At 40.9% G+C, this 72,089-nt stretch overlaps 4 non-coding genes across 4 annotated transcripts; 2 read left to right on the forward strand and 2 right to left on the reverse strand.

Annotated features, from left to right (window-relative positions):
* Nucleotides 1-1,323: 1,323 nt before the first annotated feature.
* Nucleotides 1,324-1,431, forward strand: LOC130937988 (small nucleolar RNA R71). The gene has a single exon (XR_009069174.1). It is a non-coding gene; the product is annotated as a small nucleolar RNA R71 (small nucleolar RNA).
* An 18,155-nt stretch (nt 1,432-19,586) lies between these two features.
* Nucleotides 19,587-19,694, forward strand: LOC130937198 (small nucleolar RNA R71). The gene has a single exon (XR_009068427.1). It is a non-coding gene; the product is annotated as a small nucleolar RNA R71 (small nucleolar RNA).
* A 12,141-nt stretch (nt 19,695-31,835) lies between these two features.
* LOC130938455 (small nucleolar RNA R71) lies at nt 31,836-31,943 on the reverse strand. The gene has a single exon (XR_009069619.1). It is a non-coding gene; the product is annotated as a small nucleolar RNA R71 (small nucleolar RNA).
* Nucleotides 31,944-68,614: 36,671 nt separating this feature from the next.
* On the reverse strand, nt 68,615-68,722 carry LOC130938339 (small nucleolar RNA R71). The gene has a single exon (XR_009069508.1). It is a non-coding gene; the product is annotated as a small nucleolar RNA R71 (small nucleolar RNA).
* Nucleotides 68,723-72,089: the final 3,367 nt, after the last annotated feature.

Raw genomic sequence — 72,089 nt, forward strand, 5'->3', positions numbered from 1 at the left:
TTGGGAGTCCACAACATTAACCTGATCACCTGTGAGGCTCCATGAGAGCCCACTGTCAAGCTAGTGACATTAAAAAAGCGCTTATTGGGAGGCAATCCAATTTTTATTTATCTAATTTTATTTTTATTTTATTTTTCCTTTATGTTTTATTAGGTTCATGATCATGTGGAGTCACAAAAATAAATATTAAAATTAAAAACAGAATCAAAAATAGCAGAAGAAAAAGCACACCCTGGAGGAAGGGCTTACTGGCGTTTAAACGTCAGTAAGGAGCATCTGGCTGGCGTTCAATGCCAGAATAGAGCATGCATCTGGCGTTGAACGCTGGTGCGCAAAATTGTGATCACTACACAACTTTGCACAACTAACCAGCAAGTGCACTGGGTCGTCCAAGTAATACCTTACGTGAGTAAGGGTCGATCCCACGGAGATTGTTGGTATGAAGCAAGCTATGGTCACCTTGTAAATCTCAGTCAGGCAGACTTAAATGGGTATAGATGATGAATAAAACATAAAGATAAAGATAGAGATACTTATGTATATCATTGGTGAGAGCTTCAGATAAGCGAATGGAGATGCTTTGTCCCTTCCGTCTCTCTGCTTTCCTACTGTCTTCATCCAATCCTTCTTACTCCTTTCCATGGCAAGCTTATGCAAGGGTTTCACCGTTGTCAGTGGCTACCTCCCATCCTCTCATTGGAAATGTTCAACGCACCCTGTCACGGCACGGCTATCCATCTGTCGGTTCTCAATCAGGCCGAAATAGAATCCAGTGATTCTTTTGCGTCTGTCACTAACGCCCCGCCTTCAGGAGTTTGAAGCACGTCACAGTCATTCAATCATTGAATCCTACTCAGAATACCACAGACAAGGTTAGACCTTCCGGATTCTCTTGAATGCCGCCATCAGTTCTTGCCTATACCACGAAGGGTTCTCCTAGGTAATTCACCTCTTCCATTGAAGGGTTCTCAGGATCATAAGCTTCTTCTTCAGATGAAGCATCCTTAGTACTGCTTGGTGCATTTTGCATTCCAGACAGACTTTGAGAAATCAAATTGACTTGTTGAGTCAATATCTTATTTTGAGCCAAAATGGCATTCAGAGTATCAATCTCAAGAACTCCTTTCTTCTGATTTGTCCCATTGTTCACAGGATTCCTTTCAGAAGTGTACATGAATTGGTTATTTGCAACCATTCAATTAGCTCTTGAGCTTCTGTAGGCGTCTTCCTCAGATGAAGAGATCCTCCAGCAGAGCTATCCAAAGACATCTTGGATAGTTCAGAGAGACCATCATAGAAAATACCTATGATGCTCCATTCAGAAAGCATGTCAGAAGGACATTTTCTGATTAATTGTTTGTATCTTTCCCAAGCTTCAAAGAGGGATTCTCTATCCTTCTGTCTGAAGGTTTGGACTTCCACTCTAAGCTTACTCAATTTTTGAGGTGGAAAGAATTTTGCCAAGAAGGCATTGACTAGCTTTTCCTAAGAGTCCAGGCTTTCTTTAGGTTGTGAGTCCAACCATGTCCTAGCTCTGTCTCTTACAGCAAAAGGGAATAGCATAAGTCTGTAGACCTCAAGGTCAACCCCATTAGTCTTGACAGTGTCACAGATTTGCAAGAATTCAGCTAAGAACTGATGAGGATCTTCCAATGGAAGTCCATGGAACTTGCAATTCTGTTGCATTAGAGAAACTAATTGAGGCTTAAGCTCAAAGTTGTTTGCTCCAATGGCAGGGATAGAGATGCTTCTCCCATAGAAGTCGGGAGTAGATGCAGTAAAGTCACCCAGCACCTTCCTTGCATTGTTGTTGTTTTCGGCTGCCATGTCTTCTTCTTCTTTGAAGATTTCTGTTAGGTCCTTTTCAGAGAGTTGTGCCTTAGCTTCTCTTAGTTTTCGCTTCAAGGTCCTTTCAGGTTCAGGGTCAGCTTCAACAAGAATGCCTTTGTCTTTGTTCCTGCTCATATGAAAGAGAAGAGAACAAGAAAATGTGGAATCCTCTATGTCACAGTATAGAGATTCCTTGAGGTGTCAGAGGAATAGAAAAATAGAAAGAAGAGGTAGAGGAATTCGAACTTAATTAGATAGAGTTCGAATTGTGCATTGAGAAGGAGTGGTACTCCATAAATAGAAGGATGTGGGAAGAGAGGAAGAAATTTTCGAAAATCAAGTGAAATATTTTGAAAACATTTTTGAAAAAACTTTAATTGATTTTCGAAAATCAAGAGTGGGAAAGAAATCAAGTAATTTTTTGAAAAAGATTTTGAAATTAGAAATCAAAAAGATATGATTAAAAACTGTTTTGAAAAAGATGTGATTAAAAAGATATGATAAAAAAAATTTTATGCTTTTAAAAAGATATGATTGAAAAGATATGATTTGAAGACAATTTTAAAAAGATTTGATTTTAAAAATTAATGACTTGCCTAACAAGAAAAGATATGATTCAAACATTAAACCTTTCTCAACAGAAAAGGCAACATACTTGAATTGTTCAATCAAATCATTAATTGTTAGCAAGTATCTTTGAAAAAGGAAAGAAATTGATTTTGAGAACATTTGATTGAAAAGATATGATTTGAAAAAGATTTGATTTTGAAAAACTTTGAAAACTTGAAAAAAATTTGATTTTGAAAACAAAATCCTCCCCCTTGTGCCATCCTGGCGTTAAACGCCCAGAATGGTGCACATTCTGGTGTAAAACCCGGTAAATTAACGGCTAATTAACCCATAAATGAGAATTTATTCTAGAAAGCCTAAAATGTGATTTTTATGGCTAAATGTGATAGAGGAGACTGAGACGAGAATTTTGGTACCAATTTTATAGAATTCGGACCAAGATTGGACCGAACGGGCCAAACCGGGCCAACCGGACCCAAAGTGGGCCCTTGGCCCAACATAACTTAACCAAAACCCTAGTTTTCAGCACTCTCTCTCCTCACTTATCACTCAAAAACGCTGAAATGGAGGCTATGGGAGAAGAACACTCTCTCAAAGTTCTTTCTCTCATTTGATCTTCAAACCACCATAACTTTTGATCTAGAGCTCCGATTGCCGCCCCGTTTGCGGCCACGCGTTCACCGCGGAGAGCTCTACAAAACCCATACAACCAATCTTGAGGTAAGCCACGTGTTGCTGTTCGAAATCTCAGCCCTTATTTTCGAGTTTCATGGGTAAAATGTTGAGATTTTGGGTTCTTTGATGTTATAGGACCCAACTCTCTTGAAGGAGAAGGTTAATCTTGTCTCCTTGGACCTTGGGTGTGGTAAGATTCTCAACCCTAGTGTGATTTGTGATTTTATGATGTTTGGGTTTTGAGATGTTGTGTATGGGTATGATGATTGTGGCTTAGGTTGTGTATATGTGAATATTGGAGCTTGATTGGTGATTTTGAAAAGCTTGAAAAGGGTTTGGTGGTGAAAAATCTGTTCTTGGAGGTTTTGAGGCCTTGAGAGCTTGTGGATAAGTGGTTTGGAAGTGCTCCGATTGAGCTTGGAAAATTCGGCTAAGGTATGGTTTCGGTTTCCCGTATCTAATATGTAATGTGGTAGGAAATACTTAGGCTAGAGGCCCTAAGATAGGCATTGAATGGTTGATGTTGTTGAATGATTGAGATATATGATGTGGTCATATATGTGATGATGATTATTGATGCCTTGGTGGTATGATGTATGAGAAATATGCATGTTGAGATATACGCTTGATGATTGGTTATGGTTGAATTGTGGGTTGAACCATGTTGATGGTGAGTATGATGTTGATTATGTACAATGATGATTTATTGGAATTGATGTTGTTGAGAATTGGCATGAGGAATAGTATATGATATGTCAATATGTTTGAGTTTGAGCCACTTGGGTGAAGTGGGCTAAAATGATGAGATAGTGATTTTGTATATTGTGGTTATGTGTCAATGTGTGAGTTGAGGAGGCTTGATGTTGAGTTTGATACATTTTGATTGTTTTCAAAGAAAAGGGATGAAATTGGCATGTTTTGATTGACTTTGAAAGGAGTTGAAAATGGTTTGTTTTGAAAATGGCATATTGTGGTTTTGTATGAAAATATGGTTTTTGGGCATACTTTGACGGGACATAACTTGGACTACGGATCTCCGTTTTGTACCAAATCTGTTTAGAAATGAAATTGGATCCGGGATGTCCATGCCGTTCGAAGAACGGGTGAAAAACGATTTAAAATGAGGAAGTTATGTCCGTCGGAAGATTGGGGTCTAGATCTGTGAAATTCTGCAGCTTTTAACTTAGAAAATTTTTAGCAGAATGACCCCTTGCGCGTGGGCGCACCTGGCGCGTACGCGCCGACCTTCCGAAAAGTGCCATCCACGCGTACGCGTGATGTGCGCGGGCGCGCCGATTGTGCTGCACCCAATGCCCAGCCATTTTACAGAGAGTTATGCCAGAACTGTGCCGGTGTTGTGCTTGGGGCACGAGAACACCCGCGCGTACCCGTAGGTGACGCGTGCGCGTCGATGGGCAAGTTTGGAATCCACGCGTTAGCGTGCAGGACGCTTACGCGTCGATGAGTTTTTGAGGCCATCCACACGTGCGCGCGGAGTGCGCGTACGCGCGGCCCTGTTTTCATCCCAAAGTTGATTTTTGAGTTTTAAAAGCCAAATCTCATACTTCTAAGCCTCCGATCTCACCATTTATGTCTTAAATCATTATGACATGCCTAGCTATTAGAAAGGGGCTAGTGAATGAGGTAACTTGCGAGTGAAGCAAGGGAAATATGAATGATCAATGAGGATCAAGATGATTATGTGAGATGCGGAGGATGGTGGTGGAAGTGCTTGTTATGCCATGGGCCGAAAGGCTATGATTGTTAATGAAATGGCTGGTTATGGATTTAACCGTGAGCCGGAATAGCTGTGTATGCTATGAATATTGGCTGGTTCTGGATTGAACCGTGAGCCGGAATGGCTAATATGGATGTTGATCCATGGATGAGAATTCATGCATGTTGATGCTGAATTATTGATAATTGTGATTTGCACTTCCACTATCAGAGATACGAGTTTCCTTGGGTAGTAGCAGTGGCTAGCCACCACGTGCTCCAGGTTGAGGCTTGAGACTCTGTTTACCCTATGTCGTAAGTGTGGCCGGGCACTGTGAAAGGCCCGGATGAGCTCGAACCCCCTTAAATATTCACCAGTGAGGGTGATGGATATAGATCATGTTTATGATCAAGTTTATAACGAGTATAACTCGAGTTTGGGGATGCATGACAGAGGGACAGTCCAATGGTTAGCGACCAGGACTTGTCGGGTTGGCTGTATAACCGACAAGATGATATCATCAGCCAATAGGGACAGGCATTCATCATATGCATACTATGTGAATTGTTTGAGATTGCCTATTTGACTGCATATTACTTGCTAATTGTCTAAATGTCTTAACTGCTCCTATTTGTATATTCTTTGTCTGATATAACTGTGTTTGCTATATTGTACTCCTGCTGGTGGTTGGGAGGTTTGAAGGATTTGGAAAGGGAAGTATTAGTTAGACTGAAGAATCTTTAGTCAGATGCCCTTATATGGTTTAGCTTGTTTATAAGCTTTGATATTATCTAGAGGAAGTTCTAGGATTGCCTTTGGCTTTCCTCTATTATTATGTATTATATATGTGGAAGCTGTTACCATGCTGGGGACCTCTGGTTCTCACCCATGCGGATTTTGTGGTTTTCAGATGCAGGACGTGAGGTTTCCCGCTGAGGCATGCTGGAGACTTCTAGAATTGCGAAGATCCTTTGTTCTCGGGACTAAGTTTTGGGTTTATATGTTTTGCTTAGATACTTTTATCTCCATTAAATAATACAAACTGTGATGACTCCTCTTATGGGAGAATTTGGAGAATAGGTTTTATGTATTTGTGTCCCTTTGGGTTTCCTTTGGGGTTTTCCTTATTTTATCATATGTATATATTGCTATGCTCGGACCGGTTATCTTCCTGCCGGATCTTGAGTCTTGATATTCCTGTTTTTGATTCTCAGTTGTATATATATAATCTCACGCTGGTTACCCTTGTTCGTTACGTTATCGATCGGAGTGTTGCGCTTTTGAGTTGCGATTTTTTTGTTTACCCCTTTTTCTACGAAGGCTCCTAGTTATAATCAATCATTCATACTACTATACGTACTAAATTTTTTATTTTAGAGGTCGTAATACCTTGCCATCTCTGAATTATGACTTAAGCATAAGTCTCTGTATGGTAGGGTGTTACATTATGGTATCAGAGCAGTTCGTTCCTTTAGAGCCTGGGGGATGGACTGACTATGCTTCTGTGCATTCTCTGTGTGTGTGTTATGTGCTATTAGTATATCTGCTTGATATAATTGGCATAAACGTTCATGAGCATGCATTTGGGACTTGAAGCGCTAAACTTCCGATATTGAGACTGATCAACTTAATATCGATTGTTTAGTGTGTATAGGAACCAGATGGCGCCTCGTGGACGCGATAGAGGACGTGGTAGAAGCCGTGGTAGAGGTCGTACTAACGCTCATGCACCGAAGGTTAACCCTAATGACCCGGTGAACCTTATGACTACGTTGAAAAACATGGCTGCTGCGATGCAAACCACTGCTGAAGCTCTTGGGCAACGGATAAACGATCATGACAACAACAGAAAGAGAGCTCAGGGACCAATAGAGGTCAGAACTTTCTCTGTGATGGTAAACAAGTGTAAGGTTGCTGAGGAGTGTGTGAAGAAGGCAGCCGCTGAAAGAGGAAATCATAAGGGACCTTTCCTACAGAACCGAGGGAAGAACCTTGCACCTAGAGATCCGCCTTTCAAGTGGGAACGTTCTTTCAGGAGGCCTAACAACAACAACTCCCATGGGAAAAGGTTTGAGAAGCAACCACAGAATGAGCAAGCTTGTGCTAGGTGTGGAAGTCACCATCCGGGAGCCCCATGTATGGCCGGATGGGGTTTGTGCTATTACTGTGGTAAGACAGGACATAAGTTCCCAAACTGTCCAGAGAAGCAGAAACAAGGTGCTGGGAAGGCACAACAGACTGGTCGGGTGTTCACCACTTCAGCTGTAGGAGCTGAGGGATCCGAGACACTTATTCGAGGTAACTGTGAACTAGCTGGTCAAACTTTAAATGCTTTATTTGATTCGGGAGCATTACATTCATTCATTGTATTTGAGAAAGCCCATGAGTTAGGGTTGAAGATTGTAACTTTAGGTTATGATCTAAGAGTGTACAATGCTACCCATGAAGCCACGGTAACTAGGCTAGGATGCCCGGAAGTTTCCTTTAGGTTCAAGCAGCGTGATTTTGTTCATAATTTAATCTGCTTACCGATGATCGGTCTTGACCTTATCTTGGGATTGGACTGGTTATCTAAGAACCATGTCCTACTTGATTGTTCTACAAAGTCGGTGTACTTTATGCCGGACGATACAGAAGGGCCGGTTGTGGTGAATAATTACTACTTGAATTCGATGATGGTGAACTGTTCTGGAATCGAATGTCAGGGTATCATGTTGTTAACCGCGGGCGTTTCGGGTGATGATCAAAGATTGGAACAGATTCCAGTTGTGTGTGAGTTTCCGGAAGTGTTTCCCGATGATATTGATGAGTTTCCACCTAACCGAGAGGTTGAGTTTGCTATTGAATTGGTGCCCGGGGCGGGACCAATCTCAAGTGCTCCTTACAGGATGTCACCATTAGAAATGAACGAGCTAAAGTCTCAATTAGAGGATTTGTTGGGAAAGAATTTTATACGACCAAGTGTTTCTCCGTGGGGTGCTCCAGTGTTACTGGTGAAGAAGAAAGATGGGAGCATGCGGCTCTGTGTGGATTACAGGCAGTTGAACAAGGTTACAATAAAGGATAAGTACCCATTGCCGAAAATTGATGATCTCATGGATCAGTTACAAGGAGCTGGAGTTTTCTCCAAGATTGATTTGCGATCCGGTTATCACCAGATAAGGGTGAGGGGTGAGGATATCCCTAAGACCACTTTCAGGACTCGTTATGGTCATTACGAGTACACTGTAATGTCTTTTGGGTTGACGAACGCTCCTGCAGTATTCATGGATTACATGAATAGAGTCTTCCGTCCGTTTCTGGATAAATTCGTTGTTGTCTTCATTGATGACATACTGATTTATTCCAAGACTGAAGAAGAGCATGCGGAACACTTGAGGACCGTGTTGCAGATTCTAAAGGAGAAGAAACTTTATGCAAAACTGTCTAAGTGTGAGTTTTGGAAGAGTGAGGTGAAGTTTTTGGGCCATGTGGTGAGTAAGAAGGGAATAGCAGTAGATCCAACTAAGGTGGAGGCTGTGATGGATTGGAAACAACCAACCACCATAACAGAGATAAGGAGTTTTCTGGGTCTAGCTGGCTATTACCGAAGGTTTATCAAGGGCTTTTCACAGATAGCTGTGCCATTGACAAGGTTAACCCGCAAAGACACTCCGTTTGTTTGGACTCCTGAGTGCGAGGAGAGCTTTCAGACATTGAAGAAAAAGTTGACCACTGCACCTGTGTTAGTGTTACCCGAACCGAATGAGCCATTTGAGGTGTATTGTGATGCCTCATTGAAGGGTTTAGGGTGCGTGCTGATGCAGCATCGTAATGTGGTGGCGTATGCCTCACGACAGTTGAGACCGCATGAAGTTAGTTACCCTACGCACGATTTGGAACTCGCTGCGGTTGTGTTTGCCTTGAAGGTGTGGAGGCATTATCTCTATGGGGTTAAGTTCCAAGTTTTCTCTGATCATAAGAGCTTGAAGTACCTCTTTGATCAGAAAGAGCTTAATATGAGGCAGAGAAGGTGGATGGAATTGTTGAAGGACTACGACTTTGAATTGCATTACCATCCGGGAAAGGCGAACGTAGTGGCGGATGCGTTAAGTCGGAAGTCGTTATATGCGGCTTGGATGATGCTTCAAGAGGAGAAGTTGCTTAAGGGATTCGAGAGTCTGAAAGTCGGTGCTCGAGAAGTATCCGGAACTTTGTGTTTGAGCCGATTAGAGATCTCAAGTGATTTTAAGACCGAACTCCTAAAGGCTCATCAAAATGATGAAGCGTTATGGAAGGTGTTACCGGCTATTGAGCAAGGAAAACGGTGGAGAGTGTCGGAAGAGAAAGATGGGTTATGGAGGTTCAAGGGTAGGATCATTGTGCCGGATGTTGGCACTTTAAGGCAAGATATTTTAAAGGAGGCACACAAAAGCGAATTCTCCATTCACCCGGAAAGTACTAAGATGTACCATGATTTAAAGGCGATGTTTTGGTGGCCGGGTATGAAGAATGATGTGGCAGAATATGTATCAAAGTGCTTAACTTGTCAAAAGGTAAAGATTGAACATCAAAGACCTTCCGGGATGTTGCAACCTTTAGAGATTCCACAATGGAAGTGGGAAAGTATTGCAATGGACTTTGTGTCAGGATTGCCAAGGACTAGGGCTGGTTTTGATGCTGTTTGGGTGATTGTGGACCGACTGACGAAGTCAGCTCACTTTTTGCCCATTCGGATGACTTACACCCTTGAGGAGCTAGCACGGTTATACATAAAGGAGATTGTGAGACTCCATGGTGTACCTGCTACTATAATCTCTGATAGAGATCCTCGTTTCACTTCAAGGTTTTGGGGTGCATTTCAGAAGGCTTTTGGAACCCGATTAAGCTTGAGCACGGCTTACCATCCTCAAACAGATGGTCAATCTGAGAGGACGATTCAAACACTAGAAGATATGTTGAGAGCTTGTGTTTTGGACCAACCGGTGAGTTGGGATCGGTATATGCCATTAGTGGAGTTTGCATACAATAATAGTTATCATGCGAGCATCGGAATGGCTCCGTATGAGGCCTTGTATGGGAGAAAATGTCAATCTCCGCTGTGTTGGTATGAAGCTGGAGAGAAAAGCTTGTTGGGGCCAGAAATGATAGCTGAGACCACTGAGCAAGTCAAGAAAATCCGAGATAGGATGCTTACGGCGCAGAGTCGTCAAAAGAGTTACGCCGATCAGAGGCGAAAGCCCTTAGAATTTGAGGAAGGAGACCATGTTTTCCTTAAGGTTACTCCGACCACGGGAGTAGGTAGGGCGATTAAAGCAAAGAAGTTGAATCCTCGATACATTGGTCCATTTCAGATCCTAGAGAGGATTGGACCGGTGGCGTATCAGATGGCTCTACCACCTCATCTTTCGAACCTGCACGACGTGTTTCACGTGTCGCAGCTTCGGAAGTACACTCCTGATGCTAGTCATGTGTTGGAACCTGAATCGGTTCAGTTGAGGGAAGATTTGACGCTTCCAGTGGCTCCAGTCAGAATTGATGATACTAGTATTAAACGGTTGCGTGGAAAAGAGGTTTCCTTAGTCAAAGTGGCATGGAGTCGAGGCGGTGTTGAGGAACACCCTTGGGAACTTGAGTCGGAGATGCGAACGGATTACCCGCATTTATTCTCAGGTAATTGCATTTGAATTTTGTGGGCAAAATTCCCAACTAGGTGGGTAGAATGTAAAACCCGGTAAATTAACGGCTAATTAACCCATAAATGAGAATTTATTCTAGAAAGCCTAAAATGTGATTTTTATGGCTAAATGTGATAGAGGAGACTGAGACGAGAATTTTGGTACCAATTTTATAGAATTCGGACCAAGATTGGACCGAACGGGCCAAACCGGGCCAACCGGACCCAAAGTGGGCCCTTGGCCCAACATAACTTAACCAAAACCCTAGTTTTCAACACTCTCTCTCCTCACTTATCACTCAAAAACGCTGAAATGGAGGCTATGGGAGAAGAACACTCTCTCAAAGTTCTTTCTCTCACTTGATCTTCAAACCACCATAACTTTTGATCTAGAGCTCCGATTGCCGCCCCGTTTGTGGCCACGCGTTCACCGCGGAGAGCTCTACAAAACCCATACAACCAATCTTGAGGTAAGCCACGTGTTGCTGTTCGAAATCTCAGCCCTTATTTTCGAGTTTCATGGGTAAAATGTTGAGATTTTGGGTTCTTTGATGTTATAGGACCCAACTCTCTTGAAGGAGAATGTTAATCTTGTCTCCTTGGACCTTGGGTGTGGTAAGATTCTCAACCCTAGTGTGATTTGTGATTTTATGATATTTGGGTTTTGAGATGTTGTGTATGGGTATGATGATTGTGGCTTAGGTTGTGTATATGTGAATATTGGAGCTTGATTGGTGATTTTGAAAAGCTTGAAAAGGGTTTGGTGGTGAAAAATCTGTTCTTGGAGGTTTTGAGGCCTTGAGAGCTTGTGGATAAGTGGTTTGGAAGTGCTCCGGTTGAGCTTGGAAAATTCGGCTAAGGTATGGTTTCGGTTTCCCGTATCTAATATGTAATGTGGTAGGAAATACTTAGGCTAGAGGCCCTAAGATAGGCATTGAATGGTTGATGTTGTTGAATGATTGAGATATATGATGTGGTCATATATGTGATGATGATTATTGATGCCTTGGTGGTATGATGTATGAGAAATATGCATGTTGAGATATACGCTTGATGATTGGTTATGGTTGAATTGTGGGTTGAACCATGTTGATGGTGAGTATGATGTTGATTATGTACAATGATGATTTATTGGAATTGATGTTGTTGAGAATTGGCATGAGGAATAGTATATGATATGTCAATATGTTTGAGTTTGAGCCACTTGGGTGAAGTGGGCTAAAATGATGAGATAGTGATTTTGTATATTGTGGTTATGTGTCAATGTGTGAGTTGAGGAGGCTTGATGTTGAGTTTGATACATTTTGATTGTTTTCAAAGAAAAGGGATGAAATTGGCATGTTTTGATTGACTTTGAAAGGAGTTGAAAATGGTTTGTTTTGAAAATGGCATATTGTGGTTTTGTATGAAAATATGGTTTTTGGGCATACTTTGACGGGACATAACTTGGACTACGGATCTCCGTTTTGTACCAAATCTGTTTAGAAATGAAATTGGATCCGGGATGTCCATGCCGTTCGAAGAACGGGTGAAAAACGATTTAAAATGAGGAAGTTATGTCCGTCGGAAGATTGGGGTCTAGATCTGTGAAATTCTGCAGCTTTTAACTTAGAAAATTTTTAGCAGAATGACCCCTTGCGCGTGGGCGCACCTGGCGCGTACGCGCCGATCTTCCAAAAAGTGCCATCCACGCGTACGCGTGATGTGCGCGGGCGCGCCGATTGTGCTGCACCCAATGCCCAGCCATTTTACAGAGAGTTATGCCAGAACTGTGCCGGTGTTGTGCCTGGGGCACGAGAACACCCGCGCGTACGCGTAGGTGACGCGTGCGCGTCGATGGGCAAGTTTGGAATCCACGCGTTAGCGTGCAGGACGCTTACGCGTCGATGAGTTTTTGAGGCCATCCACGCGTGCGCGCGGAGTGCGCGTACGCGCGGCCCTGTTTTCATCCCAAAGTTGATTTTTGAGTTTTAAAAGCCAAATCTCATACTTCTAAGCCTCCGATCTCACCATTTATGTCTTAAATCATTATGACATGCCTAGCTATTAGAAAGGGGCTAGTGAATGAGGTAACTTGCGAGTGAAGCAAGGGAAATATGAATGATCAATGAGGATCAAGATGATTATGTGAGATGCGGAGGATGGTGGTGGAAGTGCTTGTTATGCCATGGGCCGAAAGGCTATGATTGTTAATGAAATGGCTGGTTATGGATTTAACCGTGAGCCGGAATAGCTGTGTATGCTATGAATATTGGCTGGTTCTGGATTGAACCGTGAGCCGGAATGGCTAATATGGATGTTGATCCATGGATGAGAATTCATGCATGTTGATGCTGAATTATTGATAATTGTGATTTGCACTTCCACTATCAGAGATACGAGTTTCCTTGGGTAGTAGCAGTGGCTAGCCACCACGTGCTCCAGGTTGAGGCTTGAGACTCTGTTTACCCTATGTCGTAAGTGTGGCCGGGCACTGTGAAAGGCCCGGATGAGCTCGAACCCCCTTAAATATTCACCAGTGAGGGTGATGGATATGGATCATGTTTATGATCAAGTTTATAACGAGTATAACTCGAGTTTGGGGATGCATGACAGAGGGACAGTCCAATGGTTAGCGACCAGGACTTGTCGGGTTGGCTGTATAACCGACAAGATGATATCATCGGCCAATAGGGACAGGCATTCATCATATGCATACTATGTGAATTGTTTGAGATTGCCTATTTGACTGCATATTACTTGCTAATTGTCTAAATGTCTTAACTGCTCCTATTTGTATATTCTTTGTCTGATATAACTGTGTTTGCTATATTGTACTCCTGCTGGTGGTTGGGAGGTTTGAAGGATTTGGAAAGGGAAGTATTAGTTAGACTGAAGAATCTTTAGTCAGATGCCCTTATATGGTTTAGCTTGTTTATAAGCTTTGATATTATCTGGAGGAAGTTCTAGGATTGCCTTTGGCTTTCCTCTATTATTATGTATTATATATGTGGAAGCTGTTACCATGCTGGGGACCTCTGGTTCTCACCCATGCGGATTTTGTGGTTTTCAGATGCAGGACGTGAGGTTTCCCGCTGAGGCATGCTGGAGACTTCTAGAATTGCGAAGATCCTTTGTTCTCGGGACTAAGTTTTGGGTTTATATGTTTTGCTTAGATACTTTTATCTCCATTAAATAATACAAACTGTGATGACTCCTCTTATGGGAGAATTTGGAGAATAGGTTTTATGTATTTGTGTCCCTTTGGGTTTCCTTTGGGGTTTTCCTTATTTTATCATATGTATATATTGCTATGCTCGGACCGGTTATCTTCGCTGCCGGATCTTGAGTCTTGATATTCCTGTTTTTGACTCTCAGTTGTATATATATAATCTCACGCTGGTTACCCTTGTTCGTTACGTTATCGATCGGAGTGTTGCGCTTTTGAGTTGCGATTTTTTTGTTTACCCCTTTTTCTACGAAGGCTCCTAGTTATAATCAATCATTCATACTACTATACGTACTAAATTTTTTATTTTAGAGGTCGTAATACCTTGCCATCTCTGAATTATGACTTAAGCATAAGTCTCTGTATGGTAGGGTGTTACATCTGGCGTTTAACGCCCAATGCACTACCTTTTTGGGCGTTAAACGCCCAACCAGGTACCCTGGCTGGCGTTTAAACGCCAGTCTGTCCTTCTTCACTGGGCGTTTTGAACGCCCAGCTTTTTCTGTGTAATTCCTCTGCTGCATGTTCTGAATCTTCAGTTTCCTGTACTATTGACTTGAAAATAGAACCAAGATCAAATAAACAAGGCATGCAAGACACCAAACTTAAAATTAGACACTAGACTCAAACAAGAAACATAAAATATTTTTGGTTTTTATGATTTTTATAAAGTTTTTTGTGGTTTTTCGAAAATTATATGAAACTAGAAAATAAAAGTTTCAGAATTCTCAATTTGAATTCCAGGAATCATTGCAATGCTAGTCTAAGACTCCGGTCCAGGAATTAGACATGGCTTTACAGCCAGCCAAGCTTTCAAAGAAAGCTTCGGTCCAAAACACTAGACATGGCCAATGGCCAGCCAAGCCTTAGCAGATCATTGCTCCAATAGCAAGATTGATAGAAATCAACAAGCTCTTGTGATGATAAGTTGAAACCTCGGTCTAATGAGATTAGACATGGCTTCTCAGCCAACCAGACTTCAACAGATCATCATGAAACACTAGAATTTATTCTCAAGAACTCTGAAGAAAAATACCTAATCTAAGCAACAAGATGAACCGTCAGTTGTCCATACACAAAACAATCCCCGGCAACGGCGCCAAAAACTTGGTAGCGCGAAATTGTGATCTCTACACAACTTTGCACAACTGACCAGCAAGTGCACTGGGTCGTCCAAGAAATACCTTACGTGAGTAAGGGTCGATCCCACGGAGATTGTTGGTATGAAGCAAGCTATGGTCACCTTGTAAATCTCAGTCAGGCAGACTCAAATGGGTATAGATGATGCCTTCCCTTCACCTTGTATATCATTGGCGAGAGCTTCAGATAAGCGTATGAAGATGCCTTCCCTTCCGTCTCTCTGCTTTCCTACTGTCTTCATCCAATCCTTCTTACTCCTTTCCATGGCAAGCTTATGCAAGGGTTTCACCGTTGTCAGTGGCTACCTCCCATCCTCTCAGTAGAAATGTTCAACGCACCCTGTCACGGCACGGCTATCCATCTGTCGGTTCTCGGTCAGGCCGGAATAGAATCCAGTGATTCTTTTGCGTCTGTCACTAACGCCCCGCCTGCTAGGAGTTTGAAGCACGTCACAGTCATTCAATCATTGAATCCTACTCAGAATACCACAGACAAGGTTAGACCTTCCGGATTCTCTTGAATGCCGCCATCAGTTCTTGCCTATACCACGAAGATTCCGGTTAAAGAATCCAAGAGATAAACACTAGAGCCTCATATGCTTGTAGAACAAGAGTGGTTGTCAGTCACTTTGTTCATGAGTGAGAATGGTGATGAGTGTCACGGATCATCACATTCATCAAGTTGAAGAAAAAGTGATATCTTGGACAAAGAACAAGCGGAATTGAATAGAAGAACAATAGTAATTGCATTAATACTCGAGGTACAGCAGAGCTCCACACCTTAATCTATGGTGTGTAGAAACTCCACCGTTGAAAATACATAAGAACAAGGTCTAGGCATGGCCGTGAGGCCAGCCTCCCAGTGATCAAAAGATTCAAAGATCTCCAGATATAAATACAATAGTAAAAGGTCCTATATATAGAAAACTAGTAGCCTAGGGTGTACAGAGATGAGTAAATGACATAAAAATCCACTTCCGGGCCCACTTGGTGTGTGCTTGGGCTGAGCAATGAAGCATTTTCGTGTAGAGACTCTTCTTGGAGTTAAACGCCAGCTTTTATGCCAGTTTGGGCGTTTAACTCCCATTTAGGTGCCAGTTTCGGCGTTTAACGCTGGGAATTCTGAGGGTGACTTTGAACGCCGGTTTGGGCCATTAAATCTTGGGCAAAGTATGAACTATCATATATTGCTGGAAAGCCCAGGATGTCTACTTTCCAACGACGTTGAGAGCGCGCCAATTGGGTTTCTGTAGCTCCAGAAAATCCACTTCGAGTGCAGGGAGGTCAGAATCCAATAGCATCTGCAGTCCTTTTCAGTCTATGGATCAGATTTTTGCTCAGGTCCCTCAATTTCAGCCAGAAAATACCTGAAATCACAGAAAAACACACAAACTCATAGTAAAGTCCAGAAAAGTGAATTTTAACTAAAAACTAATAAAAATATACTAAAAACTCAACTCAAACTACTAAAATCATACTAAAAACAATGCCAAAAAGCGTATAAATTATCCGCTCATCACAACACCAAACTTAAATTGTTGCTTGTCCTCAAGCAACTGAAAATCAAATAAGATAAAAAAAAGAGAATATACTATAGACTCCAAATTATCAATGAAACTTAGCTCCAAATTAGATGAGCGGGATTAGTAGCTTTTTGCCTCCGAACAGTTTTGGCATCTCACTCTATCCTTTGAAATTCAGAATGATTGGCTTCTTTAGGAACTCAGAATCCAGATAGTGTTATTGATTCTCCTAGTTAAGTATGATGATTCTTGAACATAGCTACTTATTGAGTCTTGGCCGTGGCCCAAAGCACTCTGTCTTCCAGTATTACCACCGGATACATACATGCCACAGACACATAATTGGGTGAACCTTTTCAGATTGTAACTCAGCTTTGCTAGAGTCCCCAATTAGAGGTGTCCAGGGTTCTTAAGCACACTCTTTTTTGCCTTGGATCACAACTTTATTTCTTTCTTTTTCTTTCTTTTTCTTTCTTTTTCTTTTTCTCCCTTTTTTTCGTTTTTTTTTTTTGTATTCACTGCTTTTTCTTGCTTCAAGAATCATTTTTATGATTTTTCAGATCCTCAGTAACATGTCTCCTTTTTCATCATTCTTTCAGGAGCCAACAATTTTAATATGATTCTTTGATCTTCTCTAATTTCATGGAGGAGAATGGAGTGTTCTTGGTGCTCCACCCTTAGTTGTCCCATGTTGGAACTCAATTCTCCTAGGAAGGTGTTGATTTGCTCCCAATAGTTTTGTGGAGGAAAGTGCATCCCTTGAGGCATCTTAGGGACTTCATGAGGAAGAGGATCTCTTGTTTGCTCCATCCTTTTCTTAGTGATGGGCTTGAGGTCATGCCTTCTCAGTTGAACCGGCTTCCCTCTTGAATTTCTCTTCCATTGGGCGTCCTCTTCACAGATATCTATGAGGACTTGGTCCAACCTTTTGATCAAAGTTGACCCTTCTTGTGTAAGGATGTTCATCTCCTTGCATCATAGGCAAGTTGAATGCCAACCTCACATTTTCCGGACTAAAATCCAAGTATTTCCCCCGAACCATAGTAAGCCAATTCTTTGGATCCGGGTTCACACTTTGATCATGGTTCTTGGTGATCCATGCATTGGCATAGAACTCTTGAACCATTAAGATTCCGACTTGTTGAATGGGGTTGGTAAGAACTTCCCAACCTCTTCTTCGGATCTCATGTCGGATCTCTGGATATTCACTCTTTTTGAGTGAAAAAGGGACCTCGGGGATCACCTTCTTCAAGGCCACAACTTCATAGAAGTGGTCTTGATGCACCCTTGAGATGAATCTCTCCATCTCCCATGACTCGGAGGTGGAAGCTTTTGCCTTCCCTTTCCTCTTTCTAGAGGTTTCTCCGGCCTTGGATGCCATAAATGGTTATGGAAAAACAAAAAGCAATGCTTTCACCACACCAAACTTAAAAGGTTTGCTCGTCCTCGAGCAAAAGAAGAAAGAAGAGAGTAGAAGAAGAAGAAATGAGGAAGAAGGGAGTGGCTTTGTGTTCGGCCAAAGAGGGGGAGAAATGGTGTTTAGGTTGTGTGAAAATGAAGGGGTGAAGAAGGGTTTATATAGGAGAGAGGGGGGTCATGGGTCGGTCATGTATGGGTGGGTTTGGGAGGGAAAGTGGTTTGAATTTGAAAGGTGAGGTAGGTGGGGTTTTATGAAGGATGGATGTGAGTGGTGAAGAGAAAGATGGGATTTGATAGGTGAGGTGATTGGTGAATGGGTGAAGAAGAGAGAGAGTGGTGGGGTTGGTGGGGATCCTGTGGGGTCCACAGATCCTGAGGTGTCAAGGAAAAGTCATCCCTGCACCAAATGGCATGCAAAACCACGTTTTGAGCCAATTCTGGCGTTAAACGCCGGGCTGGTGCCCATTTCTGGCGTTTAACGCCAGGTTCTTGCCCTTTTATGGCGTTTAACGCCAGTCTGGTGCCCCTTTCTGGCGTTAAACGCCCAGAATGGTGCCAGACTGGGGGCGTTAAACGCCCACCTGCTAGTCTTACTGGCGTTTAAACGCCAGTAAGTTCTTCCTCCAGGGTGTGCTGTTTTTCTTCCTGTTTTTCATTCTGTTTTTGCTTTTTCAATTGATTTTGTGATTTCTTATGATCATCAACCTACAAAAAACATAAAATAACAAAAGAAAATAGATAAAATATAACATTGGGTTGCCTCCCAACAAGCGCTTCTTTAATGTCAGTAGCTTGACAGAGGGCTCTCATGGAGCCTCACAGATACTCAGAGCAATGTTGGAACCTCCCAACATCAAACTTAGAGTTTGAATGTGGGGGTTCAACACCAAACTTAGAGTTTGGTTGTGGCCTCCCAACACCAAACTTAGAGTTTGACTGTGGGGGCTCTGCTTGACTCTGAATTGAGAGAAGCTCTTCATGCTTCCTCTCCATGGTGACAGAGGGATATCCTTGAGCCTTAAACACAAAGGATTCTTCATTCACTTGAATGATCAGTTCACCTCCATCAACATCAATCACAGCCTTTGCTGTGGCTAGGAAGGGTCTGCCAAGGATGATAGATTCATCCATGCATTTCCCAGTCTCTAGGACTATGAAATCAGCAGGGATGTAATGGTCTTCAATCTTCACCAAAACATCCTCTACAAGTCCATAAGCTTGTTTCAGTCATGAAACTTTGAGTGGTTTTGGTTAGATCAGAGACCATGGTTGCTAAGTCAGAGGTGTTCTGCTTAGAACTCTCTGTCTGTTGCTGAGAAGATGATGGAAAAGGCTTGCCATTGCTAAACCTGTTTCTTCCACCATTATTGTTGAAACCTTGTTGAGGTCTCTCTTGATTCTTCCATGAGAAATTTGGGTGATTTCTCCATGAAGAATTATAGGTGTTTCCATAGGGTTCTCCTAGGTAATTCACCTCTTCCATTGAAGGGTTCTCAGGATCATAAGCTTCTTCTTCAGATGAAGCATCCTTAGTACTGCTTGGTGCATTTTGCATTCCAGACAGACTTTGAGAAATCAAATTGACTTGTTGAGTCAATATCTTATTCTGAGCCAAAATGGCATTCAGAGTATCAATCTCAAGAACTCTTTTCTTCTGATTTGTCCCATTGTTCACAGGATTCCTTTCAGAAGTGTACATGAATTGGTTATTTGCAACCATTTCAATTAGCTCTTGAGCTTCTGTAGGCGTCTTCTTCAGATGAAGAGATCCTCCAGCAGAGCTATCCAAAGACATCTTGGATAGTTCAGAGAGACCATCATAGAAAATACCTATGATGCTCCATTCAGAAAGCATGTCAGAAGGACATTTTCTGATTAATTATTTGTATCTTTCCCAAGCTTCAAAGAGGGATTCTCCATCCTTCTGTCTGAAGGTTTGGACTTCCACTCTAAGCTTACTCAATTTTTGAGGTGGAAAGAATTTTGCCAAGAAGGCATTGACTAGCTTTTCCCAAGAGTCCAGGCTTTCTTTAGGTTGTGAGTCCAACCATGTCCTAGCTCTGTCTCTTACAGCAAAAGGGAATAGCATAAGTCTGTAGACCTCAGGGTCAACCCCATTAGTCTTGACAGTGTCACAGATTTGCAAGAATTCAGCTAAGAACTGATGAGGATCTTCCAATGGAAGTCCATGGAACTTGCAATTCTGTTGCATTAGAGAAACTAATTGAGGCTTAAGCTCAAAGTTGTTTGCTCCAATGGCAGGGATAGAGATGCTTCTCCCATAGAAGTCGGGAGTAGGTGCAGTAAAGTCACCCAGCACCTTCCTTGCATTGTTGTTGTTTTCGGCTGCCATGTCTTCTTCTTCTTTGAAGATTTCTGTTAGGTCCTTTTCAGAGAGTTGTGCCTTAGCTTCTCTTAGTTTTCGCTTCAAGGTCCTTTCAGGTTCAGGGTCAGCTTCAACAAGAATGCCTTTGTCTTTGTTCCTGCTCATATGAAAGAGAAGAGAACAAGAAAATGTGGAATCCTCTATGTCACAGTATAGAGATTCCTTGAGGTGTCAGAGGAACAGAAAAATAGAAAGAAGAGGTAGAGGATGATACGTAAAAATTTGATTTCACGTATAACCGGCAAGTATACCGGATCGTATCAAGTAATAAGACTCACTAGGAGTGAGGTCGATCCCACGAGGATTGGTAGATTAAGCAACTTTAGTTTAATGGTAAATTTAGTCAAGCGAACATAATTTTGATTTTATGAGCAATGTGATTTTTGAACATAATTGTAGGAATTTAAATGGAAAGAAGTTTAAGAACGGGAATATAGAAATAAAATGAAAGTAAATAACTGAAACTTAAATTGCAAGAAACTTAAATGACATCAAAGATAAATGGCACGGAATTAAAGGGTGCAGAAATTTAAAGAACATAAGAGTAAACGGCAAGAATTAAAGGAACAAAATGTAGATGACAAGAATAATAAATTGACAGAATGTAAAAGGGAATTGGGTTATGGGTAATCAAACAACTAGAAGCAAAAGAAATAAGAATTAATGATAGAGAGGATCATTAGGGATCAGAGATGCAGGTTTTCATGAATTGATGTTAGTCAAATCCTTCTCAATCATGGGCATAGATCCATGGCAAGTGGTTAATTGAATCCCAATCTCTTGGTGATTCAATTTCTCTCAACATAACCAATTGCCACTCTCGTGATCTAATTGTTCATGAGAAGAGATGAAGCTCAATTCTAATCCAGCCACACAATTCCCATAATCTCAACCAAGGAAAGTTACATCTCACATACCAACCAAGGTGTATTGATTAAGGAAATCATGAAAGGATGAACTCTAAACTGAATTATGTGGTTCATTCCTCAAATTCACCACACAATTCACATAGATTAACCCCTCTCTCGATGGTGGTTGAATCTTTGAAGAACAAGAGTTTCCTCTTTGGATTAACCACTAGAATTGAGGAGGAAAAGAGGAGTTCATCAATGCATTCAACAAGCAGAGCTCTTCCCCCTAATGAAAGTGGGGTTTAGTGAGTCATAGCTCCAATTTCAACAACAATTGCCATCAACAAAAACTAAACTAAGTGTAAAGAAAAGAAGAAGAAGAATACTGAAATGCTTAAAGCTTAAAACTGAAGAAGAAAAGTTCCAAGAAAAACCAAATTAGCTCTCCGGGTATCCTCCCGGAAGTGCTAAAAGAGTTCTCAAAGTAAAAGTTCTAAAAATATAAAATTCTAAGTGTAAAAAGTCCTCCTCAAGTACAAACTCAATCTCTATTTATATTAGTCCTAAAACTCCTTCAAAGGTCTTCAATTGGGCTAGCAATGTGGGCTTTCTCTTTGTTGAATTTCTGGTTCAATTGAAGAAGTTGCTGGCCTTTGTGAGGAATAGAGGAAGCAGAGCAAGTTGGCAACAATTCTGGCCCATTGAGGGGCGTTATTGGCAATAACTCTAGGCTTAATGCACGTTGGCAACGTGCATGGTGTTTTCCTGGGAGTGAACTTTCAGACTTGGGCGTTGCTAGCCCAAGTTGTTGCTAACAACTTGCTTTTCCTCTTCTTGGCTCTACTTTCATGCTAAATGTAGCCCAGAATTTGAGTGTCAATCCTCTGCTTCAATATGGACTATCATACATCATTGGAAAGCTCAGAGTGTCTTCTTTCTAATGCACTTGGAATCATCTCAATTGGATTTTTCTAGCTCAAGTTATGCTTCCTCAAAGAAGGTAAGGTCAAGCTGCCAAGTTGTTGCTGAAAACGCCCCTTTTCTCCCAAGTTGGCAACGTGCCAAGCCTCCCAAGGCTGAGACATGAGGCTGGCGTTGTCACCAAACACGCCCCCTTGTTAGCACGTTGGCAACGTGCTCGTGCTCCTTCCAAGGCTAGTTTCTAGCTTCCTTAAATTTCAACCTCATTTTCTTGTTTTTGGGACCTAAAGATGACTCTGATTCAAGCTTCCATTTCATGCTTCACTATAGACTATTATATATGGTTGAAAAGGTCTAAATGTCAGCTTTCCAACGCAACTGGAATTACTCAATTTGGATCTCTGTAGCTCAAGTTATGCTCCATTGAAGGGGACATGGTCAGGCTGCTAAAATCGCAGGCGTTTTTGGCAAAAACGCCTTTGTATTTCCAAGTTGCCAACGCCTTCAGATTCTGAAGCTCTAAATGAAGCCCGCTTTTGAAGCTTTAAACGAATGTCAACCCCATACTATGATATATGGTTGGAAAGCTCTGGATGTCTACTTTTCAATGCCATTGAGATTGCATCATTTGAAGGTCTACAACTCAAGATATACTCCATGGAAGAGAGCAAGGTCAAGCTGCCAGGGTTGCTGCGTTGTTGATGAACACTCCTTCTTTTCAGCACGTTGGCAACGTGCCAGCCCCTGCCCCCTTGCTCCATGCTTGCTTCCTAGCGTTGCCACTACACACGCCAATGAATCCCAAGTTGGCAACGTGCTCGAGCCTTCCTCAAGGCTCCATGTTTGCTTCCTGGCGTTGCCACTGAACACGCCTATTTTCCTGGCGTTGGCAACGCCAGCTTCTCCTCCTCTTGGGCCAAGCTTGCTTGTGTGCGTTGCCAAAGAACACGTTCCTTGTTCCTGGCGTTGGCAACGCCAGCTTCCTCTCCTCCTGGGCCAAGCCTTGCTTATGTGCGTTGCCAAGGAACACTCAAATGTAGTAGCACGTTGGTAACGTGCTCGAACTTCTTCTCTGGGCGAAATCTTCTAGCTCAGCGTTGCCTTGAATAACGCTTCTTCATTCCCACGTTGGCAATGCCCTCGAGCTCCTCCTTGGCCTAATTCCTTGCTTGCCTTGCGTTGCCATCAAACACTCACCCCTTTCTCCAAGTTGGCAACGCCCAAATGTGCTTCTCCAGGGCTGCCTTACATTGTTGGGCGTTGTTGATGAACACTTTAGTTGAAGTGCAAGTTGGCAACGTGCAACTCCTCTTTGTTCACTCTCCAGGGCTGCTTGGCGTTGCTCTCAAACACTCACCCTTTCTCCAAGTTGGCAACGTGCACATTGCTATTCTAGAAAGAGTTGTTAGCCACTTGCTTGCTTCATTCTTGCTTCAATGCTTTCTTGTTTCACCACCTATCATAAACAAGGAAACTTGCTTCAAAGTCTCACCAATTCATGCAATCAATGGAATCAATCTTCATGAGATTTATTTATTTATGCAATTCTTGACTCATTTGCATGAAATTGGCCACAATCAACATGTTCCTTGGTATTCTCATGCATGAAGACAAAACTCATACAAAGACTTGTTTATTTAGAGAAAATGAGTGAAACTAAGCTAAAACCAACTAAACTAACTAGCTAATTAAGTAAATATGCAAATGCATCACAACACCAAACTTAAACCTTGCTTGTCCTCAAGCAACAAAAGAACTATGCACAAAGATTTCTTTTAATTGGAATGAGTTGAGGAATAGCTTGTAATACCTTGGTGAGTGAAGTGATTAAGTGATAGTGGGGTGAACTCTGAATTATGTGTTCATGCAAGGGTCCCAGTGCTTATCAGTCCTTACATTTTGGGAGTCTTAGATCTTAGGACTTTCATTCAAATGATATCATGGAAATCTCTCTATAGGTAATCACCTTGAAACAGCACATAGTTTATGTGTCTTGGCCTTGACTCTAAGTATCATGTCTCAAAGCGGCTCTTTAGATAAGCTTTCAATCAATACTCCCAAACCAGTTGGTTTTAAGGTATTAGGTGTTGAAACACCCCTTAGGATTTACTTGCTCAAGCCTCTCTCTTTGACACAATTCTACCACAAGCATTTAACTAGGATAGTAACTCTTTGAGTTCTCATTTCCTTCTTTTTCTTCCTAGTAATTGATGCTCAGAGCCTTTTGCCATGTTTTCTTTTTTTTTTTTTTTTGCTGCTTCTTGGATCAATAAGTGTTTGAGAATCTCCATAATACTTCTTTGAACTCTATTTCCTGCCTATGAGCTCCCATGCAAGTTTTCACAAACATGCAACCTCAATACACAATCATACAACTAGAACCACCACTTCTCTTAATCTTTTGCTTGCCTCAAAATAGATTTTTGACTCCTCAATCATTCTTTTCAAAGAAATGTTCTCTGTTTGCATTTTCATAGGTATTGAGTGCAAGCAATTTCAAGAGTATGGTGTTATGATATATCAAACATCTTAGTTATTGAACTACAAAGAAGTTATACTAAGCAGACAAACAGGGGTACAATATCACTTTCAATCATAGTAGTTTGAATACAAGACAATCACTCAACAATACAACCTTTTGGAGTTTACTTGCTTTACTCCTTATCATCATCATTGTTGGTCTTTATATCCCTCTTTGTCTCTTTGGTTGATGATGCTTGATCCTTTTCAAGATTGAAGTGATCGCCTACAATGAACTTTGAAAGTTGCTTGTCCCCAAGCACTTGAGAGATGGTTAGCATGCATGTATGCTTGTGATCTTCTAGACATAAGTTGGTGTGGGGACACCAAACTTAGTTCCTTGCTTTCTTTTATATGCAGTGGAATGAATACATGTAAGAAACATCAAGTGCTTCTATTAAGGAAATAAAATCTAAATTAAAAGTAGCTATTGTTAAGTAATTTTTCTAATTGTTTGGAGCTAGTGACTAATCATGCAAAGGGTTAAAATGTGTCTTTAATGAAACTTTTTGGTGGAACACCAAACTTAGCACCTCACATTCACCTTTGAATTCTGTTGGTGTGTAACACCAAACTTAGCTCCTTGCAATGCAGATAAATATACTTAACTCTTTTATTGAATTAACTAAGAAAAGAAGACTACCTTTGGTTGGGTTGCCTCCCAACAAGCGCTTTTTTATCGTCATTAGCTTGACGGTTGTCCCTCTTTAGGGCGGATGATGATCATAGTGCCTTAATCCTTCCCCTCTCACCGTGAGCTTCCTTCCAGTATCATTCTTGATGATTTCCACATGTTCAAGTGAGAGGATTTTGTTCACTGTGTAGTATCCAGAAAAGTGTGGAGATGTCTCTATTGGTTGGTAAGTTAGCATCACTTTATCCCCTGGTGAGAAGTCTTCAGTGGAGATTTTCTTGTTTCTCCATCCTCTTGGCATTTTCTTCTTGGGACTCTCTTCTTTTCCAGGAGATAGTTCAGGTTTTGGGATCTCAATTTTTGGACGGTCCTTGCTATGAATCTTAAATGCTGACTTTGATTGCAGCTTCTCCTCTATTCTTTGAGCTTGTTGCAGCACCTCCACCTCTTCATTTTCTTTCCTGCATGAGCTTGGAAGTGCCTCATCAGGTGCCTCTTTCAAGTTTGGATCTATGGAATCAATCTTCATACACTCTTCCTCTTGGGTGGAGTCTTGCAAATTCTTGAAGACATGGAACACTATATGCTCATCATGCACCCTTAGCATTAATTCTCCTTTTTCGACATCTATCAATGCCCTGGCAGTAGCTAAAAAGGGCCTCCCAAGAATAATGGGAGTGTTGTCATCTTCCTCTATGTCTAGGATGACAAAGTCAACTGGGAGGAAAAATTTGTCCACCTTTACTAATACATTCTCTACAACCCCGAGTGCTTGCTGAATAGATTTATCCGCCATTTGAAGGGCTATCTTTGTAGGTTTCAATTCATGAATCTGAAGCTTCCTCATCAAAGATAGAGGAATCAGATTTATGCTTGCACCAAGATCACAAAATGCTCTCTCAATCATCATGTTACCTATTGTGCAGGGGATGTGAAAGCTCCCTGGGTCTTTCATCTTCTTTGGCAACTTTTTCTGGATGATGGCACTACACTCCCTGGTCATCACAACCGTTTGTCCCTCTTTCAAGGATCTTTTCTTTGTCAACAATTCCTTCATGAACTTAGCATATAGGGGCATCTGTTCAAGTGCTTCAATGAAGGGGATGTTGATGTGTAGTGTCTTGAATATTTCCAAGAATTTGGAATATTGCTTCTCTTTGTTCTCTTCTTTAAACCTTTGAGGGTATGGGAGCATTGGTTGGTATGCTTTCACTGCCTCCTTCTTAGCTAATTTATCACTTTGTGTATAGGTTTCTTGCTCCTGCTTTTGTTCCTTCACCTCTTCTTTTAAGCCTTCTTTGATGTGCTCTTCCTGAGTAATGGCTTCTGTCTCCACTTTCTTCCCACTTCTCAGGGTGATTGCTTACACTCCTCCCATTTTATGGCTTTTTCTGTGTCTCTTGGGTTGGGTATCGTATCACTTGGAAGAACATTGGTTGGCCGTTCAGCTTGTTTGGCTAATTGTCCCACTTGTCTCTCAATATTCTTCATGGTGACCTCATGTTCCTTTTGTCCCTTAGCTAAGGCTTGAGTGGTTTGAGCAAGTGCTTGCAAGGTTGCTTCAAGACTTGAAATTCTAGTCTCATGATGGTCAATTGGGGATATGATGGGGGTTGATTGTTGTTGAAAGTTGTTGGGTGGATTAGTGTGGTAATTCTGTGCGTTGGATGTTGGTGCAGGAAAGTTGTTTTGGTGAGTTTGTGAGTTATTATGAGGTGGTTGATATGTGTTTTGTGTTTTTCTATATTGGTTAGTGTTGGTGGCATGGTGATTTTGGTTATTTGTGTTACGGGTGTGGTTGTGGCTGTTGTTCTTTTGCCAATGGTTTTCACCCCACCTTAGATTGGGATGATTTTTCCAAGAGGAGTTGTATGTATCACCATGAAATTTGTCCTGAGAATTTGAAGTATTTTGCATGTATTGAACTTGTTCTTGTGGCTGTTCAACAGTGGTCCCTTCACCTTGGCTCCATTCAAGTGATGGTTGATTTGTTGTGTTCACTGATGCTAGCTGGAAACCATCCATTCTCTTTGTTATCATTTCCATTTGTTGTTGGATTTGTTGGTGCATTAACTGATTTTGTGCCAAGATAGCGTCAACACCTTCAAGCTCCATTACGCCTTTCTTTGGGGCCGGGTTATGTTGCCTCTCTGATGAGTAATAATACTGATTGTTTGCCACAATCTCAATGAGGTCTTGAGCCTCCTCAGCAGTTTTCATCATGTTGAGTGATCCTCTGATGAGCGGATAATTTGTATACTTTTTGGCATTGTTTTTAGTATATTTTTAGTATGATCTAGTTAGTTTTTAGTATATTTTTATTAGTTTTTAGTTAAAATTCACTTTTCTGGACTTCACTATGAGTTTGTGTGTTTTTCTGTGATTTCAGGTATTTTCTGGCTGAAATTGAGGGACCTGAGCAAAAATCTGATCCAGAGACTCAAAAGGACTGCAGATGCTGTTGGATTCTGACCTCCCTGCACTCGAAGTGGATTTTCTGGAGCTACAGAAGCCCAATCGGCGCGCTCTCAACGGCGTTGGAAAGTAGACATCCTGGGCTTTCCAGCAATATATAATAGTCCATACTTTGCCCAAGATTTGATGGCCCAAACCGGCGTTCAAAGTCACCTCAAGAAATTCCAGCGTTAAACGCCGGAACTGGCACCTAATTGGGAGTTAAACGCCCAAACTGGCACTAAAGCTGGCGTTTAACTCCAAGGAGAGTCTCTACACGAAAAAAGCTTCATTGCTCAGCCCAAGCACACTCCAAGTGGGCCCGGAAGTGGATTTTTATGTCATTTACTCATCTATGTACTAGTTTTCTATAAGTAGGACCTTTTACTATTGTATTTTAAAAATCTTCGAACATCAAGACTTCTGGGTAGCTATCTTTGTTTTATGCTATCTTAGACCTTTGGGAGGCTGGCCATTCGGCCATGCCTAGACCTTGTTCTTATGTATTTTCAACGGTGGAGTTTCTACACACCATAGATTAAGGTGTGGAGCTCTGCTGTACCTCGAGTATTAATGCAATTACTATTGTTCTTCCATTCAATTCCGCTTGTTCTTTATCCAAGATATCACTTGTTCTTCAACATGATGAAGGTGATGATTGACGCCCATCACCATTCTCACCCATGAACAAGGTGACTGACAACCATTCTTGTTCTACAAGCATCTGAGGCTTAGTGAATATCTCTTGGATTCCTGATTGCACGACGCATGGTTGATCGCCTGACAACCGAGTGCTCGCCTGACAAACGAGCCAACCATTCCGTGAGATCAGAGTCTTCGTGGTATAGGCAAGAACTGATGGCAGCATTCAAGAGAATCCGGAAGGTCTAACCTTGTCTGTGGTATTCTGAGTAGGATTCAATGATTGAATGACTGTGACGTGCTTCAAACCTGTAACCTACTGGGCGTTAGTGACAGACGCAAAAGAGTGATTCTATTCCGGTAGGGGAGGGAACCAAACCGGTGATTGGCAGCACTGTGACAGAGTGTGTGCATTAGCTTTCACTGCGCGGATGGGAGGTAGCTGCTGACAACAGCGAAACCTTACACGAGCTTGCCATGGAAAGGAGTAAGAAAGGATTGGATGAAGGCAGTAGGAAAGCAGAGAGACGGAAGGGAAGGCATCTTCATACACTTGTCTGAAGCTCTTACACCAATGATATACATAAGTATCACTATCTTTATCTTCTTTGTTATTTTCGTTCATCATCATATACATTTGAGTTTGCCTGACTAAGATTTACAAGATGACCATAGCTTGCTTCAATGCTAACAATCTCCGTGGGATCGACCCTTACTCACGTAAGGTATTACTTGGACGACCCAGTGCACTTGCTGGTTAGTTGTGCGAAGTTGTGTAATGCCATGGAATTGAACCACCAAGTTTTTGGAGTTCATGACCAGGGATTATGAGAGTTGTGAAAAGTATTGTTCACAATTTCGCGCACCAAGTTTTTGGCGCCGTTGCCGGGGATTGTTCAAGTTTTGAGCAAGCTTTTGGTAACAATGCCTGGGATTGTTCTAGTTTGGACAACTGACGGTTCATCTTGTTGCTTAGATTAGGTATTTATTTTTTTCGAAATTCTTGAAGATGAATTCTAGAGTTTCATGATGATTTGTTGAAATCTGGCTGGCTGAGAAGCCATGTCTAATCTGATTGGACCGAGGTTTCAACTTATCACCACAAGAGCTTTTTGATTCTCATCAATTTTGCTCTTGGAGCAGTGATCTGCTAAGATTTGGCTGACCTTTGGTCATGTCTAGTGTTTTGGACCGAAGCTTTCTTTGAGAGCTTGGCTGGCTGTGAAGCCATGTCTAATTCCTGGACCGGAGTCTTAGACTAGCATTGCACTGATTCCTGGAATTCTCATCAAGGATTTTGATACCTTTTCCCACTTAATTTTCGAAAAACACAAAAAAAATTACAAAATCATAAAAAACAAAAAAATATTTGATGTTTCATGCTTAAGTCTAGTGTCTCATCTTAAGTTCGGTGTCAATTGCATGCATTCATTCATGTGTCTTAAGGATCCTCAAGTAATTCTTGATGATTTTTGTGTTCTAATCTTTGAATTCTATTGACTTGAAGCATTTTGTGTGTCTCATATGCATCCTCATATTGTTAGTGTCAGTAGTACACAAACTGCTAAGTTTGGTGTCTTGCATGCATTGTTATTTGATTCTTGTTGCATTTTGATTATTAAAAATCCAAAAATATTTTTAATTTGTGTCTTTTCAAGTCAATGATACAAAGAATTGAAGATTCAGAACATACTGCAGAGGAATTATACAGAAAAAGCTGAGCATTCAAAAATGCCCAGTGAAGAAGGCAGACTGGCGTTTAAACGCCAGCCAGGGTACCTGGTTGGGCGTTTAACGCCCAAAAAGGTAGCATTTTGGGCGTTAAACACCAGAATGTATACCATTCTGGGCGTTTAACGCCAAGATGGTGCTAGGGGGAAGATTTTGTTTTCAAATCAATTTTCTTAGTTTTTCAAAATCAAATCTTTTTCAAATCAAATCTTTTCAATCAAATGTTTTCAAAATCAATTTCTTTCCTTTTTAAAAGATACTTACTAACAATTAATGATTTGATTGAACATCTCAAAAATTGTTGCCTTTTCTGTTGAGGAAGGTTTTATGTTTGAATCATATCTTTTCTTGTTAGGCAAGTCATTAATTTTTAAAATCATATCTTTTCAAAGTGTTTTCAAATCATATCTTTTAAAATTGTTTTCAAATCATATCTTCTCAATCACATCTTTTTAAAACCATAACTTTTCAATTAAATCTTTTTAACCACATCTTTTTCAAATTAGTTTTCAATCAAATCTTTTTAATTTCTAATTTCAAAATCTTTTTCAAAAATCACTTGATTTCTTTTCCACTTTGATTTTCGAAAATCAATTAATGTTTTTCAAAAATGTTTTCAAAATATTTTAATGAATTTTCGAAAATTCTCTTCCCTCCTTCCCACATCCTTCTATTTATGGAGTACCACTCCTTCTAAATGCACAATTCGAACCTTATCTAAGTAAAGTTCGAATTCTTCTTCTCCTTCTTCTCCTTCAAAGTTCTTCAAAACCAAATCTTTTTCAAATCATATCTTTTCAATCAAATGTTTTCAAAATCAATTTCTTTCCTTTTTCAAAGATACTTACTAACAATTAATGATTTGATTGAACATTTTTTGCCTTTTCTATTAAGAAAGGTTTTATGTTTGAATCATATCTTTTCTTGTTAGGCAAGTCATTAATATTTTTTTTTTTAAAATCATATCTTTTCAAATTGATTTCAAATCATATCTTTTTAAAATTGTTTTCAAATCATATCTTCTCAATCACATCTTTTTAAAACCAATCATATCTTCTTAACCACATCTTTTTCAAATTAGTTTTCAATCAAATCTTTTTAATTTCTAATTTCAAAATCTTTTCAAAAATCACTTGATTTCTTTTTCACTTTTAATTTTCGAAAATTATCAGTCAAATTTTCAAAATGTTTTCAAAATCTTTTAAATGAATTTTCGAAAATTCTCTTCCCTCCTTCCCACATCCTTCTATTTATGGAGTATCACTCCTTCTAAATGCACAATTCGAACCTTATCTAATTAAAGTTCGAATTCTTCTTCTCCTTCTTCTTTCTATTTCTCTTTTCCTCTGACATTTCAAGGAATCTCTATACTGTGACATAGAGGATTCCACATTTTCTTTTTCTCTTCTCTTTCATATGAGCAGGAGCAGAGACAAAGGCATTCTTGTTGAAGCTGACCCTGAACCCGAGAGAACCTTGAAGAGAAAGCTAAGAGAAGCCAAGGCACAACTCTCTTTAGAGGACCTGACCGAATTCTTCAAGGAAGAAGAACACATGGCAGCCGAAAACAACAACAATGCCAACAATGCAAGGAAGGTGCTGGGTGACTTTACTGCACCTACTCCTGATTTTTATGGGAGAAGCATCTCTATCCCTGCCATTGGAGCAAACAACTTTGAGCTTAAGCCTCAATTGGTTTCTCTAATGCAACAGAATTGCAAGTTCCATGGACTTCCAATGGAAGATCCTCATCAGTTCTTAGCTGAATTCTTGCAAATCTGTGACACAGTCAAGACTAATGGGGTTAACCCTGAGGTCTACAGACTGATGCTATTCCCTTTTGCTGTAAGAGACAGAGCTAGAATATGGTTGGATTCTCAACCTAAAGAAAGCCTGGACTCTTGGGAAAAGCTAGTCAATGCCTTCTTGGCAAAGTTCTTTCCACCACAAAGATGGAGTAAGCTTAGAGTGGAAGTCCAAACCTTCAGACAGAAGGATGGAGAATCCCTCTATGAAGCTTGGGAAAGATACAAACAATTGATCAGAAGATGTCCTTCAGACATGCTTTCTGAATGGAGCATCATGGGTATTTTCTATGATGGTCTCTCTGAACTATCCAAGATGTCTTTGGATAGCTCTGCTGGAGGATCTCTTCATCTGAAGAAGACGCCTGCAGAAGCTCAAGAATTGATTGAAATGGTTGCAAATAACCAATTCATGTACACTTCTGAAAGGAATCCTGTGAACAATGGGACTAGTCAGAAGAAAGGAGTTCTTGAGATTGACACCCTGAATGCCATATTGGCTCAGAACAAGATATTGACTCAACAAGTCAATTTAATTTCTCAAAGTCTGTCTGGAATGCAAAATGCACCAAGCAGTACTAAGGAAGCTTCATCTGAGGAAGAAGCCTATGATCCTGAGAACCCTTCAATGGAAGAGGTGAATTACCTAGGAGAACCCTATGGAAACACCTATAATTCTTCATGGAGAAATCACCCAAATTTCTCATGGAAGAATCAAGAGAGACCTCAACAAGGTTTCAATAACAATAATGGTGGAAGAAATAGGTTTAGCAATGGCAAGCCTTTTCCATCATCTTCTCAGCAACAGACAGAGAGTTCTAAGCAGAATACTTCTGACTTAGCAACAATGGTCTCTGATCTAATAAAGACCACTCAAAGTTTCATGAATGAAACAAGGTCCTCCATCAGAAATTTGGAAGGACAAGTGGGTCAGCTGAGCAAGAAAGTTACTGAACTCCCTCCTAGCACTCTCCCAAGTAATACAGAAGAAAATCCAAAAGGAGAGTGCAAAGCCATAGACATGGCCGAATATGGAGAGGAAAGAGAGGAGAAGGACGCCACTGAGGAAGACCTCAGTGGGCGTGTACCAATCTCCTCTGAGTTCCTCAATAAGGAACAATGGGAATCTGAGGCTCAAAAAGAGACCATAGAGATTCCATTGGACTTACTTCTGCCATTCATGAGCTCTGATGAGTATTCTTCCTCTGAAGAGGATGAGTATGTCACTGAAGAGCAAGTGGCTAAATACCTTGGAGCAATCATGAAACTGAATGACAAGTTATTTGGAAATGAGACTTGGGAGGATGAACCACCCTTGCTCACCAAAGAACTGGATGACTTGTCTAGGCAGAAACTACCTCTAAAGAGGCAAGATCCTGGGAAGTTTTCTATACCTTGTACCATAGGCACCATGACCTTCAAGAAGGCCTTGTGTGACTTAGGGTCAAGTGTAAACCTCATGCCCCTCTCTGTAATGGAGAAATTAGGGATCCTTGAGGTGCAAGCTGCAAGAATCTCATTAGAGATGGCAGACAACTCAAGAAAACAAGCTCATGGACTTGTAGAGAATGTTTTGGTGAAGATTGAGGACCATTACATCCCTACTGACTTCATAGTCCTAGAGACTGGGAAGTGCATGGATGAATCCATCATCCTTGGCAGACCCTTCCTAGCCACAGCAAAGGCTGTGATTGATGTTGATAGAGGAGAGTTGATCATTCAAGTGAATGAAGAATCCTTGGTGTTTAAGGCCCAAGGACATCCCTCTATCATCATGGAGAGGAAGCATGAAGAGCTTCTCTCAAAACAGAGCCAAGCAGAGCCCCCACAGTCAAACTCTAAGTTTGGTGTTGGGAGGCCACAACCAAACTCTAAGTTTGGTGTTGAACCCCCACATTCAAACTCTAAGTTTGGTGTTGGGAGGTTCCAACACGGCTCTGAGCATTTCTGAGGCTCCATGAGAGTCCTCTGTCAAGCTAATGACATTAAAGAAGCGCTTGTTGGGAGGCAACCCAATGTTTTATGGTTAACTATTTTCTTTTGTTATTTTATCTTTTTTGTAGGTTGATGATCATAAGAAGTCACAAAAACAATGAAAAAAGCAAAAACAGAATGAAAAACAGGAAGAAAAACAGCACACCCTGGAGAAGAAGAAGCTGGCGTTCAGACGCCAATAATGCTAGCTGTTGGGCGTTTAACGCCCAGTCTGGCACCATTCTGGGCGTTTAACGCCAGAAAGGGGCACCAGACTGGCGTTAAACGCCAGTAAAGGGCAACAACCTGGCGTTAAACGCCAGGAATGGGCACCAGCCCGGCGTTTAACGCCAGAAATAGCTCAAAACGTGATTTTGAGCAATATTTGGTGCAGGGATGACTTTTCCTTGACACCACAGGATCTGTGGACCCCACAGGACCCCACCATCACTCTCTCTCTTCTTCCCCCATTCACCAATCACCTCAATACCTCTTCCCCAAAAACCCTTCACCTATCAAATCCCATCTTTCTCTTCACCACTCACATCCATCCTTCATAAATCCCCACCAACCTCACCCTTCAAATTCAAACCACTTTCCCTCCCAAACCCACCCTCCATGGCCGAACCATTACCCCCCCTCTCTCCTATAAATACCCTTCTCCAACACTTCATTTTCACACAACCTAAACACCCTTTCTTCCCCTTCTTGGCCGAACACACCACCTTCCCCCTCTTCCTCATTTCTTCTTCTTCTACTCTCTTCTTTCCTCTTTTGCTCGAGGACGAGCAAACATTTTAAGTTTGGTGTGGTAAAAGCGTTGCTTTTTCATAACCATTTATGGCATCCAAGGCCGGAGAAACCTCTAGAAAGAGGAAAGGGAAGGCAAAGGCTTCCACCTCTGAGTCATGGGAGATGGATAGATTCCTCTCAAGGGTGCATCAAGACCACTTCTATGAAGTTGTGGCCTTGAAGAAGGTGATCCCCGAGGTCCCCTTTTCACTCAAAAAGGGTGAATATCCGGAGATCCGCCATGAGATCCGAAGAAGAGGTTGGGAAGTACTTACCAACCCCATTCAACAAGTCGGAATCTTGATGGTTCAAGAGTTCTATGCCAATGCATGGATCACCAAGAACCATGACCAAAGTGTGAACCCGAATCCAAAGAATTATCTCACTATGGTTCGGGAGAAATACTTGGATTTTAGTCCGGAGAGTGTGAGGGTGGCGTTCAACTTGCCTATGATGCAAGGAGATGAGCATCCTTACACTAGAAGGGTCAACTTTGATCAAAGGTTGGACCAAGTCCTCACAACCATATGTGAAGAGGGCGCACAATGGAAGCAAGATTCAAGAGGAAAGCCGGTTCAATTGAGAAGGCATGACCTCAAGCCCGTGGCTAGAGGATGGTTAGAGTTCATACAACGCTCAATCATTCCCACTAGCAACCGGTCCGAAGTTACCATAGACCGGGCCATCATGATTCATAGCATCATGATTGGAGAAGAAATAGAGGTTCATGAGGTTATAGCCCAAGAACTCTATAAGGTGGCGGACAAGACCTCCACCTTGGCAAGGTTAGCCTTTCCTCATCTCATTTGTCACCTCTGTTATTCAGTGGGAGTTGACATAGAAGGAGACATCACCATTGATGAGGATAAGCCCATTACCAAGAAAAGGATGGAGCACACAAGAGACCCCTCTCATCATGAGATCCCTGAGATGCCTCAAGGGATGCACTTTCCTCCACAAAACTATTGGGAGTAAGTAAACACCTCCCTAGGAGAATTGAGTTCCAACATGGGACAACTAAGGGTGGAGCATCAAGAACACTCCATTCTCCTCCATGAAATTAGAGAAGACCAAAGAATCATGAGGGAGGAGCAACAAAGACAAGGAAGAGACATTGAGGAGCTCAAGCACTCCATAGGATCTTCAAGAGCAAGAAAGAGCCGCCATCACTAAGGTGGACCCGTTCCTTGATTTCCTTGATCTTTATTCTTCTGTTTTTCGATTTTTATGCTTATGGTTATCCATGTTTGTGTCTTGTGATCATTAGTGTCTTAGTGTCTATGCCTTAAAGTTATGAATGTCCTATGAATCCATCACCTTTCTTGAATAAAAAAAAAAAGTGCTTAATTGAAAAGGAAAGAATTGCATGAATTCTGAATTTTATAATGGTTTAATTATTTTGATGTGGTGGCAACACTTTTGTTCTCTGAATGTATGCTTGAACAGTGCATATGTCTTTTGAATTTGTGGTTCATGGATGTTGGCTCTTGAAAGAATGATGAAAAAGGAGACATGTTACTGAGGATCTGAAAAATCATTAAAAATGATTCTTGAAGCAAGAAAAAGCAGAAAAAAAAGAGAGAGAAAGCAAACGAAAAAAAAAAATTTCGAAAAAAAAAAAGAGAAAAAGAAAGAAATAAAGTTGTGATCCAAGGCAAATAAGAGTGTGCTTAAGAACCCTGGACACCTCTAATTGGGGACTTTAGCAAAGCTGAGTCACAATCTGAAAAGGTTCACCCAATTATGTGTCTGTGGCATGTATGTATCCGGTGGTAATACTGGAAGACAAAGTGCTTTGGGCCACAGCCAAGACTCAATAAATAGCTATGTTCAAGAATCATCATACTTTACTAGGAGAATCATTAACACTATCTGGATTCTAAGTTCCTAAGGAAGCCAATCATTCTGAATTACAAGGGATAGAGTGAGATGCCAAAACTATTCAGAAGCAAAAAGATAAAAGCCCCGCTCATCTAATTGATACTGATCTTCATAGATGTTTTTGGAGTTCATTGCATATTCTCTTCTTTTTATCTTATTTGATCTTAAGTTGCTTGGGGACAAGCAACAATTTAAGTTTGGTGTTGTGATGAGCGGATAATTTGTATACTTTTTGGCATTGTTTTTAGTATATTTTTAGTATGATCTAGTTAGTTTTTAGTATATTTTTATTAGTTTTTAGTTAAAATTCACTTTTCTGGACTTCACTATGAGTTTGTGTGTTTTTCTGTGATTTTAGGTATTTTCTGGCTGAAATTGAGGGACCTGAGCAAAAATCTGATCCAGAGACTCAAAAGGACTGCAGATGCTGTTGGATTCTGACCTCCCTGCACTCGAAGTGGATTTTCTGGAGCTACAGAAGCCCAATCGGCGCGCTCTCAACGGCGTTGGAAAGTAGACATCCTGGGCTTTCCAGCAATATATAATAGTCCATACTTTGCCCAAGATTTGATGGCCCAAACCGGCGTTCAAAGTCACCTCAAGAAATTCCAGCGTTAAACGCCGGAACTGGCACCTAATTGGGAGTTAAACGCCCAAACTGGCACTAAAGCTGGCGTTTAACTCCAAGGAGAGTCTCTACACGAAAAAAGCTTCATTGCTCAGCCCAAGCACACTCCAAGTGGGCCCGGAAGTGGATTTTTATGTCATTTACTCATCTATGTACTAGTTTTCTATAAGTAGGACCTTTTACTATTGTATTTTAAAAATCTTCGAACATCAAGACTTCTGGGTAGCTATCTTTGTTTTATGCTATCTTAGACCTTTGGGAGGCTGGCCATTCGGCCATGCCTAGACCTTGTTCTTATGTATTTTCAACGGTGGAGTTTCTACACACCATAGATTAAGGTGTGGAGCTCTGCTGTACCTCGAGTATTAATGCAATTACTATTGTTCTTCCATTCAATTCCGCTTGTTCTTTATCCAAGATATCACTTGTTCTTCAACATGATGAAGGTGATGATTGACGCCCATCACCATTCTCACCCATGAACAAGGTGACTGACAACCATTCTTGTTCTACAAGCATCTGAGGCTTAGTGAATATCTCTTGGATTCCTGATTGCACGACGCATGGTTGATCGCCTGACAACCGAGTGCTCGCCTGACAAACGAGCCAACCATTCCGTGAGATCAGAGTCTTCGTGGTATAGGCAAGAACTGATGGCAGCATTCAAGAGAATCCGGAAGGTCTAACCTTGTCTGTGGTATTCTGAGTAGGATTCAATGATTGAATGACTGTGACGTGCTTCAAACCTGTAACCTACTGGGCGTTAGTGACAGACGCAAAAGAGTGATTCTATTCCGGTAGGGGAGGGAACCAAACCGGTGATTGGCAGCACTGTGACAGAGTGTGTGCATTAGCTTTCACTGCGCGGATGGGAGGTAGCTGCTGACAACAGTGAAACCTTACACGAGCTTGCCATGGAAAGGAGTAAGAAAGGATTGGATGAAGGCAGTAGGAAAGCAGAGAGACGGAAGGGAAGGCATCTTCATACACTTGTCTGAAGCTCTTACACCAATGATATACATAAGTATCACTATCTTTATCTTCTTTGTTATTTTCGTTCATCATCATATACATTTGAGTTTGCCTGACTAAGATTTACAAGATGACCATAGCTTGCTTCAATGCTAACAATCTCCGTGGGATCGACCCTTACTCACGTAAGGTATTACTTGGACGACCCAGTGCACTTGTTGGTTAGTTGTGCGAAGTTGTGTAATGCCATGGAATTGAACCACCAAGTTTTTGGAGTTCATGACCAGGGATTATGAGAGTTGTGAAAAGTATTGTTCACAATTTCGCGCACCAGTTCTAGCCCCTTCCTTGCTTCTAAGCTTAAACCTTCATAGAAGTTTTGAAGTTTGACCCAGTCACTAAACATATCAGGTGGACATCTTCTCATTAGTGCCTTATATCTTTCCCAGGCTTCATACAATGACTCCCCTTCCATTTGCCTGAAAGTTTGAACCTCTGTCTTCAACTTGATGATTCTTTGAGGTGGGTAGAACTTTGCTAGAAATCTGCCCATCAGATCATTCCAATTGTCGAGGCTTTCCTTGGGGAATGACTCTAGCCATTGAGTGGCCTTGTCCCTCAAAGAGAATGGGAATAGCAGCAGTTTGTAGACATCTGGATGCACTCCATTTGTCTTCACTGTGTTGCATATCCTCAGAAAAACAGACAAATGTTGATTTGGGTCTTCAAGAGGTCCCCCTCCATAGGAGCAGTTGTTTTGTACTAAAGTGATGAGTTGGGGTTTTAACTCAAAGTTGTTGGCCTGAACGCTTGGAGTGGCAATACTGCTCCCACAATGTCTTGGATCAGGGATGGTATAAGAGGATAGCACCCTTCTAGGTGGTCCATCATTGTTGTTGACCCCTCCAGGAGGATTGTGCATCTCATCCTCCATGACTTGATCTTCTCCCTCTGACTCCTCTTCACCAACTATTCCCTTTCCTCTTTCTGCTCTTCTTCTCCTTCGGAGGGTTCTCTCGTCCTCAGTATTAAGTCTATTAGCTCCTGACATACACAAAGAAAACCAAAATCACAAGTGAAATATTCTAGAACTAGAGTGGAATTGGAGTTAGTGAAACAAAGTATCAAACAGTTAGTGGGCTTAACAAAAACACTAAAAAAATTGCTTAATCTAAACCACCTTTCACTTAATCATTGTCAATCTTTTCCAATCCCCGGCAACGGCGCCAAAAACTTGATACGTAAAAATTTGATTTCACGTATAACCGGCAAGTATACCGGATCGTATCAAGTAATAAGACTCACTAGGAGTGAGGTCGATCCCACGAGGATTGGTAGATTAAGCAACTTTAGTTTAATGGTAAATTTAGTCAAGCGAACATAATTTTGATTTTATGAGCAATGTGATTTTTGAACATAATTGCAGGAATTTAAATGGCAAGAAGTTTAAGAACGGGAATATAGAAATAAAATGAAAGTAAATAACTGAAACTTAAATTGCAAGAAACTTAAATGACATCAAAGATAAATGGCACGGAATTAAAGGGTGCAGAAATTTAAAGAACATAAGAGTAAACGGCAAGAATTAAAGGAACAAAATGTAGATGACAAGAATAATAAATTGACAGAATGTAAAAGGGAATTGGGTTATGGGTAATCAAACAACTAGAAGCAAAAGAAATAAGAATTAATGATAGAGAGGATCATTAAGGATCAGAGATGCAGGTTTTCATGAATTGATGTTAGTCAAACCCTTCTCAATCATGGGCATAGATCCATGGCAAGTGGTTAATTGAATCCCAATCTCTTGGTGATTCAATTTCTCTCAACATAACCAATTGCCACTCTCGTGATCTAATTGTTCATGAGAAGAGATGAAGCTCAATTCTAATCCAGCCACACAATTCCCATAATCTCAACCAAGGAAAGTTACATCTCACATACCAACCAAGGTGTATTGATTAAGGAAATCATGAAAGGATGAACTCTAAACTGAATTATGTGGTTCATTCCTCAAATTCACCACACAATTCACATAGATTAACCCCTCTCTCGATGGTGGTTGAATCTTTGAAGAACAAGAGTTTCCTCTTTGGATTAACCACTAGAATTGAGGAGGAAAAGAGGAGTTCATCAATGCATTCAACAAGCAGAGCTCTTCCCCCTAATGAAAGTGGGGTTTAGTGAGTCATAGCTCCAATTTCAACAACAATTGCCATCAACAAAAACTAAACTAAGTGTAAAGAAAAGAAGAAGAAGAATAATGAAATGCTTAAAGCTTAAAACTGAAGAAGAAAAGTTCCAAGAAAAACCAAATTAGCTCTCCGGGTATCCTCCCGGAAGTGCTAAAAGAGTTCTCAAAGTAAAAGTGCTAAAAGTATAAAATTCTAAGTGTAAAAAGTCCTCCTCAAGTACAAACTCAATCTCTATTTATATTAGTCCTAAAACTCCTTCAAAGGTCTTCAATTGGGCTAGCAATGTGGGCTTTCTCTTTGTTGAATTTCTGGTTCAATTGAAGAAGTTGCTGGCCTTTGTGAGGAATAGAGGAAGCAGAGCAAGTTGGCAACAATTCTGGCCCATTGAGGGGCGTTATTGGCAATAACTCTAGGCTTAATGCACGTTGGCAACGTGCATGGTGTTTTCCTGGGAGTGAACTTTCAGACTTGGGCGTTGCTAGCCCAAGTTGTTGCTAATAACTTGCTTTTCCTCTTCTTGGCTCTACTTTCATGCTAAATGTAGCCCAGAATTTGAGTGTCAATCCTCTGCTTCAATATGGACTATCATACATCATTGGAAAGCTCAGAGTGTCTTCTTTCTAATGCACTTGGAATCATCTCAATTGGATTTTTCTAGCTCAAGTTATGCTTCCTCAAAGAAGGTAAGGTCAAGCTGCCAAGTTGTTGCTGAAAACGCCCCTTTTCTCCCAAGTTGGCAACGTGCCAAGCCTCCCAAGGCTGAGACATGAGGCTGGCGTTGTCACCAAACACGCCCCCTTGTTAGCATGTTGGCAACGTGCTCGTGCTCCTTCCAAGGCTAGTTTCTAGCTTCCTTAAATTTCAACCTCATTTTCTTGTTTTTGGGACCTAAAGATGACTCTGATTCAAGCTTCCATTTCATGCTTCACTATAGACTATTATCTATGGTTGAAAAGGTCTAAATGTCAGCTTTCCAACGCAACTGGAATCACTCAATTTGGATCTCTGTAGCTCAAGTTATGCTCCATTGAAGGGGACATGGTCAGGCTGCTAAAATCGCAGGCGTTTTTGGCAAAAACGCCTTTGTATTTCCAAGTTGCCAACGCCTTCAGATTCTGAAGCTCTAAATGAAGCCCGCTTTTGAAGCTTTAAACGAATGTCAACCCCATACTATGATATATGGTTGGAAAGCTCTGGATGTCTACTTTTCAATGCCATTGAGAGTGCATCATTTGAAGGTCTACAACTCAAGATATACTCCATGGAAGAGAGCAAGGTCAAGCTGCCAGGGTTGCTGCGTTGTTGATGAACACTCCTTCTTTTCAGCACGTTGGCAACGTGCCAGCCCCTGCCCCCTTGCTCCATGCTTGCTTCCTAGCGTTGCCACTACACACACCAATGAATCCCAAGTTGGCAACGTGCTTGAGCCTTCCTCAAGGCTCCATGTTTGCTTCCTGGCGTTGCCACTGAACACGCCTATTTTCCTGGCGTTGGCAACGCCAGCTTCTCCTCCTCTTGGGCCAAGCTTGCTTGTGTGCGTTGCCAAAGAACACGTTCCTTGTTCCTGGCGTTGGCAACGCCAGCTTCCTCTCCTCCTGGGCCAAGCCTTGCTTATGTGCGTTGCCAAGGAACACTCAAATGTAGTAGCACGTTGGTAACGTGCTCGAACTTCTTCTCTGGGCGAAATCTTCTAGCTCAGCGTTGCCTTGAATAACGCTTCTTCATTCCCACGTTGGCAACGCCCTCGAGCTCCTCCCTGGCCTAATTCCTTGCTTGCCTTGCGTTGCCATCAAACACTCACCCCTTTCTCCAAGTTGGCAACGCCCAAATGTGCTTCTCCAGGGCTGCCTTACATTGTTGGGCGTTGTTGATGAACACTTTAGTTGAAGTGCAAGTTGGCAACGTGCAACTCCTCTTTGTTCACTCTCCAGGGCTGCTTGGCGTTGCTCTCAAACACTCACCCTTTCTCCAAGTTGGCAACGTGCACATTGCTATTCTAGAAAGAGTTGTTAGCCACTTGCTTGCTTCATTCTTGCTTCAATGCTTTCTTGTTTCACCACCTATCATAAACAAGGAAACTTGCTTCAAAGTCTCACCAATTCATGCAATCAATGGAATCAATCTTCATGAGATTTATTTATTTATGCAATTCTTGACTCATTTGCATGAAAATGGCCACAATCAATATGTTCCTTGGTATTCTCATGCATGAAGACAAAACTCATACAAAGACTTGTTTATTTAGAGAAAATGAGTGAAACTAAGCTAAAACCAACTAAACTAACTAGCTAATATAGTAAATATGCAAATGCATCAGAGGAATTCGAACTTAATTAGATAGAGTTTGAATTGTGCATTGAGAAGGAGTGGTACTCCATAAATAGAAGGATGTGGGAAGAGAGGAAGAAATTTTCAAAAATCAAGTGAAATATTTTGAAAACATTTTTGAAAAACTTTAATTGATTTTCGAAAATCAAGAGTGGGAAAGAAATCAAGTAATTTTTTGAAAAAGATTTTGAAATTAGAAATCAAAAAGATATGATTAAAAACTGTTTTGAAAAAGATGTGATTAAAAAGATATGATAAAAAAAAAATTTATGCTTTTAAAAAGATATGATTGAAAAGATATGATTTGAAGACAATTTTAAAAAGATTTGATTTTAAAAATTAATGACTTTCCTAACAAGAAAATATATGATTCAAACATTAAACCTTTCTCAACAGAAAAGTCAACATACTTGAATTGTTCAATCAAATCATTAATTGATAGCAAGTATCTTTGAAAAAGGAAAGAAATTGATTTTGAGAACATTTGATTGAAAAGATATGATTTGAAAAAGATTTGATTTTGAAAAACTTTGAAAACTTGAAAAAAATTTGATTTTGAAAACAAAATCCTCCCCCTTGTGCCATCCTGGCGTTAAATGCCCAGAATGGTGCACATTCTGGCGTTTAACGCCCAATGCACTACCTTTTTGGGCGTTAAACGCCCAACCAGGTACCCTGGCTGGCGTTTAAACGCCAGTCTGTCCTTCTTCACTGGGCGTTTTGAACGCCCAGCTTTTTCTGTGTAATTCCTCTGCTGCATGTTCTGAATCTTCAGTTCCCTGTACTATTGACTTGAAAATAGAACCAAGATCAAATAAACAAGGCATGCAAGACACCAAACTTAAAATTAGACAATAGACTCAAACAAGAAACATAAAATATTTTTGGTTTTTATGATTTTTATAAAGTTTTTTGTGGTTTTTCGAAAATTATATGAAACTAGAAAATAAAAGTTTCAGAATTCTCAATTTGAATTCCAGGAATCATTGCAATGCTAGTCTAAGACTCCGATCCAGGAATTTGACATGGCTTTACAGCCAGCCAAGCTTTCAAAGAAAGCTTCGGTCCAAAACACTAGACATGGCCAATGGCCAGCCAAGCCTTAGCAGATCATTGCTCCAATAGCAAGATTGATAGAAATCAACAAGCTCTTGTGATGATAAGTTGAAACCTCAGTCCAATGAGATTAGACATGGCTTCTCAGCCAGCTAGACTTCAACAGATCATCATGAAACACTAGAATTTATTCTCAAGAACTCTGAAGAAAAATACCTAATCTAAGCAACAAGATGAACCGTCAGTTGTCCATACACAAAACAATCCCCGGCAACGGCGCCAAAAACTTGGTAGCGCGAAATTGTGATCTCTACACAACTTTGAACAACTGACCAGCAAGTGCACTGGGTCGTCCAAGTAATACCTTACGTGAGTAAGGGTCGATCCCACGGAGATTGTTGGTATGAAGCAAGCTATGGTCACCTTGTAAATCTCAGTCAGGCAGACTCAAATGGGTATAGATGATGAATAAAACATAAAGATAAAGATAGAGATACTTATGTATATCATTGGCGAGAGCTTCAGATAAGCGTATGAAGATGCCTTCCCTTCCGTCTCTCTGCTTTCCTACTGTCTTCATCCAATCCTTCTTACACCTTTCCATGGCAAGCTTATGCAAGGGTTTCACCGTTGTCAGTGGCTACCTCCCATCCTCTCAGTGGAAATGTTCAACGCACCCTGTCACAGCACGGCTATCCATCTGTCGGTTCTCGGTCAGGCCAGAATAGAATCCAGTGATTCTTTTGCGTCTGTCACTAACGCCCCGCCTGCTAGGAGTTTGAAGCACGTCACAGTCATTTAATCATTGAATCCTACTCAGAATACCACAGACAAGGTTAGACCTTCCGGATTCTCTTGAATGCCGCCATCAGTTCTTGCCTATACCACGAAGATTCCGGTTAAAGAATCCAAGAGATAAACACTAGAGCCTCGTATGCTTGTAGAACAAGAGTGGTTGTCAGTCACTTTGTTCATGAGTGAGAATGGTGATGAGTGTCACGGATCATCACATTCATCAAGTTGAAGAACAAGTGATATCTTGGACAAAGAACAAGCGGAATTGAATAGAAGAACAATAGTAATTGCATTAATACTCGAGGTACAGCAGAGCTCCACACCTTAATCTATGGTGTGTAGAAACTCCACCGTTGAAAATACATAAGAACAAGGTCTAGGCATGGCCGTGAGGCCAGCCTCCCAGTGATCAAAAGATTCAAAGATCTCCAGATATAAATACAATAGTAAAAGGTCCTATATATAGAAAACTAGTAGCCTAGGGTGTACAGAGATGAGTAAATGACATAAAAATCCACTTCCGGGCCCACTTGGTGTTTGCTTGGGCTGAGCAATGAAGCATTTTCGTGTAGAGACTCTTCTTGGAGTTAAACGCCAGCTTTTATGCCAGTTTGGGCGTTTAACTCCCATTTAGGTGCCAGTTCCGGCGTTTAACGCTGGGAATTCTGAGGGTGACTTTGAACGCCGGTTTGGGCCATTAAATCTTGGGCAAAGTATGGACTATCATATATTGCTCGAAAGCCCAGGATGTCTACTTTACAACGCCATTGAGAGCGCGCCAATTGGGCTTCTGTAGCTCCAGAAAATCCACTTCGAGTGCAGGGAGGTCAGAATCCAATAGCATCTGCAGTCCTTTTCAGTCTCTGGATCAGATTTTTGCTCAGGTCCCTCAATTTCAGCCAGAAAATACCTGAAATCACAGAAAAAAAAAATTAATAGTAAATTCAAGAAAAGTGAATTTTAACTAAAAACTAATAAAAATATACTAAAAACTCAACTCAAACTACTAAAATCATACTAAAAACAATGCCAAAAAGCGTATAAATTATCCGCTCATCAGCATGCAAGACACCAAACTTAAATTTAGATACTAGACTCAAACAAGAAACATAAAATATTTTTGGTTTTTATGGTTTTGTAATTTTTTTGTGCTTTTTCAAAAATTATATGAAACTAGAAAATAAAAGTTTCAGAATTCTCAATTTGGATTCCAGGAATCATTGCAATGTTAGTCTAAGACTCCGGTCCAGGAATTAGACATGGCTTCATAGCCAGCCAAGCTTTCAAAGAAAGCTTCGGTCCAAAACACTAGACATGGCCAATGGCCAGCCAAGCCTTAGCAGATCATTGCTCCAATAGCAAGATTGATAGGAATCAACAAGCTCTTGTGATGATAGGTTGAAACCTTGGTCCAATTAGATTAGACATGGCTTCTCAGCCAGCCAGACTTCAACAGATCATCATGAAATACTAGAATTTATTCTTAAGAACTCTGAAGAAAAATACCTAATCTAAGCAACAAGATGAACCGTCAGTTGTCCATACTCAAAACAATCCCCGGCAACGGCGCCAAAAACTTGGTGCGCGAAATTGTGATCACTACACAACTTTGCACAACTAACCAGCAAGTGCACTAGGTCATCCAAGTAATACCTTACGTGAGTAAGGGTCGATCCCACGGAGATTGTTGGTATGAAGCAAGCTATGGTCACCTTGTAAATCTCAGTCAGGCAGACTCAAATGGGTATAGATGATGAATAAAACATAAAGATAAAGATAGAGATACTTATGTATATCATTGGTGAGAGCTTCAGATAAGCGAATGGAGATGGTTTGTCCCTTCCGTCTCTCTGCTTTCCTACTGTCTTCATCCAATCCTTCTTACTCCTTTCCATGGCAAGCTTATGCAAGGGTTTCACCGTTGTCAGTGGCTACCCCCCATCCTCTCATTGGAAATGTTCAACGCACCCTGTCACGGCACGGCTATCCATCTGTCGGTTCTTAATCAGGCCGGAATAGAATCCAGTGATTCTTTTGCGTCTGTCACTAACGCCCCGCCTTCAGGAGTTTGAAGCATGTCACAGTCATTCAATCATTGAATCCTACTCAGAATACCACAGACAAGGTTAGACCTTCCGGATTCTCTTGAATGCCGCCATTAGTTCTTGCCTATACCACGAAGACTCTGATCTCACGGAATGGCTGGCTCGTTTGTCAGGCGAGCACTCGGTTGTCAGGCGATCAACCATGCATCGTGTATCAGGAATCCAAGAGATAAACACTAGAGCCTCGTATGCTTGTAGAACAAGAGTGGTTGTCAGTCACTTTGTTCATGAGTGAGAATGATGATGAGTGTCACGGATCATCACATTCATCAAGTTGAAGAACAAGTGATATCTTGGACAAAGAACAAGCGGAATTGAATAGAAGAACAATAGTAATTGCATTAATACTCGAGGTACAGCAGAGCTCCACACCTTAATCTATGGTGTGTAGAAACTCCACCGTTGAAAATACATAAGAACAAGGTCTAGGCATGGCCGTGAGGCCAGCCTCCCAATAATCTAAGAACAAGATGTCCAAAGATGATCTAGAGATCTAAAGTGATCAAAAGATTAAAATACAATAGTAAAAGGTCCTACTTATAGGAAACTAGTAGCTTAAGAATTACAAAGATGAGTAAATGACATAAAAATCCACTTCCGGGCCCACTTGGTGTGTGCTTGGGCTGAGCAATGAAGCATTTTTCGTGTAGAGACTCTTCTTGGAGTTAAACGCCAGCTTTTATGCCAGTTTGGGCGTTTAACTCCCATTTAGGTGCCAGTTCCGGCGTTTAACGCTGGGAATTCTGAGGGTGACTTTGAACGCCGGTTTGGGCCATCAAATCTTGGGCAAAGTATGAACTATCATATATTGCTGGAAAGCCCAGGATGTCTACTTTCCAACGCCGTTGAGAGCGCGCCAATTGGGCTTCTGTAGCTCCAGAAAATCCACTTCGAGTGCAGGCAGGTCAGAATCCAACAGCATCTGCAGTCCTTTTCAGTCTCTGGATCAGATTTTTACTCAGGTCCCTCAATATCAGCCAGAAAATACCTGAAATCATAGAAAAACACACAAACTCATAGTAAAGTCCAGAAAAGTGAATTTTAACTAAAAACTAATAAAAATATACTAAAAACTAACTAAATCATACTAAAAACATACTAAAAACAATGCCAAAAAGCGTACAAATTATCCGCTCATCAAACGCCAGAAACAAGCAGCATCCTGGCATTTAAATGCCAGAAATACATCCTGAGGAGAGCTGGCGTTGAACGCCAGAAACAAGCATGGAACTGGCGTTCAACGCCAGAAACATGCTGCAAATGGGCGTTGAACGCCTAAAACAAGCATGAAGCTGGTGTTCAACGCCAGAAACAAGCATCAATCTGGCGTTTAATGCCAGGATTGCATGCAGAGGGTATTTTACACACCTCATTGGTGCAGGGATGTAAATTCTTGACACCTCAGAATCTGTGGACCCTACAGGATCATCTCAGGATCTGTGGACCCCACAGGATCCCCACCTACCTCAACTCACCCTCTCTCTCTTTTTCACACAATCCAATAAACACTCTTACCCAAAACCCTTCACCAATCACCTCAATCTCTCTTCCCTATCACCTCTTCACCACTCACATCCATCAACTCTTCCCCATAAACCCCACCTACCTTCAAAATTCAAAATCTCTTTCCCACCCAATCCTACCCTAAATAGCCGAACCTACTCCCTTTCCCTTCACTATATAAACCCCTCTATCCTTCTTCATATTCACACACCACAACCCTCTCTTCTTCACCTTGGCCGAAACCACACACCTCTCCCTTTCCTCCATATTTTCTTCTTCTTATTCTCTTCTTTCTTCTTTTGCTCGAGGGCGAGCAATATTCTAAGTTTGGTGTGGTAAAAGCATAGCTTTTTTGTTTTTCCATAACCACTTATGGCACCTAAGGCCGGAGAAACCTCTAGAAACGAAAAGGGAAGACAAAAGCTTCCACCTCTGAGTCATGGGAGATGGAGAGATTCATCTCTAAAACCCATCAAGACCACTTCTATGAAGTTGTGGCCAAGAAGAAGGTGATCCTTGAGGTCCCTTTCAAGCTCAAGAAAAGTGAGTATCCAGGGATCCCACATGAGATTCAAAGAAGAGGTTGGGAAGTTCTTACCAACCCCATTCAACAAGTCAGAATCTTAATGGTTCAAGAGTTCTATGCCAATGCATGGATCACTAGGAACCATGATCAAAGTGTGAACCCGAATCCAAAGAAGTATCTTACAATGGTTCGGGGGAAATACTTAGATTTTAGTCCGGAAAATGTGAGGTTAGCATTCAACTTGCCCATGATGCAAGGAGATGCACGCCCCTACACTAGAAGGGTCAACTTTGATCAAAGTTTGGACCAAGTCCTTATGGACATATGTGTGGAAGGAGCTCAATGGAAAAGGGACTCCAAAGGCAAGCCGGTTCAATTAAGAAGACTGGACCTCAAGCCTATGGCTAGAGGATGGTTGGAGTTCATCCAACGCTCCATCATCCCCACTAGCAACCGATCCGAAGTTACTATGGATTGGGCCATCATGATTCATAGCATCATAAATAGAGAGGAAGTAGAAGTTCATGAAGTCATCTCCCTTGAATTCTACAAAATAGCCGAAAAGTCCTCCACCATGGCAAGGCTAGCTTTTCCTCATCTTATTTGCCATCTATGTTACTCAGCTGGAGTTACCATTGAAGGAGACATCCCCGTTGAGGAGGATAAGCCCATCACTAAGAAGAGGATGGAGCAAACAAGAGAGCCCACTCATGGATCCCAAGAGACGCATGAGGAAGCTCATCACCAAGAAATCCTGAAAATACCTCAACGGATGCACTTTCCTCCCAACAATTATTGGGAATAACTCAACACTTCTCTAGAAGATTTAAGTTACAATATGGATCAATTAAGGGTGGAACATCAAGAGCACTCTATCATTCTCCATGAAATTGGAGAAGATCAAAGAGCAATGAGGGAGGAGCAACAAAGGCAAAGAAGAGATATAGAAAAGCTCAAGGACATCATTGGTTCTTCAAGAAGAAAGCGCCACCATCACTAAGGTTGACTTATTCCTTGTTCTTATTTCTTTGTTTTTCGGTTTTTATGCTTAATGTTTATCTATGTTTGTGTCTTTCCTATATGATCATTAGTATTTAGTAACTATGTCTTAAGGATATAAATAATTCCATGAATCCTTCACCTCTCTTAAATGAAAAATGTTCCTAATTCAAAAGAACAAGAAGTACACGAGTTTCGAATTTATCCTTGAAATTAGTTTAATTATATTGATGTGGTGACAATACCTTTTATTTTCTGAATGAATGCTTGAACAGTGCATATTTTTTCTTGTTGTTTATGAATGTTAAAATTGTTGGCTCTTGAAAGAAGGATGAACAAAGAGAAATGTTATTGATAATCTGAAAAATCATAAATTTGATTCTTGAAGCAAGAAAAAGCTTGCGAAAAAAAATAGAAAGAAAAAGAAAAAGCAAGCAGAAAAAGCCAATAGCCCTTAAAACCAAAAGGCAAGGGTAAAAATGATCCAAGGCTTTGAGCATCAATGGATAGGAGGGCCCAAGGAACTAAAATCCAGGCCTAAGCGGCTAAATCAAGCTGTCCCTAACCATGTGCTTGTGGCATGCAGGTCCAAGTGAAAAGCTTGAGACTGAGTGGTTAAAGTTGTGATCCAAAGCAAAAAGAGTGTGCTTAAGAGCTCTGGACACCTCTAACTGGGGACTTTAGCAAAGCTGAGTCACAATCTGAAAAGGTTCACCCAATCAAGTGTCTGTGGCATTTATGTATCCGGTGGTAATACTGGAAAACAAAATGCTTAGGGCCACGGCCAAGACTCATAAAAGTAGCTGTGTTCAAGAATCATCATACTTAACAAGGAGAATCAATAACACTATCTGAAATTCTAAGTTCCCATAGATGCCAATCATTCTAAACTTCAAAGAATAAAGTGAGATGCCAAAACTATTCAGAGGCAAAAAGCTACAAGTCCCGCTCATCTAATTAGAACTAATATTCATTGATATTTTGAGATTTATAGTATGTTCTCTTCTTTTTATCCTATTTGATTTTTAGTTGCTTGGGGACAAGCAACAATTTAAGTTTGGTGTTGTGATGAGCGGATAATTTATATGCTTTTTGGCATTGTTTTTAGGTAGTTTTTAGTAGGATCTAGCTACTTTTAGGGATGTTTTCATTAGTTTTATGCTAAATTTACATTTCTGGACTTTACTATGAGTTTGTGTATTTTTCTGTGATTTCAGGTATTTTCTGGCTAAAATTGAGGGACTTGAGCAAAACTCTGATAAGAAGACTGACAAAGGACTGCTGATGTTGTTAGATTCTGACATCCCTGCACTCGAAATGGATTTTCTGGAGCTACATAACTCCCAATGGCACGCTCTCAACGGATTTGAAAAGAAGACATCCAGAGCTTTCCAGCAATATATAATAGTCCATACTTTATTCGAGATTAGACGATGCAAACTGGCGCTCAACTCCAGTTGCATGCTGCATTCTGGAGTCAAACGCCAGAAACACGTCACGAACCAGAGTTAAACGCCAAAAACACGTTACAACTTGGCGTTTAACTCCAAAAGAAGCCTTTGCACGTGTAAAGCTCAAGTTCAGCCCAAGCACACACCAAGTGGGCCCTGGAAGTGGATTTCTGCATCAATCACTTATCTCTGTAACCCTAGTAGCTAGTTTTAGTATAAATAGAACTTTTTACTATTGTATTAGTGTCTTTTGACCACATCTTTGGATACCTAGTCCTTAGACCAGGTCCTTCTCCCTATTTTCGAATTCATATCACATTTTTGGGGGTTGGCCATTCGGCCATGCCTGGACCACTATCACTTATGTATTTTCAACGGTGGAGTTTCTACACACTATAGATTAAGGGTGTGGAGCTCTGCTGTACCTCGAGTTTTAATGCAATTACTACTATTTTCTATTCAATTCAGTTTATTCCTGTTCTAAGATATTCGTTGCACTTCAACATGATGAATGTAATGAAACGTGACACTCAATATCATTCTTACCTATGAATGCGTGACTGACAACCACTTCCGTTCTACCTTAGACCGAACGAATATCTCTTGGATTCCTTAATCAGAATCTTCGTGGTATAAGCTAGAATTGATGGAGGCATTCATGAGAATTCAGAAAGTCTAAACCTTGTCTGTGGTATTCCGAGTAGGATTCAAGGATTGAATGACTGTGACGAGCTTCAAACTCGCGATTGTTGGGCGTGATGACAAACGCAAAAGAATCAATGGATTCTATTCCGACATGATCGAGAATCGACAGATGATTAGCCGTGCTGTGACAGAGCATTTGGACCATTTTCACTGAGAGAATGGGATGTAGCCATTGACAACAATGATGCCCTACATACAGCTTGCCATGGAAAGGAGTAAGAAGGATTGAAGGAAGGCAGTAGGAAAGCAGAGATCCAACAGGGACAAAGCATCTCCATACACTTGTTTGAAATTCTCACCAATGATTTACATAAGTATTTCTATCCTTATTTTATATTTTATTTATTATTAATTTCGAAAACCATTATAATCATTTAAATTCGCCTAACTGAGATTTACAAGATGACCATAGCTTGCTGATGAGCGGATAATTTATACGCTTTTTGGCATTGTTTTTAGTATGTTTTTAGTATGATCTAGTTAGTTTTTAGTATATTTTTATTAGTTTTTGGTTAAAATTCACTTTTCTGGACTTTACTATGGGTTTGTGTGTTTTTCTGTGATTTCAGGTATTTTCTGGCTGAAATTGAGGGATCTGAGCAAAAATCTGATTTAGAGGTTGAAAAGGACTGCAAATGCTGTTTGATTCTGACCTCCCTGCACTCGAAGTGGATTTTCTGGAGCTACAGAAGCCCAATTGGCGCGCTCTCAACGGCATTGGAAAGTAGACATCCTGGGCTTTCCAGCAATGTATAATAGTCCATACTTTGCCCAAGATTTGATGGCCCAAACCGGCGTTGCAAATCAGCCTCAGAATTTCCAGCGTTTAACGCTGGAACTGGCATAAAAATTGGAGTTAAACGCCCAAACTGGCATGAAAGCTGGCGTTTAACTCCAGAAAAGGTCTCTACACATGAAAGCTTCAATGCTCAGTCCAAGCACACACCAAGTGGGCCCAGAAGTGGATTTTTCTGTCATTTACTCATTTCTGTAAACCTTAGGTTACTAGTTCACTATTAATAGGATCTTTTGACATTGTATCTGTACCTCATGACACTTTACACGTTTCTTTGTGTACTTCTTACAGCATGAGTCTCTAAACCCCATGGTTGGGGGTGAGGAGCTCTGCTGTGTCTTGATGGATTAATGCAATTACTACTGTTTCTTATTCAATCATGCTTGCTTCCATTCTAAGATATCACTTGTTCTTAACCCGGATGAATGTGATGATCCGTGACACTCATCATATTCTCAACTATGAACGTGTGCCTGACAACCACCTCCGTTCTACCTTAGATTGAGTAGATATCTCTTGGATTCTTTAACCGAAATCTTCGTGGTATAAGCTAGAACTGATGGCAGCATTCAAGAGAATCCGGAAGGTCTAAATCTTGTCTGTGGTATTCTGAGTAGGATTCAATGATTGAATGACTGTGACGAGCTTCAAACTCCTAGCAGGCGGGGCGTTAGTGACAGACGCAAAAGAATCAATGGATTCTATTCCGGCCTGATCGAGAACCGACAGATGGATAGCCGTGCCGTGACAGGGTGCGTTGAACATTTCCACTGATTGGATGGGAGGTAGCCACTGACAACGGTGAAACCCTACATACAGCTTGCCATGGAAGGAGCCTTGCGTGTTTGATGAAGAAGACAGTAGGAAAGTAGAGATTCAGAAGATGGAGCATCTCCAAAACCTCAACCTATTCTCCATTACTGCATAACAAGTACTTATTTCATGTTCTTTTGCCTTTCACAATCAATCCTGATAATTTCTGATATCCTGACTAAGACTTACAAGATAACCATAGCTTGCTTCAAGCCGACAATCTCCGTGGGATCGACCCTTACTCACGTAAGGTATTACTTGGACGACCCAGTGCACTTGCTGGTTAGTTGTGCGGGGTTGCAAAAGTGTGATTGCAATTTTGTGCACCAAGTTTTTGGCGCCGTTGCCAGGGATTGTTCGAGTTTGGACAACTGACGGATTATCTTGTTGCTTAGATTAGGACTGTTTTATTTTTGTTGGTTTAGAGTCTTTTAGTTGAGTCTAGTTTCATATTTTAAGTTTGGTGTCAATTGCATGCTTTTGTTTTTCTTTTAATTTTCGATTTTGCATGTCCTTAGTCCCTTTTTGATCCATAAAAGTTCTAAGTTTGGTGTCCTCTTTGTGTTTTTCCCTTAAAAATTTTCGAAAATTAGTGTTTGATTTTCTAAAAATTTTAAGTTTGCTGTCATTTTGTTGTTTTTCTCTTTCCTCTTTTCAAAAATCAAATCTTTATCTTAAAAATTTTTTCAATCATATCTTTTTAATTGCCTTTTTTTCAAAATCTTTTTAATTAACTAATTGATTCAGTTCTCAACTTGTTTTGATCATATTTTCTTTTTGATTTTCGAATTTTTATTTTAATTTCCTTTTGTTTTATTTTATTTTTCGGTTAACTCAAAAAAAAAAAAAACAAAATTCATCTATTTGCAGTCATTATCATTTCCCTTTTGTCCATTATGGACCTAAGTGGGATTGAGCAGTCCAGAAGGACTCTGGGGTCATATGCTAACCCCATTACAGCTGCATATGGGAGTAGCATCTGTACACCTCCCATGAAAGCAAGCAGCTTTGAGCTAAACCCTCAACTCATTATCATAGTGCAGCAAAATTGCCAGTATTCCGGTCTTCCACAGGAAGAACCTACTGAGTTTCTGGCACAGTTCTTACAAATTGCTGACACAGTACATGATAAAGAGGTGGATCAGGATGTCTACAGACTATTACTGTTTCCATTTGCTGTAAAAGATCAAGCTAAAAGGTGGTTGAATAACCAACCTACAGCAAGCATAAAGACATGGAAACAGTTATCAGACAAATTCCTGAATCATTTTTACCCTCCAAAGAGGATGACACAGCTAAGGCTGGACATCCAAGGCTTTAAACAAGAGGATAATGAATCCCTTTATGATGCCTGGGAGAGGTATAGAGGTATGCTTAGAAAATGCCCATCTGAAATGTTTTCAGAGTGGGTACAGTTAGACATCTTCTACTATGGGCTTACAGAAAAAAGCTCAGATGTCTTTAGACCACTCAGCTGGTGGATCTATACACATGAGGAAGACAATTGAAGAGGCTCAAGAGCTTATAGACACTGTTGCTAGAAACCAATATTTGTACTCTAGCAATGAGTTCTCTCCAAAAGAGGAAGTCATGGCAGTAGTCACTGATCCTAATCCTCAAGAACAGATGATTGAGCTTAATCAACAATTGCTCCTGATGACAGAACAGTTAGCAGAATTTAAAGAAATGCTCCATGATACTAAAGTTGCTAACAAGAACATAGAACTGCAGTCGAATCAAGCAAAACAGCAAATATCTAAACAGATAACAGAGGAATGTCAAGCAGTTCAACTAAGGAGTGGTAAGACACTGAATAACACTGCTCAAATGAGCAAAAAGCCAAATAAGGAACAATTGACAGAGGACAACCAAACCACTGTTCAAAATCCCTCTGAGGACAGTAAGAGCCCAGAGAGGAATGCTATTGGCGTTCAAACGCCAGAAAGGGAAGGAAAGCTGGCATTAAACGGCCATTCCTTGCCCAGTTCTGGCGTTCAAACGCCAGAAAAAGGAGAGAAGTTGGCGTTTAACGCCCAATCTTCATCCATTCCTGGCGTTCAGATGCCAAGGGAGGATCAGACACCTGAGAGTGCTGACAGTAATCCCTCTAAAAAGGCTTCTTCAACCACTTCTGTAAGAAATAAACCTGCAGCATCTAAGGTTGAAGAATATCAAGCCAAGATGCCTTATCCTCAGAAACTCCGCAAAGCGGAACAGGATAAGCAATTTGCCCGCTTTGCAGACTATTTAAGGACTCTTGAAATAAAGATTCCATTTGCAGAGGCACTTGAGCAAATACCTTCTTATGCTAAGTTCATGAAAGAGATCTTAAGTCATAAGAAGGATTGGAGAGAAGCTGAAAAAGTATTTCTCACTGAAGAATGCAGTGCAGTCATTCTGAAAAGCTTACCAGAAAAGCTTCAAGATCCAGGAAGCTTTATGATACCATGCACATTAGAAGGTGCTTGCACCAAGACAGCCCTGTGTGATCTTGGAGCAAGCATCAATCTAATACCTGCATCCACTATCAGGAAGCTTGGGTTGACTGGAGAAGTCAAACCAACCCGGATATGCCTCCAACTTGCGGATGGCTCCATTAAATATCCATCAGGCATAATAGAGGATATGATTGTCAAGGTTGGGCCATTTGCCTTTCCAACTGATTTTGTGGTGCTGGAAATGGAAGAGCACAAAAGTGCAACTCTCATTCTAGGAAGACCTTTCCTAGCAACTGGACGAACTCTCATTGATGTACACAAAGGGGAAGTAACCCTGAGAGTCAATGAGGATGAGTTCAAGTTAAATGCTGTAAAAGCTATGCAGCATCCAGACACACCAAATGACTGCATGGGCGCTGACATTATTGACTCTCTGGTAGAAGAGATCAATATGACTGAAAGCCTAGAATCAGAGCTTGAGGACATCTTCAAAGATGCTCAACCTGATCAAGAAGAACCACATGAAACAAAGGAATTTTCGAAAATTCCTCAGGAGGAGGATAAGCCTCCCAAACCTGAACTCAAACCACTACCACCATCCCTGAAGTACGTATTTCTGGGAGAGGGTGACACTTTTCCAGTGATTATAAGCTCTGCTTTAAATCCACAGGAAGAGGAAGCACTGATTCAAGTGCTAAGGACACACAAGACAGCTCTTGGGTGGTCCATAAGTGATCTTAAGGGCATTAGCCCAGCCAGATGCATGCACAAGATCCTGTTGGAGGATAATGCCAAACCAGTGGTCCAACCACAGAGGAGGCTAAATCCTGCCATGAAGGAGGTGGTGCAGAAAGAGGTCACTAAATTATTAGAGGCTGGGATTATTTATCCTATTTCTGATAGCCCCTGGGTGAGCCCTGTGCAAGTTGTCCCCAAGAAGGGAGGCATGACAGTGGTTCATAATGAAAAAAATGAACTGGTTCCTACAAGAACAGTCACAGGGTGGCGTATGTGTATTGACTACAGAAGGCTCAATACAGCCACCAGAAAGGATCATTTTCCTTTACCATTCATAGACCAAATGCTAGAAAGACTAGCTGGTCATGATTATTACTACTTTTTGGATGGCTATTCAGGTTACAACCAAATTGCAATAGACCCTCAGGACCAAGAGAAAACAGCATTTACTTGCCCTTCTGGCGTGTTTGTCTACAGGAGGATGCCTTTTGGTCTGTGTAATGCCCCTGCAACCTTTCAGAGATGCATGTTATCCATCTTCTCTAATATGGTGGAGAAATTCCTGGAAGTCTTCATGGATGACTTCTCAGTATATGGAGACTCATTCAGCTCCTGTCTTAATCACCTAGCACTTGTCCTGAAAAGGTGCCAAGAGACTAACCTGGTTTTAAACTGGGAGAAATGTCACTTTATGGTGACTGAAGGAATTGTCCTTGGGCACAAAATTTCAAGCAAGGGAATAGAGGTGGATAAGGCAAAGGTAGAGGTAATTGAAAAATTACCACCACCTGCCAATGTTAAGGCAATCAGAAGCTTTCTGGGGCATGCAGGATTCTACAGAAGGTTTATAAAGGATTTTTTGAAAATTGCAAAACCTCTGAGTAACCTGCTAGCTGCTGACACACCATTTGTGTTTGACACACAGTGTCTGCAGGCATTTGAGACCCTGAAAGCTAAGCTGGTCACAGCACCAGTCATCTCTGCACCTGATTGGACATTGCCATTTGAACTAATGTGTGATGCCAGTGACCATGCCATTGGTGCAGTGTTGGGACAGAGGCATAACAAGCTTCTGCACGTCATTTATTATGCCAGCCGTGTTCTAAATGACGCACAGAAGAACTACACAACCACAGAAAAAGAGTTACTTGCAGTGGTCTATGCCATTGACAAGTTTAGATCCTATCTAGTGGGATCCAAAGTGGTTGTGTACACTGACCATGCTGCTCTTAAATACTTACTCACAAAGCAAGATTCAAAACCCAGGCTAATAAGATGGGTGTTACTTCTGCAAGAGTTTGATATAGAAATAAGAGACAGAAAAGGGACAGAGAACCAGGTAGCTGATCATCTGTCCCGAATAGAACCAGTGGATGGGGCGTCCCTCCCTTCTACTGAGATCTCTGAGACTTTCCCAGATGAGCAACTCTTTGCTATTCAGGAAGCTCCATGGTTTGCAGATATTGCAAATTATAAAGCTGTGAGGTTCATACCCCAGGAGTACAACAGAGTGCAAAGAAAGAAATTAATTTCAGATGCCAAGTACTACCTATGGGATGAGCCATATCTCTTTAAGAGATGTGCAGACGTAATGATCCGTAGATGTGTACCCAGAGAAGAAGCACAAAGGATCCTATGGCATTGCCATGGATCACAGTATGGAGGACACTTTGGAAGTGAGCGAACAGCCACTAAAGTCCTCCAATGTGGCTTCTACTGGCCTACTCTCTATAAAGATTCCCGAGAGTTTGTGTGTAACTGTGACAGTTGCCAAAGAGCTGGTAACTTGCCTCACGGATATGCCATGCCTCAACAAGGGATATTAGAGATAGAATTGTTTGATGTATGGGGAATTGACTTCATGGGTCCATTCCCACCATCATACTCAAACACTTACATTCTGGTGGCAGTGGACTATGTATCTAAATGGGTAGAAGCAATTGCTACACCCACTAATGATACCAAGACCGTGCTAAAATTCCTCCAGAAATACATCTTCAGCAGGTTTGGTGTTCCCAGAGTACTAATCAGTGACGGGGGCACTCATTTCTGCAATAGACAGCTATACTCTGCTATGGTTAGATATGGAATTAGCCACAAAGTGGCAACTCCGTATCATCCACAGACAAATGGGCAAGCTGAAGTCTCTAACAGAGAGCTAAAAAGAATCCTAGAACGGACTGTGATAGCCCGAAGAAAGGATTGGGCGAAGAGCTTGGATGATGCTCTGTGGGCATACAGAACAGCATTCAAGACTCCTATAGGAACTTCTCCATACCAATTGGTGTATGGGAAGGCCTGTCATCTGCCCGTGGAACTGGAACATAAAGCCTACTGGGCAACCAGATTCCTAAACATGGATGCTCAGTTGGCTGGTGAAAAAAGATTGCTCCAGCTAAATGAGCTAGAGGAGTTCAGACTCAATGCCTTTGAAAATGCAAAAATTTATAAGGAAAAGGCAAAGAAGTGGCATGACAAGAAGTTGTCAACCAGAGTCTTTGAGCCAGGACAAAAAGTTCTGCTCTTCAACTCTAGGCTTAAATTGTTTCCAGGAAAACTTAAATCCCGGTGGAGGGGTCCGTATGTGATTACAGGAGTGTCACCATATGGATATGTTGAGCTTCAGGATATTGATTCTGGCAAAAAGTTCATTATTAATGGACAGAGAATCAAGCATTATCTTGAAGGCAATTTTGAGCAGGAATGCTCAAAACTAAGACTTGAGTGATTCTCAGTAAAGGTCCAGCTAAAGACAGTAAAGAAGCGCTTGCTGTGAGGCAACCCAGTCATTAGCAGGTTATATGTTTTGTTTTTACAAAGGCAAGTATCAAAAATGAAGGAATTCACAGAGTTACAGAAGGATTCAGCTCAAAAAGCAGAGAAAAAGAGCTTACTGGCGAAAAAATGCCAGTAAGGGGCATTTTGGGCGTTAAACGCCAGAATGGGTACCATTCTGGGTGTTTAACGCCAGGAATGGTGCCATTCTGGGCGTTAAACGCCAGAATGGGCACCATTCTGGGCGTTTAACGCCAGGTGTGCAGCATCCTGGGCGTTTAGAAAAATGCCCAGTGATAAAGGAATTCTGGCGTTTAACGCCAGCCAGGGCACCTGGCTGGGCGTTAAACGCCCAAAAGGGGTAACAAATGGGCGTTAAACGCCAGAATGGGTGCCATTCTGGGCGTTTAACGCCAGAAAGGTGGGGGGACCACAATTTTGTTTTCAAATCAATTTTTTTCAAACTTTCCTTTTCTTACCCATACCCTTCTACATAAATACACTTCAACCTTTCATCATCCACTTTCAAATCTTCACAAAATCAAAACCATTCTTCAAATCCCTCTCAAATCAACCCCATATCTTATTCAAAAACTCACCCTTTTCTCAAATTCTCTCCATATCTTCTCAAATCTCTTCTCAATTTTTCGAAATCTCCTTCCCCCCCCCCCTTATAAAAACAAGTTCGGCCTCCTCATTCCCCCACACCATTCGAATTTGCTCTTCTCCTCTCTCTCTTCTTTCCTTTCTTTTGCTTGAGGACAAGCAAACCTCTAAGTTTGGTGTGCTTTTCCGTGATCACTAAGCCAAGATTCATCAAGATCATGGCTCCTAAGGGAAAACAAACCAATTTAAGAAGAAAGAAAGAGAATAATCCAAAGAATCTTTGGAATCAAGAGAAGTTCTTAACTAAAGAACATGAAGACCATTATCACAAAATAATGGGTCTGAGGTCAGTGATCCCGGAAGTTAAATTTGATCTGAAAGAAGATGAATATCCGGGGATCCAAGAGCAAATTCAAAACAGAGGATGGGAAGTTCTAACCAACCCTGAGATAAAGCTTGGAAGGAATATGGTTCAGGAATTCTACTCAAATCTGTGGCTAACAGATAAGCAGAGAATGACTGGAACTGCTTACCATACCTACAGAACCATGGTCAGAGGGAAAGTTATGTACTTCCATCTGGACAAAATAAGGGAGATCTTCAAGTTACCTCAACTACAAGATGATCCTGAATCCTTTAATAGGAGAATGGTGAGAGCAGATAAGGGGTTGGATCAAGTTCTAGAGGACATATGCCTCCCTGGAACTAAGTGGATAACCAATTCAAAGGGTGTCCCAAACCAACTCAATAGGGGAGACCTCAAACCAATTGCAAGAGGTTGGCTAGACTTTATTGGGCGTTCCATATTGCCCACTAGCAACCGTTCTGAGGTCACTATCAAGAGAGCAGTGATGATTCATTGCATTATGCTTGGAAAAGAAGTGGTGGTTCATCATGTGATTGCTTGTGAGATCTACACAATTGCAAATAAAAATTCCACTGAAGCCAAACTGGCCTACCCAAGCTTAATCTCCTTGCTCTGTAAAGAGGCTGGAGTAAAGATGGGAGTAGATGAGTTCATACCCATTGAACATCCAATCACCAAGAAGTCAATGGAAGGACAAATGCAAGACAACTCTATCAAAAGGAGGGCGCAGGAGTTCCTCCCTGAATTCCCTGAAATTGGCTACTGGGCCAGCCTAGAAGCATCTATCAACAAGTTGCAAGAGACTATGGAGCAACTTAAGGAAGAACAGCAGAATCAGAACTGCATGCTTTGCAAATTGCTGAAGGAACAAGAGAAGCAGGGGCGTGAACTCCAAGAATGGAAACGCCAAAAGCTCTCCTCTCAAGCTGAGGGAGCATCCACTTCTCAAAATCAAGGTTGTTGAGTCCTAACTCTGTGAAAACCTCTATCATTCGGAGCCTAGTTTAAATTTTTGTTTTCTATTCTTTCTATTTTTAGTTTTATTTTATATCTATTTTTGAGTCTTATTCTTAATTCATAATTAATAAAATTTAAAGTTTATGCCTTAAAGCTATGAATGTTCTATGAATCCATCACCTCTCTTAAATGAAAAATGCTTTAATCACAAAAGAACAAGAAGTACAGGATTTCAAAATTTATCCTTGAAACTAGCTTAATTAGTTTGATGTGGTGACAATACTTTCTGTTTTCTGAATGTATGCTTGAACAGTGCATATGTCTTTTGAGTTTGTTATTCATGAATGTTAAAATTATTGGCTCTTGAAAGAATGATGAAAAAAGAGACATGTTATTGAGGATCTGAAAAATCATAAGAATGATTCTTGGAGCAAGAAAAAAGCAGTACTCAAAAAAAAATTATTATTATTTTCGAAAAAAAAAAGAAAAAAAAAGAGAAAAGGAAAGAAAAAGAAAGAAATAAAGTTGTGAACCAAGGCAAAAAGAGTGTGCTTAAGAACCCTGGACACCTTTAATTGGGGACTCTAGCAAAGCTGAGTCACAATCTGAAAAGGTTCACCCAATTATGTGTCTGTGGCATGTATGTATCCGGTGGTAATACTGGAAGACAGAGTGCTTTGGGCCACAGCCAAGACTCATACACTAGCTATGTTCAAGAATCATTATACTTAACTAGGAGAATCAATAACACTATCTGAGTTCTGAGTTCCTAACGATGCCAATCATTATGAACTTCAAAGGATAGAGTGAGATGCCAAAACTGTTCGGAAGCAAAAAGCTACTGGTCCCGCTCATCTAATTGGAACTATGTTTCTTTGATATTTTGGAGTCTATAGTATATTCTCTTCTTTTTATTCTATTTTGATTTTCAGTTGCTTGGGGACAAGCAACAATTTAAGTTTGGTGTTGTGATGAGCGGATAATTTATACGCTTTTTGGCATTGTTTTTAGTATGTTTTTAGTATGATCTAGTAAGTTTTTAGTATATTTTTATTAGTTTTTAGTTAAAATTTACTTTTCTGGACTTTACTATGGGTTTGTGTGTTTTTCTGTGATTTCAAGTATTTTCTGGCTGAAATTGAGGGATCTGAGCAAAAATCTGACTTAGAGGCTGAAAAGGACTGCAGATGCTGTTGGATTCTGACCTCCCTGCACTCGAAGTGGATTTTCTGGAGCTACAGAAGTTCAATTGGCGCGCTCTCAACGGCATTGGAAAGCAGACATCCTGGGCTTTCCAGCAATGTATAATAGTCCATACTTTGCCCAAGATTTGATGGCCCAAACCGGCGTTGCAAATCAGCCTCAGAATTTCCAGCGTTTAACGCTGGAACTGGCATAAAAATTGGAGTTAAACGCCCAAACTGGCATGAAAGCTGGCGTTTAACTCCAGAAAAGGTCTCTACACATGAAAGCTTCAATGCTCATCCCAAGCACACACCAAGTGGGCCCGGAAGTGGATTTTTCTGTCATTTACTCATTTCTGTAAACCTTAGGTTACTAGTTCACTATTAATAGGATCTTTTGACATTGTATCTGTACCTCATGACACTTTACACGTTTCTTTGTGTACTTCTTACAGCATGAGTCTCTAAACCCCATGGTTGGGGGTGAGGAGCTCTGCTGTGTCTTGATGGATTAATGCAATTACTACTGTTTCTTATTCAATCATGCTTGCTTCCATTCTAAGATATCACTTGTTCTTAACCCGGATGAATGTGATGATCCATGACACTCATCATATTCTCAACTATGAACGTGTGCCTGACAACCACCTCCGTTCTACCTTAGATTGAGTAGATATCTCTTGGATTCTTTAACCGGAATCTTCGTGGTATAAGCTAGAGCTGATGGCAGCATTCAAGAGAATCTGGAAGGTCTAAACCTTGTCTGTGGTATTCTGAGTAGGATTCAATGATTGAATGACTGTGACGAGCTTCAAACTCCTAGCAGGCGAGGCGTTAATGACAGACGCAAAAGAATCAATGGATTCTATTCCGGCCTGATCGAGAACCGACAGATGGATAGCCGTGCCGTGACAGGGTGCGTTGAACATTTCCACTGAGAGGATGGGAGGTAGCCACTGACAACGGTGAAACCTTACATACAGCTTGCCATGGAAGGAGCCTTGCGTGTTTGATGAAGAAGACAGTAGGAAAGCAGAGATTCAGAAGATGGAGCATCTCCAAAACCTCAACCTATTCTCCATTACTGCATAACAAGTACTTATTTCATGTTCTTTTGCCTTTCACAATCAATCCTGATAATTTCTGATATCCTGACTAAGACTTACAAGATAACCATAGCTTGCTTCAAGCCGACAATCTCCGTGGGATCGACCCTTACTCACGTAAGGTATTACTTGGACGACCCAGTGCACTTGCTGGTTAGTTGTGCGGGGTTGCAAAAGTGTGATTGCAATTTCGTGCACCACTTGCTTCATACCAATAATCTCTGTGGGATCGACCCTTACTCATGTAAGGTTTATTACTTGGACGACCCAGTGCACTTGTTGGTTAGTTGTGCGAAGTTGTGAAGAAAGAGCTGAGTTAGTAGATGCGCATACCAAGTTGAATGCCATTATTAGAGATCACAATTTCGTGCACCAGACTACAGGCGCCTCAACCAAGCCACTCGAAAGGATCATTACCCTTTGCCATTTATTGATCTAATGCTTGATTGCCTATCAGGTAAATCACATTACTGCTTTTTAGATGGTTACACAGGTTATTTTCAAATTCATATAGCTCCTGAGGATCAGGAAAAGACTACTTTTACATGTCCCTTTGGAACTTATGCTTACAAGAGAATGCCTTTTGGCTTGTGCAATGTACTAGCTACTTTCCAAAGGTGCATGATGAGTCTTTTCTCTGATCCTATTGAGAATTGTATGGAAGTTTTTTTGGATGATTTTAGCGTATACAGTGATTCCTTTAGCCTTTGCTTAGATTGTTTATCTAGAGTATTATATAGGTGTGTTAGATCAAACCTTGTTTTGAATTTTGAAAAGTGTTATTTTATGGTCAAACAAAGCATTATTCTAGGATACGTTATCTCTAATACTGGTATTTCTATAGATCAAGCAAAGGTGAATGTCATTTCTAGCCTGCCTTAGCCCTCCTCCGTGAGGGAAGTCCGTTCGTTCCTTGGTCATGTAGGGTTTTATCGGAGATTTATCAAGGACTTCAGTAAGGTAGCTTTACCTCTATCTAGACTGCTACAGAAGGATGTTGAATTTGAGTTGGGTGAGGACTGCATGGAAGCGTTTGATAAGCTGAAGATCACCTTGACTCAAGCTTCAAATGTGAGAGGACCAGACTGGAGCCAGCCCTTTGAGATTATGTGTGATGCTTCCAACCATGCGGTAGGAGCGGCGTTGGCTCAGCACGAAGGTAAGGATCCTTTCGTAATAGCTTATGCGTCTAAGACCTTAGACGCTGCTCAGTCTAATTACATTACTACTGAAAAGGAGCTTCTTGCTATTGTTTTTGCTCTGGATAAATTCCGAGCCTATTTACTTGGTACTAAGGTAGTAGTGTACTCGGACCACACAGCTCTAAAATACTTATTAGCTAAAAAGGAGTCCAAACCAAGGCTAATACGTTGGATACTATTGCTACAAGAATTTGATTTAGAAATTAAATATAGGAATGGTTCTTAGAATTTAGTGGCGGACTACTTGAGTCGCCTTGAGCACATCAAGCATGACTTCACTCCTATCAATGATGCTTTTCCATTTGATAGCTTGCATGCAGTATCTGAAGTAGCTCCTTGGTATGCACCCGTAGCTAATTATCTAGTTAGCCATACTTTCCCTCCCAATTTTACTAAGCATCAAAGAGACAAGCTAAAAAGCGAGTCCAAATACTATATTTGGGATGATTCATATTTATGGATGTGTGGTGCTGACCATGTAATTAGAAGAGTGTGTCTCAATCAGAATTCTAGTCCATTTTAGAGGCCTGCCACTGCTCTGAAAGTGGTGGACATTTTGGCCCTCAAAGAACAGCTAGAAAAATTTTAGACTACGGATTCTGGTGACTTACTCTTTTAGAGATGCTGCTATCTTTTGTAAATCTTGTTCCCCATGCCAAAGGTTTAGTAATATATCCAAGAGGGATGAGATGCCTCAACAGATTATGGTTTTCTGTGAAATTTTTGATGTTTGGGGCATTGACTTCATAGGTCCATTTCCAAACTCTAGTGGTTACCTTTATATACTGTTAGCTGTAGATTATGTCTCTAAATGGGTGGAAGCAATTCCTACCCGTACTGATGACGCTAACACTGTTGTCTCCTTTATTAGAAACCATATTATCTGTCGCTTTGGATCACCACGAGCAATCGTGAGCGATCAAGGCACTCACTTTTGTAATAGGAGACTAACAGGATTACTGAAGAAGCACGAGATTGTTCACAGAGTAGCAACAGCTTATCATCCCTAGACCAATGGGCAAGCAGAAGTGTCTAACAGAGAGATTAAACGCATTCTGGAGAAGATAGTAAAACCTCATAGGAAGGACTGGAGTGCCAGGTTACAGGATGCGCATTGCGCATATCGAACAACGTACAAGACACTCATTGGGATGAGCCCCTTCCAATTAGTGTACGGAAAGGCTTGCCACCTTCTAGTAGAAGTGGAACACAAGGCCTTCTGGTCTATAAAGAAATACAACATGAATTTTAAGGAAGCTAGTGCTTAAAGGAAGCTACAACTAGCAGAATTAGAGAACCTTCGCCTAGAAGCATATGACAACTCCAGGCGACATAAGGAAAAGATGAAGGTTGTCCATGACAAGCATATAAAAAGGAGAGAATTCAGACCAGGGAAGTTAGTTCTTCTTTATAACTCTAGACTGAGGCTTATGCTTCGCAAATTGATGAGCGGATAATTTATACGCTTTTTGGCATTGTTTTTAGTATGTTTTTAGTATGTTTTAGTTAGTTTTTAGTAAATTTTTATTAGTTTTTAGTTAAAATTCACTTTTCTGGACTTTACTATGAGTTTGTGTGTTTTTCTATGATTTCAGGTATTTTCTGGCTGAAATTGAGGGACTTGAGCAAAAATCTGATTCAGAGACTGAAAAAGGACTGCAGATGCTGTTGGATTCTGACCTCCCTGCACTCGAAGTGAATTTTCTGGAGCTACAGAAGCCCAATTAGCGCGCTCTCAACGGCGTTGGAAAGTAGACATCTTGGGCTTTCCAGCAATGTATAATAGTCCATACTTTGCCCGAGATTTAATGGCCCAAAGCGGCGTTCCAAATCAGCTCAAAACTGCCCGGCGTTAAACGCCGGAACTGGCACAAGAATGGGAGTTAAACGCCCAAACTGGCACAAAAGCTGGCGTTTAACTCCAAGAGAAGTCTCTACACGAAAATGCTTCAATGCTCAGCCCAAGCACACACCAAGTGGGCCCGGAAGTGGATTTTTATGTCATTTACTCATCTTTGTAAACCCTAGGCTACTAGTTCTCTACAAATAGGACCTTTTGCTATTGTATTTTCATCTTTGGACATCGAGTTCTTAGATCAGATCTTTAGATCTTCGAATTTTTTGATCATCTTTAGATTCTCATCAATTTAGCTCTTGAATGCAATGTCCTGCTGATGCTTGGCTAGCCATGTCTAATTTCTTTAGACTAAAGCTTTAGACTAACATTGCATGATTCCTTGAATTCTCATTAAGGATTTTGATACCTCTATTTTCTTCTTCCACTTAATTTTCGAAAAAATCCAAAAAAATTACAAAATCATAAAAACCAAAAATATTTGATATTTCTTGTTGAGTCTAGAGTCTCATTTTAAGTTTGGTGTTAATTGCATGTTTCTGTTCTTCTTGCATTCATTCATGTGTCTTCATTAATCTTCAAGTTGTTCTTGATGATTTCCTTGCTCTGATCTTTAAATTCTCTTGACTTTAGTGTTTTGTTATATGCATTCTCATTTTGTTAGTGTCAGCAGTATACAAACTGCTAAGTTTGGTGTCTTGCATGCATTGTTATTTGATTTTAGTTGCATTTTGATTATTCCTCATTATTAAAAATCCAAAAATATTTTTAATTTTTGTCTTTTCAAGTCCATAATACAGAGAATTGAAGATTCAGAACATACAGCAGAGGAATTACACAGAAAAAGCTGGACGTTTGAAACGCCCAGTGAAGAAGGGCAAACTGGCGTTTAAACGCCAGCCAGGGTGCCTGGTTGGGCGTTTAACCCCAAAAAGGTAGTGTTTTGGGCGTTAAACGCCAGAATGGATACCATTCTGGGCGTTTAACGCCAAGATGGCACAAGAGGGAAGATTATGTTTTTAATTCAAATTTTTTTCAGGTTTTCAAAATTTTTCAAAATCAAATCTTTTTCAAAACATATCTTTTCAATCAAATCTTTTTCAAAATCAATTTCTTTCCATTTTCAAAGATACTTGCTAACAATTAATGATTTGATTCAACATTTCAAGTTTGTTGCCTTTTCTGTTGAGAAAGGTTTAATGTCTGAATCATATCTTTTCTTTTTAGCCAAGTCATTAATTTTTAAAAAAAATTAAATCTTTTTAAATTGTTTTTCAATCATATCTTCTTAATCACATATTTTTCTAAATAGTTTTCAATCATATCTTTTTGATTTCTAATTTCAAAATCTTTTTCAAAAATCACTTGATTTTTTTTTCAATCTTAGTTTTCGAAAATTAATTACTATTTTTCAAAATGTTTTTTAAAATCTTTTTAAATTATTTTCGAAAATTTCTTCCCCTCTTCTCACATCCTTCTATTTATGGACTAACACTATTCCTTAATGCACAATTCGAACTCTATCTTTCTTGATAAGTTCGAATTCTATACTTCTTCCTTCTATTTTTCTTTTCCTCTGACACCTCAAGGAATCTCTATACTGTGACATAGAGGATTCCATATTTTCTTGTTCTCTTCTCTTTCATATGAGCAGGAGCAAAGACAAAAGCATTCTTGTTGAGGCTGACCCTGAACCTGAAAGGACCTTGAAGCGAAAGCTAAGAGAAGCTAAGGCACAACTCTCTATAGAGGATCTAACAGAAATCTTCAAAGAAGAAGACATGGCAGCCACAAACAACAACAATGCCAACAATGCAAGGAAGGTGCTGGGTGACTTTACTGCACCTACTCCCGACTTCTATGGGAGAAGCATCTCTATCCCTGCCATTGGAGCAAACAACTTTGAGCTTAAGCCTCAATTAGTTTCTCTCATGCAATAGAATTACAAGTTCCATGGACTTCCATTGGAAGATCCTCATCAGTTTTTAGCTGAATTCTTGCAAATCTGTGACACTGTCAAGACTAATGGGATTGACCCTGAGGTCTACAGACTTATGCTATTCCCTTTTGCTGTAAGAGACAGAGCTAGGATATGGTTGGACTCACAACCTAAAGAAAGCCTGAACTCTTGGGAAAAGCTAGTCAATGCCTTCTTGACAAAGTTCTTTCCACCTCAAAAATTGAGTAAGCTTAGAGTGGAAGTCCAAACCTTCAGACAGAAGGAAGGAGAATCCCTCTATGAAGCTTGGGAAAGATACAAACAATTGATCAGAAAGTGTCCCTCTGATATGCTTTCTGAATGGAGCATCATAGGTATTTTCTATGATGGTCTGTCTGAACTGTCCAAGATGTCTTTGGATAGCTCTGCTGGAGGATCTCTTCATCTGAAGAAGACGCCTGCAGAAGCTCAAGAGCTCATTGAAATGGTTGCAAATAACCAATTCATGTACACTTCTGAAAGGAATCCTGTGAACAATGGGACAAATCAGAAGAAAGGAGTTCTTGAGATTGATACTCTGAATGCCATATTGGCTCAGAACAAAATATTGACTCGGCAAGTTAATTTGATTTCTCAAAGTCTGTCTGGAATGCAAGCTGCACCAGGCAGTACTAAGGACGCTTCATCTGAAGAAGAAGCTTATGATCCTGAGAACCCTTCAATGGAAGAGGTGAATTACATGGGAGAACCCTATGGAAACACCTATAATTCTTCATGGAGAAATCATCCAAATCTCTCATGGAAGGATCAACAGAGACCTCAACAAGGTTTTAACAACAATAATGGTGGAAAAAACAGGTTTAGCAATGGCAAGCCTTTTCCATCATCTTCTCAGCAACAGACAGAGAATTTTAAGCAGAACCACTCTGACTTAGCAACCATGGTCTCTGATCTAATCAAAACCACTCAAAGTTTCATGACTGAAACAAGGTCCTCCATTAGTAATTTGGAGGCACAAGTGGGACAGCTGAGTAAGAAAGTTACTGAACTTCCTCCTAGTACTCTTCCAAGCAATACAAAAGAGAATCCAAAAGGAGAATGTAAGGCCATGAACATGGCCAAACTTGGAGAGGATGAAGAGGCAGTGAGCGCCACTGAGGAAGACCTCAATGGACGCCCACTGGCTTCCAATGAGTTCCCTAATGAGGAACCATGGGAATTTGAGGCTCACATTGAGACCATAGAGATTCCATTGGATTTACTTCTGCCATTCATGAGCTCTGATGAGTATTCTTCCTCTGAAGAGGATGAGTATGTCACTGAAGAGCAAGTTGCTAAATACCTTGGAGCAATCATGAAGCTAAATGATAGGTTATTTGGTAATGAGACTTGGGAGAATGAACCTCCTTTGCTCACCAAAGAACTGGATGACTTGTCTAGGCAGAAATTACCTCAAAAGAGACAAGATCCTGGGAAGTTTTCAATACCTTGTACCATAGGCACCATGACCTTTAAGAAGGCTCTGTGTGACCTAGGGTCAAATGTAAACCTCACGCCTCTCTCTGTAATGGAAAAGCTAGGGATCTTTGAGGTGCAAGCTGCAAGAATCTCACTAGAGATGGCAGACAATTCAAGAAAACAAGCTTATGGACTTGTAGAGGATGTTCTGGTGAAGATTGAAGACCATTACATCCCTGCTGATTTCATAGTCCTAGAGACTGGGAAGTGCATGGATGAATCCATCATCCTTGGCAGGCCCTTCCTAGCCACAGCAAAGGCTGTGATTGATGTGGACAGAGGAGAATTGATCATTCAAGTGAATAAAGAATCCTTTGTGTTCAAGGCTCAAGGATATCCCTCTGTCACCATGGAGAGTAAGCATGAAGAGCTTCTCTCAAAACAGAGTCAAACAGAGCCCCCACAGTCAAACTCTAAGTTTGGTGTTGGGAGGCCCCAACCAAATTCTAAGTTTGGTGTTGAACCCCCACATTCAAACTCTAAGTTTGGTATTGGGAGGTTCCAACATTGCTCTGAGTATCTTTGAGGCTCCATGAGAGCCCACTGTCAAGCTACTGACATTAAAGAAGTGCTTGTTGGGAGGCAACCCAATGTTATATTTAATCTATTTTCCTTTGTTATTTTATGTTTTCTATAGGTTGATGATCATGGGAAGTCACAAAATCAATTGAAAAAGCAAAAACAGAATGAAAAACAGAAAGAAAAATAGCACACCCTGGAGGAAGAACTTGCTGGCGTTTAAACGCCAGTAAGGACAGCAAATGGGCGTTTAACGCCCAGTCTGGCACCATTCTAGGCGTTTAACGCCAAAAAGGGGCACCAGACCGGCGTTTAACGCCAAAATTGGCACAGAGAGCATTTTTGCTCGCCATTTGGTGCAGGGATGACTTTTCCTTGACACCTCAAGATCTGTGGACCCCACAGGATCCCCACCTACCCCACCACCCTCTCTCTTCTTCACTAATCACCTCAACACCTCTCCCCCAAAAACCCTTCACCTATCAAATCCCATCTTTCTCTTCACCACTCACATCCATCCTTCATAAAACCCCACCTACCTCACCATTCAAATTCAAACCACTTACCCTCACAAACCCACCCTCCCATAGCCGAACCCTATCCCTCCCTCCACCCCTACATCAACCCATCTTCACTCCTTCATTTTCACACAACCTAAACACTACTTTTTCCCCTTTGGCCGAACCACAAAGCCATCTCCATCTCCTCTATTTTTTCTTCTTCTACTCTCTTCTTTCTTCTTTTGCTCGAGGACGAGCAAACCTTTTAAGTTTGGTGTGGTAAAAGCATTGCTTTTTGTTTTTCCATAACCATTTATGGCATCCAAGGCCGGAGAAACCTCTAGAAAGAGGAAAGGGAAGGCAAAAGCTTTCACCTCCGAGTCATGGGAGATGGAGAGATTCATCTCAAGGGTGCATCAAGACCACTTCTATGAAGTTGTGGCCTTGAAGAAGGTGATCCCCGAGGTCCCTTTCAAACTCAAAAAGAGTGAATATCCGGAGATCCGACATGAGATTCGAAGGAGAGGTTGGGAAGTTCTTACCAACCCTATTCAACAAGTCAGAATCTTAATGGTTCAAGAGTTCTATGCCAATGCATGGATCACCAAGAACCATGATCAAAGTGTGAACCCGGACCCAAAGAATTGGCTTACAATGGTTCGGGGGAAATACTTAGATTTTAGTCCGAAAAATGTAAGGTTGGCATTCAACTTGCCCATGATGCAAGGAGATGAACACCCTTACACTAGAAGGGTCAACTTTGATCAAAGGTTGGACCAAGTCCTCACAGTCATTTGTGAAGAGGGCGCCCAATGGAAGAGAGATTCAAGAGGGAAGCCGGTTCAACTAAGAAGGCATGACCTCAAGTCCGTGGCTAGGGGATGGTTGGAGTTTATCCAACGCTCAATCATTCCCACTAGCAACCGGTCTGAAGTTACTCTAGACCGGGCCATCATGATTCATAGCATCATGATTGGAGAAGAAGTAGAAGTTCATGAGGTTATAGCCCAAGAACTTTATAAGGTGGCGGACAAGTCCTCTACCTTGGCAAGGTTAGCCTTTCCTCATCTCATTTGTCACCTCTGTTATTCAGTTGGAGTTGACATAGAGGGAGACATCCCCATTGATGAGGACAAGCCCATCACTAAGAAAAGGATGGAGCAAACAAGAGATCCCACTCATCAT

The sequence above is a fragment of the Arachis stenosperma genome, chromosome 6, assembly GCF_014773155.1.
Source record: "Arachis stenosperma cultivar V10309 chromosome 6, arast.V10309.gnm1.PFL2, whole genome shotgun sequence".
In the NCBI taxonomy this organism is placed as follows: Eukaryota; Viridiplantae; Streptophyta; class Magnoliopsida; order Fabales; family Fabaceae; genus Arachis; species Arachis stenosperma.